At 35.2% G+C, this 60,964-nt stretch overlaps 4 protein-coding genes across 18 annotated transcripts; 1 reads left to right on the top strand and 3 right to left on the bottom strand.

Moving 5' to 3' along the window:
* The first annotated feature begins 11,847 nt into the window (after positions 1-11,847).
* Positions 11,848-14,212, top strand: LOC103999901 (uncharacterized). Its single transcript, XM_065188266.1, has 6 exons — positions 11,848-12,489; positions 12,665-12,818; positions 12,894-13,178; positions 13,257-13,428; positions 13,707-13,788; positions 13,888-14,212. Exons 1-6 carry the CDS (start codon positions 11,951-11,953, stop codon positions 14,075-14,077), a joined length of 1,422 nt encoding a protein of 473 aa, XP_065044338.1. The 5' UTR covers positions 11,848-11,950; the 3' UTR covers positions 14,078-14,212.
* On the bottom strand, positions 12,609-17,550 carry LOC135581012 (trihelix transcription factor ENAP1-like). 6 transcript variants are annotated; one of them, XR_010514396.1, is made up of 4 exons: positions 16,268-17,548; positions 16,026-16,083; positions 14,434-14,502; positions 12,609-14,041 (listed from the first exon to the last, which is right to left on the bottom strand). XR_010514396.1 is itself a non-coding variant. In XM_065188247.1 (3 exons), exons 1-2 carry the CDS (start codon positions 17,100-17,102, stop codon positions 16,067-16,069), a joined length of 852 nt encoding a protein of 283 aa, XP_065044319.1. In that variant the 5' UTR covers positions 17,103-17,548; the 3' UTR covers positions 14,250-14,502; positions 16,026-16,066. The 6 variants fall into 6 exon arrangements, 4 of the variants coding, with proteins under 4 accessions (XP_065044329.1, XP_065044319.1, XP_065044325.1 ...); XR_010514398.1 differs by lacking the exon at positions 16,026-16,083 and having other exon boundaries at positions 13,905-14,041; positions 16,268-17,540; XM_065188247.1 differs by lacking the exon at positions 12,609-14,041 and having other exon boundaries at positions 14,250-14,502.
* A 3,379-nt stretch (positions 17,551-20,929) lies between these two features.
* On the bottom strand, positions 20,930-43,112 carry LOC103974067 (serine/threonine-protein kinase EDR1). 10 transcript variants are annotated; one of them, XM_065188196.1, is made up of 19 exons: positions 42,886-43,112; positions 42,619-42,799; positions 39,782-39,948; positions 37,692-38,100; positions 37,357-37,560; positions 33,848-34,039; positions 33,417-33,676; positions 32,653-32,778; positions 32,383-32,475; positions 30,250-30,345; positions 28,768-28,851; positions 27,876-28,017; positions 26,286-26,556; positions 23,800-23,923; positions 23,698-23,717; positions 23,393-23,549; positions 21,399-21,687; positions 21,241-21,313; positions 20,930-21,146 (listed from the first exon to the last, which is right to left on the bottom strand). In XM_065188196.1, the coding sequence occupies exons 4-19, from the start codon at positions 37,920-37,922 to the stop codon at positions 21,064-21,066; spliced, it is 2,445 nt and encodes an 814-aa protein (XP_065044268.1). In that variant the 5' UTR covers positions 37,923-38,100; positions 39,782-39,948; positions 42,619-42,799; positions 42,886-43,112; the 3' UTR covers positions 20,930-21,063. The 10 variants fall into 10 exon arrangements, with proteins under 10 accessions (XP_065044268.1, XP_009387087.2, XP_009387091.2 ...); XM_009388812.3 differs by having other exon boundaries at positions 39,881-39,948; XM_009388816.3 differs by having other exon boundaries at positions 39,888-39,948.
* A 2,686-nt stretch (positions 43,113-45,798) lies between these two features.
* Positions 45,799-50,778, bottom strand: LOC103974072 (WEB family protein At5g55860-like). Its single transcript, XM_009388822.3, has 3 exons — positions 50,608-50,778; positions 48,897-49,068; positions 45,799-48,083 (listed from the first exon to the last, which is right to left on the bottom strand). The coding sequence occupies exons 2-3, from the start codon at positions 49,056-49,058 to the stop codon at positions 45,924-45,926; spliced, it is 2,322 nt and encodes a 773-aa protein (XP_009387097.2). The 5' UTR covers positions 49,059-49,068; positions 50,608-50,778; the 3' UTR covers positions 45,799-45,923.
* Between the last annotated feature and the right edge of the window lie 10,186 nt (positions 50,779-60,964).

Below are 60,964 nucleotides of genomic sequence, written 5' to 3'. Positions count from 1 at the left end.
GACTGTCAAGGGCCCAATTGCCCCTAGATTAAGTTAATATGATCACCTTCTCATTCCTAACTTAATCTACATGCTAACTACGATATTTAAGATATTAATACTATAACTTGCTCCGGTGCGTCAATCGCTTCTTCCGGCGAGCTTATGGCGAACATTCGACGAACCCTCGGTGATGCTCTAGTAAACTTTCGCCAAACTCTTGGACTTGCGACGATCCAATTGGCAAGTTCTGATGAGCTTCTTTGGCAAGCTCCTGGACTTCTCGGATTTGTTCCTGCAGTACCTTCGACGACCATCCAGACTTCCGTCGAACTCTCGAACCCCCAACGTGATCATGGTCTTGACTCCGGCGCAACTCTTGCTGCATGTCTTACTGCCATCGTAGTTAATCCTGCACACTTGTCTCAACATATGGATTAGATAACAAATGACAATTGACTTCATTATCAAAATTCGAGATTCAACAATCTCCCCTTTTTTGATGATAGCAATCAATTGATAACGGAGTTAACCTTAACTCTCCCTATCTATATGCCATACTTGAGATAAGTCATTCTTCAATTCAAAGCCTTTGAATTCAAGAGACATATTGATAAGTTAAGATCGTTTAACCTTATCAATACTCCCATCATGATTCCTATCATGATGTATTTCTCTGAAAAGGATATCAAGGCTTGACATCCATTTTCAGGTTTTACATTTTAAATATGAAAGATAGCAATCATAGCAATTCATCATATGGTAAGATATCAACATGTAAAATTACAATGTAAGTTCTTGATATCTTAACATAATGCAAATATTTCAAGTGTTTAGCAATCATAGTATTTCATCTCATGACAAGATATCAATTTGTAGAATTGTGATGTAAGCTCTAGATATCTTAACATAGTACAAATATAGCAATCATAGCAATTCTATCACCAATTTATCATATATTTTGATGCAAGCTTTTGATATCTTAACATAATTCAAATATGGCACCCATAGCAATTCTATCATCAATTTACCATGTATTTCTCCCCCTTTGTCATCAACAAAAAGGAAAACTATTTAAGCAAACTTTAAGCATAAGTGCGGTAATGATTCAAACATTTCAAGGATACCAATTAAGCAAACATCTCAAGAAAAACATAACATGGAGATAGCTTTTGTTACTTCTTCTTTTTTATTTGTCATTATCTTTTTGCATGAAGGAGGAAGGTCATTTGTGAGTTTACTTAATAAAGTTAAAATCGATAAGAGATTAAATCATGCTTCATTTTTGCAAGGATCAAGATATGTATGTGAATCAAATCCTTAGCAAGTGTTAAAAAAGATCTTCCTTTTTCAAGAAGGAATTCATAAGAAGGAATCATTTCATCAAATTTATTTCTCGAAAAAATATTTTTCACACGATAAGTCTATGAGAGATGCATTTGTTAATTGATTCGATATATCAATGATATGAAACAAACTCGATATGACATATGCTTATGAAAGCTACATTAAGTCTGAAAGAGAAATACTAAATCATGTTAGGATCGAGAAAATCCGAAAGTGAAATTTAACACTTTCATGCATTCGGACATGGTTTTGCTATAGATTTTCAAACATAATCATAAAGATAAAACATGTTTATCATCATGGAAATTTTTGTATCCAAAACACATAATTTCCAACATGTTATTAAGACATGTAATCGTATAAGCTTCTCATCATAGCATTAAATGATTGAATCAAGAAAGTCCAAAAAATAATTTTAATAAGTTCATGCATTAGGACAAATTAACATTCCTAATTCTCTTTTAATGAAATCAAATTATTCTTCACTTAAAGACTTTGTAAAATTATCAGCTAGTTGATGTTTAGTATCAATGAACTCTATAATTACATCGTGATTAGTGACATGATCTCATATAAAGTGATGTCTAATATCAATATGCTCTGTTCTTGAGTGTTGAATGAGATTCTTTGTTAAGCATATTGCACTTGTGTTATCACATTTAATGGGAATATTTTTAAAATGAACTTTATAATCTTCTAAGATGTTTTTCATTCGCACAACTTGTGCACAACATGCACTAGCTGTAATATACTCAGCTTCAGTTGTTGATAGTGCAACCGAGTTTTGTTTCTTAGATGACCAGGAAACAAGGGCATGTCCTAAAAATTGACATGTCCCTGATGTGCTTTTTCTATCTAGTCTACACCCAGCAAAATCCGCATTAGTATAAGCAATTAGCTCAAAATTCTCGGATTTTGGATACCATAATCCTATATTTATGGTACCTTTAAGATATCTAAGTATTCTTTTAACTGCTTTGAGATGAGATATCTTAGGGTTTGATTGAAACCTAGCACAAAGTTCTACACTGAACATGATATCTGGTCTAGTTGTAGTGAGGTAAAGTAAACTTCCTATCATACCCCTATAAGTTTTTTGATCGAAGCTTTCTCCACTTTCATCAACTTCTAACTTAGTGGAGGTGCTCATAGAAGTGTTGATAGCTTTTGAGCTATCCATATTAAATCTATTTAGTAAATCTAAAGCATATTTAGTTTGACTAATAAAGATGTCATTGCTTAGTTGCTTAATTTGTAAGCTTAAGAAGAAGGTTAATTCTCCCATCAAACTCATTTCAAATTCGAGATTCATAGTTTTAGTAAAAGATTCACAAAGAGATTCATTCATAGAACCAAAGATAATACCATCAACATAAATTTGAATAATGAGAAAATTATTTTTAAAATTCTTGATAAACAATGTAGTATCGACCTTGCCTTTTGTGAAATTATTTTTAATAAGAAAAGAACTAAGTCTCTCGTACCAAGCACTTGGGACTTGTTTTAAACCATAGAGAGCTTTAGTTAATTTAAACACATGATTAGGGAGGCTATTATTTTCAAATCCAGGAGGTTGTTCAACATAAACTTCTTCGGAAATAAAGCCATTAAGAAAAGTGCTTTTAACATCCATTTGAAACAACTTAAAATTGTTATTGCTAGCATAGGTAAGGAGCATCCTTTTGGCTTCTAATCGAGCTACAGGAGTGAAGGTTTCTTCATAATCGATACATTCTTCTTGGTTGAAACCTTTGGCCACTAATCTAGCCTTGTTTCTAACCACGATACCATATTTATCTTACTTGTTTCTAAAGACCCATTTAGTACTAATAACTAAATAGTCATTTAGTCTAGGAACAAGCTTCCACACCTCATTTCTCTCAAATTAATTTAACTCATCTTGCATTACGATAATCCATGAATCATCTTTCATAGTTTCGTCAATACATTTAGGTTCAATTTGGGAGAGAAAAGCGGCATTGACAGAAAATTTTTTAAGAGAAGAACGTGTTTGAACCCCCTTAGATGTGTCTCCTAGGATTAGCTCCTTAGGATGAGCATATACATACTTCCAATCCTTGGGTAAGGATGTTTCGGAAGTGGATGCATCCAAGTTGCTAGTTGGAGAAGGGGTTTCATTTAAATTCAAAGAATCGAAATTAACATCATCATCAAAATCATTTTTCTTGATTTCGAAAATCTCATTAAAAACAACATGAATGGATTCTTCTATAATTAAAGTTCTTTTATTGAAGATATGAAAAGCTTTAAAAACCGAAGAATAACCAAGAAAAATTTCCTCATCGGATTTAGTATCAAATTTTCCTAAGACATTTTTTTCATTCAAGATAAAATACTTACACCCAAAAACTTTAAAATATGAAACATTAGGTTTTTTATTGTTCCACAACTCATAGAAAGTTTTGGAGAGTAAGGGTCTTACTAGAACTCTATTCAAAATATAGCATGCAGTGTTTATGGCTTCGGCCCAAAAATATTTGGGTAGGCTATGTTCATTCAACATGGTTCTTGCCATTTCTTGTAAATTTCTATTCTTTCTTTCTACTGCTCCATTTTGTTGAGGATTTCTTGGAGTAGAGAAGTTATGGTTGTATCCATTAGATTCACAAAATTCTTGAAAATCACGGTTTTGAAATTCACCACCATGATCACTTCGAATTAATGAAATCATAAAACCCTTTTCATTTTGAACAAGTTTATAAAACTTGGTGAAATATCTAAAGCATTCATTTTTGTGTTTCAAGAAATAAGTCCATATGTATCTACTATAGTCATCTATAATAACAAAGGCATATTTGCTACCTCCTAGGCTTGATGTAGAGATTAGTCCGAACAAGTCCATATGGATCAATTGTAAGGGCCTAGAGGTGCTTATTTGATTCTTAGATTTGAAACTACCTTTAATTTGTTTTCCTAGTTGACAAGTATCACACAAATTATCTTTGATGAACTTGATATGAGGAATTCCTCTCACAAGTTCTTTGGATGATATTTGAGTGATTAGTTTCATGCTAGCATGACCTAATCTCCTAAGCCAAAGCCAAGCATCCTCATTCAAAACCGAGAAACACATTTTATTACAAAGATCATTGATGTCAATGGTGTATACATTATTTTATTTTAATACAATCATATATGTGTTTTTGTGTAGTTTTTCAATGATGCAAGCATTAGATTCGAATTTGACAATATATCCTTTATCACATAGTTGACTAATGCTCAAGAGGTTATGTTTTAAACCATCAACTAACAGAATATCTTCAATAAAGAAGTTAGATTTATTACCTATGGTTCCTTTGCCAATGATTTTACCCTTGTTGTTATCTCCGAAGGTGACATAGCCTTCGTCTATGCTAGTGAGCTTAGAGAATTGAGATGGATCTCCGGTCATATGCCTTGAGCATCCACTATCGAGGTACCATCTCTTGCTCCTAGCTTGTGATGGTATATATTTCTACAAGAAAGGATGATTTTTAGGTACCCATTTACTTTTGGGTGCCTTAAAAACTGATCTAAATTGTTTATCATGTTGCATAGAATTTATCATGGTTCCTTTAGGAACCCAAATCAGTTTGTTTAGACTAACTTTCTTAAATGGACAATGATAAGTTCTATATCCATGTTTGCAATAAAAGTTGCATCTGCTTTAGTGCCGAACATGTAAGATAGGGCCTTTAATAAAGGTGGTTGGATTTTGGTGAGGACTTCTCACAAATCCGATTCCATTTTTTTTAGGAATGTGACCCTTATTTGTAAGGATCATATTCAAAGACTTGCTACCAACCTCGAATTTCTTCAAGGTGTCCTTAAGTAGCAAGTTCTCCTTTTGGAGAGTTTCTAGATCATGACATTTTAAACATGGAGCTAAACTATTATGATATTCAGTTTTTAAATTTATCAAAATTACTAATAAGACTATCATGCTCCTTTTTTAACAATTTATATTTCTACTAATTGTTTTGCATTCATCAAATAAGCCATGGAAAGCATTTAATAATTCATCAAATGATAAATCTGTATCAATTAAATTCGTTACCTTCTCTCCGATGGCCATTAGGGCGTAGTAAGCTGTTAGGATCTGAGCGCCACTAAGAGGGGGGGGGGGGGGTGAATTAGTGCAGCGGATTAAAACTTTCGTTTCGACAAATCTTTTGAAACGATAATAACCGAACTTAAAAAGCTTAACTTGAACGCGTGTTCGTAAAGATATGCAGCAAAGGTAATGAGGAAATAAAGCACGTAAGAAGGTTTGCAGTAATGTAAATAGCAATAAGAGAATGCAAACCAGAGATCACACCGATTTTAAAGTGGTTCGGTCAAATGACCTACATCCACTTGCGAGGCCCTCTTCGATGAGGCTCCCACCTTCCACTAGCAAATCTCTTGAAGGGGAAGGGCAAATACCCCTCTTACAACCTTTTACAAATGGTTCACACTCTTACAAATTTTTGAAGAGAAAGAAGGAGGTGAACACTCAAGAAATTGAAAACAAGACTTGCTAAGACTTTTCTAAGACCTTTCTCTCAATCAATTACTTCTCAAAAAGTTGTAATCTCAGTTGAGATTTGAGGGGTATTTATAGGCCTCAAGAGGATTCAAATTTGGGCTCCAAAATTTGAATTCTCTTTGGTTCCCGATGCTGGCGGTGCCACCGCCTGTCAGTGGCGGTGCCACCGCTTGTCAGTGTCTGACACAGACAGTAGACTGGCGGTGTCACCGCCCAGCCAAGCGGTGCCACCACTTGGTTCTCGGGTTCTAGGCGGTGCCACCACCTAATCTGGCGGTGCCACCGCCTACACTATTTCAGCTCACTGGTTGGGCTCCAAACTTGGCCCAAACCAGTCCGAACTCGGGCCCAATTGGCCCCTACTTGAGTTATAGGATTAACACCTAATCCTAACCCTAATTAATGTGCTAACTATGAATTTAAAGACATTTTCTAAGCTATTACAAAGTTCGCAAGTCAAGACTTTTTTCCGGCGAGCTTCCGGCGAACTTCCGACGGTCTTCCGACGAACTCTCGGAAACCATTCTACGGACTCCCGGCAAGCTCCTAGACTTCACGATTTGATCTTGGCGAGTTCCAATGAGCTTCTTTGGCAAGCTCTGATCTTTCTCGGTGAGCTCCGCGAACTTCCAACGAACCTTCCGGCGAGCTTCCGAAAAACCCTTCGGCAAGCTCCATACTCATTCTCAGCTAGTTCCGGTAGCATTCCCGACGAACCTTCGGACTTTCGTCGAACTCTCGAACTCACAACAAATCCTTCGTGCTTGATTCCGACACTTTGTTTCGCTTTATGTCTTCGTCGTTATCGTAGTTAATCATGCACACACAAGCCAAAACTCTACTCCGATCTAGACAATTATTACAACGCGAATTGACATTCTGTTGCCCGGCACATCATTGGTTGGTGCTTCGTCCGATTCTTCAGCGTATCGTCCTCTCTTGCGGCTTGTTGCCCAATCGATAGTTGACCTCTGCAACCCCGATATCCTTGGCGTAATTCCGCTCTTGGCCCGATGCCCGACGTCCGAAGCCTTCTGCCATCCAATATCCTAACGTGATCTCCTCTGGCGCAACGTCAATTCCTCTTACGTTAACTGTCTAATCCTGATCAAGTAGACCTGCATCAGTCAAAATGCAGTTTAACATATAAACACAATCAATTAGTTTCATCATCAAAATCCGAGATTCAACATGAGCAACTTGCTCGGTGTTGGACTCCTCTTCTTTCGGACGTGGTTGAGTCATCTCACGTTGCTTTGAGCACCTTCTTCTTTGGTGTTCTCTTCTTGGCTTGAGGACAATCACTTTTGTAGTGTCCCGGCTTCTTGCATTCGTAGCAAATAACTTGGTCCTTCTTGGGTTCAAATTTATTTTTTGTGTCATTTTTAAACTTATTTTTTTTAATGAATTTTTTAAATTTCCTTGTTAGAAGTGCCAAGTAATCGTCATAGTCCTCATCACTTGAGTTTTCTCTCAAGTGGTATTCTAAAGTTCTAAGTACCATATCCTTCTTGTTCTTTGGAAGGATGTCTTCTTGCTCTTTATGAGCTTTGCAAGTCATTTCGTAGGTCATTAATGATCCAATTAATTCTTCAAGAGGGAAGTTGTTTAAATCTTTAGCCTCTTGAATAGTAGTGACTTTAGGGTACCAACTCTTTGGAAGCAATCTTAGAATCTTATTCACAAGCTCAAAATCCGAAAAACTTTTATCGAGTCCTTTTAGACTATTGATGACATCTGTAGAACGGGTGTACATGTCGCCTATGGTCTCGCTCGGTTTCATTCGAAAAGGTTCAAAAGAATATATTAAAAGATTGATTTTTGACTCTTTTACTCTACTCATGCTTTCGTGAGTCACTTCGAGTGTGTGCCAAATATCAAATGCAGTTTCACAAACCGAAACACGATTGAACTCGTTTTTATCAAGCGCACAAAATAAGGCATTCATAGCCTTTGCAATAAGAGCGAAAGTATTCTTCTCCAATTCATTACAATTGATCATTGGAACAGAAGACTTTAAAAATTCATTTTCAACAAGATTCCAAAGTTCAAATCTATGGAAATAAGGAAGATCCTCATTCAGGTCTTCCAGTAGGTTTAGTCCATCCCATTAAACATGGGTGGACATGTAATAGAGTGGCCCTCTTGGTTTCCGGCATATGCCATCTCTCTTGGGTTTTAATCCGATTAAGAGTTAACCTCGCTCTGATACCAATTGTTAGGATCAAGAGCACTAAGAGTGGGGGGGGGGGGAGGAGGGGGGTGAATTAGTGCAGCGGAAAAACTTTCGTCGATTTCAAACGACGTTCGTACGATGAAATCGTTTCCGACGTAAAACCGTTTTCGGAAACTTAACTTGAAAGTGAGTTCGTAAAGGAGTGCAGCAAAAGTAATGAGGAAGTAAAGGATATATGGAGGTTTGCAGTAAGGTAAACAACAATAATAAATGCAAACCAGAGAGCATCGCAATTTTAGAGTGGTTCGGGCAATCTTGTCCTACATCCACTTTTGGCTTCCTCCTCCGACGAGGTCATCGACGTACACTAGAGGCCTTCCTTCAATAGGCGAAGGTCAACCACCTTTTATATCTTTTCTCCTTTTGACGGGCTTAGGAGACAACCCTTACAGATTTTCACTCCTCTCTTGAATGATCAAAACTTAGAAGAAGAGATGGAGAAGAACTTCTAGCCTTTTACAATACTTTTAAGCTCTCAAATTCTCAGAATAAATGTAAGCTTTCAGTTTCCCTTTTATGGGGGAAAGGGTGGGGTTTATATAGGCCCCAATCAATTTGAATTTAGAGTTGAAAAGTGTCATCTCCCGGTTTTTGACAGATTAATACCATGATGATTTGAAACATTTATGATTTGGAATGATGCATATGTTTTTTATTATGATGATGTATGTAATGTATTGCATATGATGTGTATCATGAATGCTTTAAATGATAAATATTTGATACCAACAATCATGAAATGATAAATACTTCAAAATATTGATTTAATGTTTAGTATCATTAATACTTTATTATCATACATGAAAATAGTGATAAATATTTTAAAAATAAATGTTTGTATCATGTTAGATGATTTTACATTTTGTGCATGATGAGTTATAGTGATGATTGAAGCAATGATGAAATATTCATGATAAAATAATTATTTTGACATTCAAGACTTGAATTTTCATCTATGCTATTTACCTTTATCATAATTTAGAAATTAACGTAAAGGGTCTTCTCTTCTTTTTGACAATGACAAAGGGGGGAGCAAAATATGCTAGAAAGCTAATTTGCTAGCTCACACAATTCAAGAAAAAAAAAAACAAAAATTATACTTCTCAAAAGAGAAGAAATTGCTATCTTGAACATCACCAAAGAGTGCTATCTTGCCTATCTTAAGAAACAAAAAGTTAACTTGCACATCTAGCAAAACTTATATTTCAAGAAGCAAGAGTTGCTTTCTTAAATATATCAAAATTGCTAGCTTACATGTCTTAAAATGTTAAAATTTTTTTGCTAGCTTGTATATTGTAAACTTGCTATCGTACTACCATGTATATCTATGATGATAGCAAACTTGCATGATGATAAAAATGGATATTATGTTTTTCATACAATAAGTTTAACTTGTATATCACAAACACTTGATTATGCTACTTCTCCTTTTTGTTGATGATAAAGGGGGAGAAGTATGTTGATTATATGTCATGATTTTATCATGACATGTTGCTTGGATTTCTGAATCCAAGAGTTTCTATCAATATGGTATATTGATAGGGGGAGTTTATTTAAACTCCGGAAGTTAAGGTTAACTCCATCGTCGATTGGTTGTCATCATCAAAAAGGGAAAGATTGTTGAATCTCGGATTTTGATGATGAAACCAATCAATATGTGTTTATGTTTTAATCTGCGTTTTGAGTGACGTTGGATGCTTCGATCAAGATGAGATAATTAAAGTAGGAAAATCATGTTGGGCCGGAGGAATATGTCAGAAGATTGGACATCGAGCCGGTGGATCGATCGACATATCGACAAAAGGCTTCGAGCCATGGATTCGGGCATCGGGCCAAGAAAAGCGGATATTGCGCCAAGGATATCGGAGTTACGGAGTCAACTAGCCAATTGGGCAATAGGCCACAAGATAGGACGATGCGCCGAAGAATCGGACGAAGCGTCGAGAGACCAATGACATGCCGGACAACTTGATTAGATGCTTAGGATTAATTGTCTAGATCGAAGTGTGTTTTACATGTGTAGGATTAACTATGATAGCATGAAGACATAAAACAAGTTTACCGGAGTCAAGTTCGATGGGTGTTCGAGAGTCCGCCGAAAGTCCGAAGAATCATCGGAAGTGTTGCTGGAACCAACCGAGAAAGAATCGGGGACTTACCGAAGTTTCCGGAAGTCCGCCGAAAAGATCGTCGGAGGTTCACGGAGATCACCGAGAAGGTTCAGATACTTGCTAAAGACTCGTTGAACTCGCCACAAGACCGGGAGCCTACTGGGAGTTCGTCGGAAGAAATCTGAGGGTGTATCAGAAGTCCGCTGGAAGTTCGTCGGAAAGCTCACCGGAAGGAAACTCGACATTGCCAATTAAAATTTTCTTAGGGCTATGTCTTAATTTTGTAGTTTGCATATAATTTGGGTTAGGATTAAGGGTTAATCCTATAACCCGGTTAGGGGCCAATTAGGCCCGAGTTTGGACTGGTTTGGGTCAAGTTTGGAGCCCAACCAATGAGCTGGAATAGTCCAAGCGGTGGCACCGCTGGACTAGGCGGTGGCACCCGCCCAGAACTCGAGAGGTCCGGCGGTGGCACCGCCTAGAACCCGAGAGGACCGACGGTGGCACCGCCAGTACACTGTCAGTGTCAGACATTAACAAGCGGTGGCACCGCCACCGGGAAACCCAAAAGCGATTCAAATTTGGAGCTCAAATTTGAATCCTCTTGGGGCCTATAAATACCCCTCAATTCTCAACAGAGATAATACCTTTTTGACAAGTTAGAAAGTGAGAAAAAACTCTAGTAAAGTCTTGTTTTCAATAGCTTAAGTGTTCACCTTCCTCTTTCTCTTTGGAAAAATCTGTAAGAGTGTGAACTGTAAGAATATTGTAAGAGGGGTATTTGATCCTTCCTCTACAAAGTGATTTGCTAGTGGAAGTTGAAAGCCTCATTGAATAAGGCTTCGAAAGTGGATGTAAGTCATTTGACCGAACCACTATACATCGTGGTGTTCCTTGAATGTGTGAGTGTTTAATTTTTTGAACCATTTCTCTACTTAGTTGCAAATCGTTCGATCTTCATCTCCCTACTCTTGACTACCTTTACTCAAGCTATTTTAGCTAAGTCATCCTTCGTCGAATCGAAATCTCTACACATTTACGAAATCGATTTCAAACTTATGAGTTTTAATCCGTTGCACTAATTCACCCCCCGTTAGTGCTACTCGGATCCTAATACTAAAAACTTTTAATATTTATAAAATATTCCTCTAAATACTCTCAACTTATCATTTAATTCTAACAAACTTACATTAGTCGAATATCTTTCATTTTTGATGATGTAAAATGATAGAAAAAGATGGATAATCAAATAGAACAATTTGAATATAGATGAGAATGTCAGAAATAATTTTTTATGTTTGTTAGATCGATTTAATATTTTTTAGATTTAAAACGTCAGATTTAGATTCAAAAAGATAATATTCCTAATATTTTCAGAAAGATATAATCTTTTGGATAATATGTATAAACCTAAAAGACGTCTGGACCAATTGAGAGGTTGTGAAAAATAAATATATGATTAGTAAAAAAATTATTTAATAAAATTATATTTTATTATTTTTAAAATAATTATATGAAGCAATGGATCGTAAATAGAAAAAAAAAAGAAAAGTTGCGAATAGCAGCAATTTCCAGTATAAAAAACGTACCAAACTAAATAAGAGTTTTTTACTTGAAAAGGCCGAACAATAATCCCATTAACCGATTTCTATGCTTGCCGCCTAATTCGAACTTATTTTGCCTCCAAATCACCTTACATCATTATCATCATCGAGGAACTCAAACCCTAAACCACGTCGATCCTGTCCAATGGCGCTCCCCTTCTCCCATTCCATCCCCTCCCCCGTCTCCCTCCACCCAATGCCCTCGCATTTGGCCGCGGACGCGCCCGCCGTCTCCGTCCTCCCCCGCTCGACCGACCACCACCACCGCAAGCTCGTCATCTCGGGGGGTGGCCACCTCTCCGGCCACGTCCCCATCAGCGGCTCCAAGAACTCCGCCCTCGCCGTGCTGGCCGGCGCCCTCTGCTGCTCCGGCGGCGCCGTGGAGGTCCGGGGCGTGCCCGACATCTCCGACGCCCGCGCGATGGTGGCGATCCTCCGCTCCCTGGGGGCGCAGGTGCAGGAAAGGGGCGGCGGGGAGTTGGCGGTGGACTCCACCGCGCTGAGCTCGGCGGAGCCGGCAGCGGACGAGGTCAGGAAGATCCGGGCGGGGTTCTTTGTGCTGGGCCCCCTGGTCGCGCGGCTTGGGGAGGCGGCAGTCGCTCTGCCGGGCGGGTGCAGCATCGGAGCGCGCCCTGTTGATCTCTACCTCCGTGGCCTCTCCGCTCTCGGCGGTGTCGTGGAACTGAGTTAAGTCAATTCTTGGCTTTGCCTTCGTGATTACCTATAGCTGCTGTGTTTCATAGCACTTCGAGGGAGGATTGCCACAATTCACATCAACAAGAAAATAAATGAAATCAAGAACGAAATCCCAAACCATTTCTAAGCCATTAAGCATCTGACATGCGTTTTTGCACTTGAACAGGCATGGGAAAGTGCATGTGAAGGCAGCAAATGGCAGAGGACTCACCGGAGGACGGTTCCATCTCGATTACCCGAGTGTTGGCGCAAGTGAAACCCTCATGATGGCGGCTTCAATGGCAGAGGGAGTGTCCGTGCTCACCAACGTAGCTCAGGTTCCAACTCTCAAACACATCAAGTTTTCGTTGTATCTCCCGACTAAAATAGGCTACTACTCGTTCCTTCTCCAGGAACCCGAAGTGGCAGACCTCGCTCGGTTCCTCGTCGCCTGCGGGGCGCAGATCAAAGGGGTTGGCACTCGCACGCTTGTCATCGACGGTAGAAGGTCGTTGCATGGAGCTCAGTTCACCGTGATACCGGACAGAATAGAAACCGGCACTTTCATGGTTGCAGCAGCAATTACCCGATCTTGTGTTTCGTTGTCCCCTGTCATCCCTTGTCATCTAACCAGCATCATCGACAAGCTCTCTGCGGTTGGCTGTAGGATTTCGCAGAAGGGAGATGGCATTCTTGAGGTTGGGGAAATCTGGGTCTGCTGCTGCTCGTCTCTCTCCATGCTTATGCCTGATGTTTTGAGGCATAACTACTTGCAGGTTTCAGCTGCGACGGCAACCGCCGGTGGTGATCTTCGAGGGTTGTATCTCAAGACATTGCCTTATCCAGGCTTTCCTACGGATCTTCAACCTCAGTTCATGGCCTTGTTGACGACTTGTGGTGGACCAAGCATCGTCGAAGAATCTGTTTTTGAGAACCGAATGCACCACGGTATGCTTATTCTTGCATTGTTCTCTTCGTTTTACCAGCATTAAATTCACACACCTTTCATGTAGCGCATGGTGTATCTTGAGCGTCTCCGTTCTCATCTTACCACTTGGATTTCTTCTCTTGTCAATCCAATTGGTTTGTTCTTGAATTCCAAATTTGATTTATTTTCTCTGTTTTAACAACTTCATATCGAAGAAAAAAAACTCTATAATGCAGTTAAAATGGCTTGTTGTTACCTACAAATTTGGCTTTCCTTTTCTTTGGTTCTCATTTTGCAGTGAAGGAGTTGCAAAAGCTGGGTGCCAGAATAGAAGTTCATGGGAGGTCAGCCTTTGTTAAAGGGAGAACAACACAAAGGAAGTATGTTTGATTCCAGCATTTTAATGTCCATGTTCATAAACTTATGCTGAGAATGCACCTGGAACATATGTTGCTTACGGTTCGCCTCTTCCCTTCCAGTGTTGCTCTTTCTGGTTCAAAAGTTGAAGCAGCTGATTTGAGGGGTGGAGCTGCCCTGGTTCTAGCTGGAATGGCCGCGAGAGGAGTCACAGAAGTTGTGGGTGTCCATCATATCGATAGAGGCTATGAGAACTTTGAAGCGAAGCTTCTCAACCTGGGAGCAGATATAAGTAGAGAGGTGATCTGCTAACACAATTGTATGTTGAGATTTAGTAGTAAAGTAACTAAAATTGTCATAATTTGTATAACCACGACTTCCTGATATCTGTAAGCTACTACGACCTGTTTAACTTAGAATCTGTTACTTGGAAAAGGGTTTCTCATATAGAGTGGTGTATAATTCCATTCTTCTCAATAGTGCATTTTGTTCTTATGTCAAGGGAAATAGATGAATGCATTCCAGTTTCAAAGTATGGTCACCATGACCACTGGTTAAAAGACAACACCAAGTAATAAAAGAAAAGGGGTTAAAAGTACTCTCCAAGCATAAAAGTTATGTCGACAGGTTCTCTAAAAGTGCATCATGGAGAGGAAGTTGGGACGAACCAAAGCATTCACAAAGTATGGTCACCACCACCATAAATTCTCTCCCTTGATCTAATTATAGATAGCTATCTGCAGAAAAGCAAAAGCAAAACACATATTCAGATTAATTTTTTTAGCTGTGCTCTTAACTATCAAAGTCCCCTAGAAATACATTAAACAGCTCTGATCTCAGTAAAGATTTATCATCAATAATATGACTTTGTGCTACCACATTCTATCATGGAAAAAACTTTTTTTTTTTTTAAATGCAGCTCCTAAAGTAGCAAAATTTTCAGCTTTTTTTTTATTATTATTATGAATCTTAAGGCAACTATAAAGAACGATACTCGCAAGTCCACATGACTGTTGTCTCTGAAGAGCATCATCAAAGACTTTATATCATGTAATACACCAATGATTAATCGTTATCAAAAGCCAAAAGAAACATTCACGGTAAAACTTAGAAAGAATCACGGCAGTTCTGGAACATGATTTATTTAGACAACAAATACGTCATGAACTTATCCGACAGCAAAAGGAAATATTAGATTAGGGCTCTGCAGTACATTAAGGAGCAAAATAATGATATGAATTACTATTGTGAAAGCTTGCATGTAATATGCAATGATGATGGAATGCCATAAGCAAGCCACACAAATATGCCAAAGGAACAGAATGCCAGTCAGCAACAAAGATGTGTGACAAGAGAACTAAATTGTTTTCCTTCAGCTTGATTAAGATAGAATGTGACAAGATATCAGACATCTGTTTTTTTTCTGTTTTTTAGCTCACTCTTCATGTACTTGTGTTCCTCGTATAGAAGAAGAACTCGAGAAGTCACGTGGAAACCAGCTTAGACTTAAAGTTCCTTCAAAAGTTCAGATTCAATTATAAATGTAACCTCCATCCTACTTAAATTTCGGGAAAATAAGATCTATTAGCAAAAGGGATTGGATCATTGGAAGGCCACAGATGCCTTCTAGATATGGCAAGAAATAAATCGAAATAACCTATACCAAAATAGCAAAGCCATCAATTTTGAGAATGAGTTGACGACACATTACCGAAGAGAATTGGTGTAATAAAAGACTTGAAGAATTAAGCCGTAAATTCAGATTAGGCAGATGATGAGGGAACAAAAGACTCATTAGAATTCAAACTGGGTCCGGTTTGTCTTCAGATCAACCAAATTTACTCGTACCGAGTCCAGAAAAGATTCTTCTATCTTTATTCTTGTAGTTGCACAACTTAAAAAAAAGATCCCTCATTACATTCAAGTTCAAGCTGCTCCCCTATTGTCATCCTAGAAAGTAGGCAGCTGGTTTTCACACGCATTATCCATTTTCAAGAGCCCCAAGTTGCATAAGTAGGCACAACTAAAAGGAAATATTATGCATGAAAGTATCTAACTGCTAAATTCGACATGAGTTCCCCAAGTATATATAGCAGTTGAAACAGAATGTTGTTGGCTTAGGAAAAAAACAGTCGACTATATTTGATGGAGTTGTGAATTCATAGCCAGTGAGTGAGTTCTCTTTATGGATGAGAATGATGCCAGTGATGATATTTATTTTACAAAGATTTATCATCCAAGCTCTAACAATTTAATTTACCTTTCTCATTCCTCCCATAGAATAGCAGGTTTTGGGCTCTGTCAATATTTCCTAGTGACTTGACATCATACGAAAATGAGATTAATACAAAGTTGAAGAAAAGAGCTACCAATATATCAATCAGTATACCAAACAAGTTCATGGAAGGCATGAAGTATGATTTTGTTTCTCAGATTGAAATAGCAAACCAAATCAGTGGAAACAAATTCAACTTTTAATAAAGAAGAGATCAGATCTCTCACCAGTATGTGATTGCCTGGAACGCTTGATCTTTGCAAGCTGCACTTGCGAATCCACTATGATCTCCATCTTCTGTAACTCCAGCGCCTTAACAAACTCCATCCGCTGCTCCTCCAGCTCCATCATCTGTCTCTGCTTTGCTTCCTCCACCCTCTCATAGATTTCCGCAAACCTCACGATCGCCCTAGCCAGTTCCCGGATCCCGTTGCCCTCCCCTTCTCTCCCCCTCTTCCACCCCGTTTCTGATCTCGACGACGATCTCGACAGCGATCCCGACCCCTCCTCGTTGTCCTTCGCCGCGGCCGCACGCCTGAAGAACGGGCTATCCACCGGGAACGACGTGGCGGCGGCGGTAGACTGCTTCTTCCTCGGCTCCGCCGGGCCCACGGCGGTGGCGGCGGACAAGGATGAGCCCTTGCGGTGGAAAGGGAGCGGCAGGGCGAGAGACAGCGAGGCGGAGGGCTTCTTCGGAGCGGCCGGGGCCGGGGCCGGGGAGGATCCCACGAGGGCGTCGAGGCGGGAGAAGAAGGGCCACTGACTCTCGGCGCGGGCGGCGATCCGGGCCTTCTCGACCTTGTGCTTCTTCTTGAGGGTGTCGAAGCGGTTTTTGCACTGGATGTCGGTGCGGGGCGGGCGGCGTCCGGCGCCGCGGCGGGAGTTGACGGCGTCGGCGACCTCCTGCCAGTGCTTCTGCCGGAGGTTCCCGCGGTTGAGTTCGATGTAGCGGTCGCCCCAGACGTCCACCAGCGCCGACGTCTCCCCCTCGCTCCAGCAGTCCTCCCGGTATAGCACCGCCAGGTTCGGTGGCCTCGTCGGCGCCGCTTCCCTCCCTTCCATCTTCCCGATCCCAAACCCCGATTCCCTTCTCTCTCGCGCGCGCTGGACTATTATGTAGTCGACGTCGATAGCGTTAGGGTTTGACGGCGGCAGGTGGGGCAAGTAAAGAGGCGGCGAAAGGCGCCGGCGAACGAAGGCGGGGACCACGTGAGGGGTACGTGAACGGGGGGCCGCCGAGGATCAAGCGCGTGCGCCGACGTTGGCGCTTCACGAGGGGTCGGGGGCTGGGAGAGGGCGGGGCCCACAGGGACGGAGCATCACCGCCGTTGGTTTCGGAACCCGCGCGAGGAAATTTGACAGACGGCGAAACGGACGAGCACGAGTTTTCGTTGCTGGAGTCGTGGTAAGTTTTTATCGTTGTTAGTTTCGTCCCATTCATTCCCGTGCGGTTCAAAAAGCGGCGAAGGCCCTGTCTTTTATTCTCTAGTGAGACAAGCCCCGTGAGAGTTTCTTTGTCGAGCGATGGGGGAAACCCCATCGGCCCCGCTCCCTCACGATCCCTTGCCCTCGCTCGGTCCGTTCTTCCGTTGCTGCCACCCCTTCCTTTGGGCTTTCCACCTTCATCCTCCGGAGGTTTCTCCCCCTTCCTCAGCATCAGCTCCTAGAACCAAGCAGTCCTCTGCAGGGCCCGTACTCGGGATTTTGGCTCAAATGATTTCGAATTTGTTTTTTATAACTCGTCTGATTCTTTTCAATCGATACTTTTTTTATAATAAAATTGAAGATTTTTTTTTTGTCGATTTTATCAAAATTGATGCTGAATCACTTGTGTCCTATAAAAATTTAATCTTGTTGGTCGTTTCTTAGGAAAGCCGCCTCCTCCTCTTGAAGGTTCATTTTATGATTAAATCGTTTGTGAAAGTATTTTTCGTCTTGAAGGTTCTCGATTTAATACTTGATTTTTATTTGATTAAATTTTTCATTAAGACAGAGGTCGTCCAAAGTCTAACAGATGGGCCATGATATTTCAAGGGGGATTTTTTCAAAATAGGTAAAGTCCGAGGCCTACTTTATGGTGGATTCTACAGAGGTTGTTGGGTTAACATTTTTGATCTCCTTATATTGGACCTGTAACTGCTTCCATTCAATTGGCATTTTGCTTTTCACTTAGTCATCCACTCACTCATCTTGTCATTAGCTCAAGTGTCCTAATCATCTCACTGTCAATTATTTTTGTCCTATATCCCTTTGCAATGCCAATTAAAAGGTTTTGACTAAGATATCACTAATAGATTAAAACCTTTGCTACCAAACATTTTCTCCAAAGAGTATACTGTCTTTCTTCCTAGTCAGAGTATTCAAGAGATTACACATTCGATGTATATGGAGAAGGTTTACTGTAATACCGGACTCCTAATTTCATACATAACATATATCCGTCATTAAAATAGGAAGCTACTTTTCAATTTACTATTATTATAAATAATTATATAGTAGAAAAATAGATAATTTTGAAATATGTTAACTTGTAAAATAAAATGATAGAATTTGTCTTATACATAGTAGTGCTTGAGAGTTGTACACAGTTATAAACACATAACTGAAAGAAAAAACATACATGTATATCATATTTAAAATTTATATACAAAAAAATACCCATAAACTATTATTTATATCTATGTTGGTATGAGCTTGTACCTTCTCATCTACTTACTTATGGGTAGGGTACTAGTGTCTTTAGTTTTATTTAGGTGAGTATGTACCATGTGTATAATATTTTAAAATCATATGCATAAAATATTTAATGATGATCATATCTTTTTAAGATCACTCTAGCAATGTATAATATTATAAAAGATGCATAATAAAGAGGTAACCTTCTACTTCAATATATATATATATATATATATATATATATATATATATATATATATATATATATATATATATATATATATATATATATATATATATATATATATATATATATACATATACATCATACGAGATTAAATCCAATGAAGGGGGGATTGAGTTTTTCTTTTAAGAACTCATACTGGTCTTGTTTTGTTGCAATGAGACAGTTTAGGCAAGGAAAAGGCTGCTTGTACAATGAGCTGGCTGCAATTAAAGAATGCTTTATTAGGCTAGTCGGGAAGGTGCATCTATCTAATCTAGCATTATTGTGGAGGCGAATGTGGAAATGACCATTAAGATTTATCATTGGATAAGCAAGTGTTTCTTTTTTACATTTTAACTGATTTTAACTCACTTTAGACTCAAACCATGTTTATAATAGGGAGGGCAATAATTACACAGATCGGATGGTAAAATCATATGATAGGTAGGTGTAGGAGTATGTCATTCATGCACAATTGTAAATTCTATGTAAATAAATCTCGTCTCGTGATTTACATCACGTTGTCCGATCATAATAGATGGATGTGTGGATTGAAAGATGTTGTCCAATCATAACCTGCATTGTGATTTATATCATCACTTTCTCGAATCATAGTAGATGGATGATTGGGATTGAAAGTCCATGCATCGTGATTTACATCACGTTGTCCAATGTGGCGAAGGGGAGGAGGGGCATCACCTCTTCTCTTCCATGGGTCACTGGAACGGGGGATGGATCATTGACGTATGAGATACCAAGTTATCCTCCTTCAACAAACAAATAAACCTCCCTTTTTCACCCATCATCAATTATATCAACGTGTTTAATCAAAGACATCTCCAAGATTTCCCTCTTCATTTTAAGAATAATAATAAAAAGCCCATCAATGTCTCAATTAGATTAGTTGGATTGAAGTAAAATGCATTTGTTGATGTGCTATTAATTAAAAGCTGCATCAGAAGACTGTCCTCTGTGGAGCAAGCAACATATATAGCAGTGGCAAGGAAGAGACATTATAATTTAAAGTATCAGTCTTCCAGATGGACATAAACTTCTTCCCTTCCACTGCTACATATTGAGCTGGTAGCATTTACATCCCTTCCATCTTTACTTAGACACTATGAGAGCTCAAGCAGCTTAACATATTGCCTGCATTCTTCGTCTAGCTGTAGAAGAGATATGTGACACTGGCTTTATCCTAAATGCAGCACTCTATTTTATTTCAGACCTTTCTTACCTTAATTGAATATGCATTCCAGCACCTTCAACAGTTTTGTGTTTTTCTTCCCCCAGAAGTTTCTTGTTTGCATAAATTTGTCTTACAGATCTTATTTATGTACATTAGTTTGTTTACACCAATCATCAATCCATAAGCATCAAAGCAGTCTCGCTCACTCAGCTGTGGAATACTTTTTCTACCCCCTTAGCATTTTGCTTGTACTACTACTACCTTCTGCGTTGTTAGAACTAACAACACTTTTAGGCTGCAACACACGATGAATGCACATAAATTTAGCTTACAAATGTTTCTATGTAGAAAGACACTACCGTCAAATTTAAATCTGATTAGGATTTCCACAATCTTTTATTGAGATGTATAGTCAGTCTGCTACCATTGAAAAAAATTAATACAAAGAAACAAAATCAAGGATAATATATCTGTATCCGTTTGAAGGTAAAGCCCGGATCTGAAACCTTGATCCTGGGTTTCCAAAGATCAGGGAAGTGCAGTAAAAAGAGCAAACGGCAATTCCTAACTCGATTTAAATGGAAACATAGCAAATAGGAGTTCCAAGTTAAAACAAACCACATTTCAACAATCGAACCCAGTTATATATCATACTTGTTTCTGGAAAAACAACACGTCCCTTACCTCAACATCTTTATCAAATTCATGCAACAATTTTCTCATTGCTATACCAGATAAAATCACACAAAAATTGGCACTTGTTCCAGCAATTTCTGGTTCTGGAAAGGAGACTCAAAATAGTATCAATCCTATATAAGATAAAAGATGCCTGAAGATCTTGTATTACACCAAGAAGAAAATTTACAACTTACTACGGTCCAAGATAGATGCCTCTACACTTGCTGTACATGTCACTAGGCTACAATAAAATATCAAGACAGTGTGTATTCGCAATCGAGCAGGCGAGTGAGGATTTCCTGACAACTCGGTCGCTCATGTGGCTCTGCCCAACAATCTGCAACGGGGAATATCTGTTAGGTATCTGCTAAAGCACAGTTGATTTGAGGCATCTGGACATATCACCAGAATTTGGATCAGTTTCAAAGTACCTGAGATTAGCTTGCCAAGTGGACCTTCAGGAATCTCTAGTCGTGTCCCTTCGTTGGCAACTGCATATATCACCTAAAAAAAGATGATAAAAGTGGGGATTCCTCTTAGGTGATAGTCTGGACAATGATATTGTAGACAAAAATCAAAGTGCACTTACTTGAACTGCCGGTGTGCCTTCCCATGGCCTGTTGAGGGTGCAAAGCTCCCACATTATAACACCGAGGCTAAATATGTCACATTTTTCTGTAAATGGTTCATTGCGTATAAGCTCAGGAGCCATCCATTCTGGGGTGCCCGCAGATGAGTTATCTCTCAAGGGACCATCTGTCATGACTCGTGAAAGCCCAAAATCACATATCTTAACCGTCCAGTGTTTATCCACAAGGCAATTTGCACTTTTAAGATCGCGATGGACTATTTTCATACGATGTATGCACATCAAACCCCTTCCGCACCAGAAAAAGAAGTAAACAGAAACTCAGGCCAATTTGTTCACTTACAGTAAGAAATAAGATTATGGAAAAATATTTCTATAGATCATTTTGCGAAAGCTACTAATGCACATTAATAGCCACGGAGTTATCAAATAATTTCTCCTTTTACTATTATTGTATGCATGCCCAAAAACATAATATAATGATTCCTGATCATGTTTTGGAGCTACACTATCATAGCATGCCAACAGCAAACAGTTACTTTGGCTTTTTCCACCAAAGCAGTACATCCAATCAGCCAACAAGTCAGTTGCACAGAGAGATGTTTTTTCAGGAAATAGTTCATTAAAGGGAATATACAAGTCATAAAGAACCTATACTGATTTCTGAAATTTAAAGGAGCACATAAAGCAATGTCATCATGAAATGACTAGATATGGTTAGGAGAAAAATTTGTCTTTTCATTATTCATTTAGAAGGCAAAGCTTAGTAAGAACCAAATAAAACTAAAAACCCATGGATGAAGATATAAGCTTTATGTCTCCTAACTCATTCTAAAAATGAGATGATTAATAGGATTAACAATAAGATTCAGTCTGAAATTTCACAATATGAAAAATATGACATTATTATCCAAAAACAATTGGATATGTCATCAGGAAGCTTGAACAAACTCATTTATTGACAAGGTCAAGGATTTGGAGATTTGGGGGGCTAAGCAAATAAAGTTGGGATGAGAGGAGTAACAGAGAAAGAGAACTTATATAGTTGGCATTTGTTGACTTTATTTGAATTATCTAAGAAGAGTCCCAACCCAATTAGAAAGACCTATCGTGGGGATGATCAGTGGAACCCACACCAATCAATGAGCTAAAATCTATCTAATATTCTCACATTTGAGGTGCTCGTCAGAATGTAAGAAAAACACCATAACTGAAGGTCATAAATCGTCATTGCTCGGAGTAGCATGCATATCGATGTAAGAGCTTTTCACGACAATAAGACCCTCTAGTATTATTTTTTATTGGATCTTGACTGATATCATGGAATCTGTGTTGATAGTGTTAATTCATTGTATAATGCAGTTGATCTTGTTTTATCTTTGTTAGCTTTCTGTTTAGTGAAAGCTTAAGATAATCCCCATAGTTTTGTATATGCTACGAGGTACAGGACAAAGATTTATGCACAATCCAGTGCTTGTCACGGTGGTGCACACCAAAGATTTCAAGTTTTCAACACAAACAAAGAGTCAAAGACTAGAAAACTTGAAAATATTGTAGAAGCCAGTCTTGATAGGTCAAAATCTGGTTTCTTGGTGAAAATCATGAGCCTAAAAAGGTAAAAAATAGTCATGGATTAAATGTTTCATATTATTCAAACAAAAAACAATCACAACAAACATAAGAATTCATTCATGAAGCCAACAATCGAAGAAACAATTTACAATGACCAATTGGAGCAAGGATGCACAATCCAGCCTCCATTTCAACCAGAAAGATGTAACCGAAGCAAGATTTATTGACATATTTACTGATGTTAGCGCAACTATCTATACTGAAGTACTCTAAAAGAATTTAAGAAAACAGTTAAGCTGCAATATAAGCTTTTAAGTGCAATACAATTAGACTGGCCTGATTCTTGTCAGAGAAATAAAGAAGCATATATGAGATGTTGTCAAATGTGGAGAAAAAACAGTTTGGAAATTATATGGGCATACCTGCAAATGTCACGAAGCATTTTTAATCTCTTACGCCAGCTCAGTTTCTTTTTCTGGCCGCTCATATGCATAAGATAATACAAAGATCCCATCTCCATATATTCAGTTACCATTGAGAGGTGAGGAGGCTTCATGCATGCACCAAGAAATAAAATAACTGCAAAAAAACACATACAAAAATAAGGGAAAAACATCTATACAGAATACCATATATATGTACATATATGAATATATATAATTTACACTTTATAGTTTCAAATTTTGAAAAGATCAACAAGAATATTTAAATGGGGTCAGTACATTACCATTTGGATGTCGAAGGCGGCTGAAAGAGAAAGATTGTATAGTCAGAAGAGTAGCATATGAAGAAAGAAAAACTGAGCTTTCTAGATGGAAGAATATCAAACCTTAGTATGTAGATTTCATTGCAAAAATCTTCCATGTTCTCAGTTGTCAGATCTTGCTCCAGAAAGACTTTTATTGCAACATCAGTACCATTCCATATCCCACGGAAAACTTCTCCAAAGAATCCTGAGGTAAACCAAGTTCCTTTAAACCTAGTGTTCTCTTACTGTCAGGAGATTAAGTGCTTGGCATGGCAAATAAGAGAGAAGGAATAAAACATTAAACTATTACTCATGATGGTTGCACTCGATACAATTAAACAATAAGAAGAAATTGTATTTAACTCTCCCGCAAGTGAAAGCAAAAGATGCAATAGAAACATGTCATGTACATGTGTATAGGAGAGAAAAGATGTATGACTCCAATTGGAGAATTTTGGAATGCTTCCAACCAATATTCTCATATAGCTTATAGACTTGTATTGAAAGTTGAAACCATGAAATCCTTTTCTGCCTCGTTACAGTATCATCTACCATAAGGGCTTAAGAATGTGCTGAAATTGCAACTTTGCAGTCAATATATGGAACAACAGCATGCCTGTTGGAGCTTTCTTTCTATAAGTTACATGCCTTTCTAATGGATTTACAGTACATAATGGAAAAGTTCCAACTTAAAATAAGTTTTATACAATCAAACATAATAAATTATAGGCTATAAGACAATGTAGCACTAATAATTCCATATTTAGATATCAGTTGCAACTATGCAGGCCAGTGACAATGCTGAAAAGGCCTGAGGTATTCTATCAACATATAGACCAATATGAACAATGGTATAGGCTCCAGTATGTGTCAAAGAAACAGTACATAACACAGCAACATGTTGAGGGGAATGTCCAGGTACATCAAAAATCAACTTTGGTAAAAGCCAATACATCAGGAATAAACTCACAACAATTAAATGGTCTTATTATCCTACTATCCTTGCTCCAATTAAATTATTCTCCTTTACTCCACTGGCAGTGGCATTGAATTCTTTAGATGGTTGATGGGCCTTCCTGAGCTATATTTTGCTGACATATACACTAGCCTAAGACTCTAAACACAAAGGCCTATTTGACTATTCTGTTAGTAAATCATGAAGCATGGTACAATACATCAAACCTAAAAATATTCAGTCATCATGCAACATATCAACCTTTTAAATTTGGTACACTGGGCAAGATAGCAGCCCATTGTGGAACCTAAAGGGTTACTATTCAAATTCCTCTCAGTTGCTTAGATATGCACTTCGTAGGAGGGCTTAATCTAAGTATCTTTCACTTAGAAAATTCATGAGAGATCTTTTTCCTGTCAAGTGAGCTCCCCCACAAGTAGACAATTGTTACCAGTAAAACTCCTTTATGATCTTTCAGAGCTTAATCTAAGTATCTTTCGCTAAGAAAATTCATGAGACTTTTTTTTTTCCTGTCAAGTCAGCTCCCCCACATGTAGACAACTGTTACCAGTAAATCTCCTTTTTTATCTTTTATTTAGCATCCCCTCATGTTGCTGTTGAATTCAGCAATGAACTGAACTCCTTAACCAATTAATTTACCTGCTTCACCACTAGTCATCCTTTATCACAGAATTGACTATTCAAGGATATCTGGGCCATTAATTAGATGACCATCCTCTTATACAAATCAAAGAACTTAGAAAATCCATATTTTTGAATTGTACTGTCCATTTAACAGGGGAGTTAGTTCAGTATTTATCAAAGCACGATAATAAAATATTAGGATGAAGAGAGTAAGTTCTATTTTGTGTAGTAAAAAAATTAATCCAATTGTTCGAAAAATCTACAATAATTCAGTTTACTCTCAGAGCACAAATTATACAGTCACAGCAAACAGATGATAAAGTGGAAAGAAACTTCAGATCCTGAATCTTTATATCGAAGAGAAATAATAAGAGAACTTTAACTCAATTAAGCATTTGTTAAGGTGCTTTGCTGGCAACATAACACTGTTGGAAACAAAACAGTTGATGTTACAGTATTTTATACCATTGGATTTCTATAATGGAAAAAGCCCACACAATCATCTAGATGGAAAATTTTTGGTATTTTTAAATGTGATGCAAAACAAAACTTATCCCAGATGTATCTACAGGCCTTCTGCAAAGAATCAAAGAAAAAAATCACCTTGAGATTGTAAAAAGAATGTAGACTGAAGAAGGAAATAATGAAACATGAGCATAGTTTGTAACTGCCAACATATGTTAACCAATATTAGTTGAATCCAAAAATGGACTATTGTGAAAAAAAAAAGCCAAGCTAATACTATCAATTAGAGGACAACAGAGATTCAATCAAAAGATTGGCAACACTTTTTTAGATCAATTCTTCCATTCACTATCCTAACTTTCTGCAAAACAATAAATAAAGCCAGTGGCATAGGTTAGAGTCACAGAAACAAGCTAATGAAAAAAAATTATATAATCATTACTTTATTGATCAGAAGTAACAGAAATCTGAAAATAAGATGCAAGCAAAATAGATCACTTGCCTATTCCAACACGCGTGCCAACAGTTAACTCTGAGAAATTGATGTTCCACTCTTTGAAAGGTAATAAAGGCTTATTGAGAAATGGAGATGACTGCAAAACTTTGTTCCAAGTTGATACCATATGTTCTGTTCTTGGAGAATCCCCAGTTCTCTTAGAATTCTTACCAATATATTCATGAGGAGATGAAGGCAATGACATAGCCTTCTGACTGGAACCTGTTTGCTTTCTTGAGCTATTATATGCTCCAGAATTTCCAAATGATATTTCATCCTAGCCATCAAATCAGAGTAATATGAGGCCCAAAGCACAAATGACCTGCTTAAAATTACAAAAACACTAAAATTCCACAAAATGCAATATGGATGATAAGTGGTGTTACCATCTTATTGCGAAACACTGGAATGTTAGCAATGAATGTGGAGCAAGCATGAAAAATGAGGGCAACAATTGATATCCATTTTTCTAATCAGAACTAGCTTAATGTAAAGTAGTTTTATCATGAGAAATATCAGAAAGCAATATCAGTGAGATAATATGCCAAACATTGACTCCATGATTGAACAAGTCTATCTTTCCTAAGATGAGTAAACTCCAAGAAAGAGTTGCGACTCGACAACATCAATGGCACGTTTAGCAGAATCCCATAACAGGCTAATCAGAGCATATATTAAGCTATACACCTATGTTCATCAATACACCAGAAAAATCAGCCATTTTGAGAATAAAAAATTACAGAAATATAAAGTAGCATCACATGTAGAAAAATACTGAAGGACCACCAGCAATGTATACAACAATCTACCACATAGAAATCTGTAGACATTACTTATAGTTGACCCAAAAGTACCCAAAAGACGGTCCGTCACTGCCTTTGATAGTCTTATAAGACCAGGATTTTGTAAGTACATATGCAATTTATATGCACATAATTCCAAAAAAAGTAGTGTGAGGAAAATTAATAGACAGAATCAGCTTTTATCTTTGTAATAGAAGATGAACAAGAAAGAGCAGAAATTAACAAAAGCTATGATAGCAAAAAACAATAATCCAGTATCTCAAGGATATATGTGAAGGTTTCAGATCTCAATGGTACAAGTTAGTAGAGTCCAGTGTTTCTCAGTCCAATCAACTGCCAGTATAGAGATATATTCTATGAGTATGAGCAGATACAAGTTGGTATACTGCCTAATATACCGGTCCAATTGGTTACTTGAACCAGTATTGGAACAAAATTTTAGTTTTATGTAAATATCTATGTACATATGTACATATGTACATATATGTATACATATGTATATATATACAAATATATATACATATACATATTCACATCCGTACTAGCACCAGCTTTGAAATATCAATAGTTCAACACAGAAACTCCACAAAGTTTATAGAAAACCAAGAGGGACATTGAAGGTCCCATATGAGGATGGCCATAATCATGGAATCGCATTATGATCCATAACATCATTAAGAATGTATCTGCATACATATTAACTTGGTGTATATTCACACCTATAGTCAAACTATTTCTGGTGTCTAAATGAATACGATCTTAGAATATGACAATAAGAGGCAAATCGACTAACCTTTGGTACAGAGAAGCATACATTTTTTGGTGGCTCATTCAACTGATTCTTGTCATTTGTGGCATACAAGCATGAACCTTCATCACCATGGTCCCGCAGGAGACGATTTTGCTTTAGAGTTTCATTCATTGCCCGAACAGCCCTGGTAAGAATCAAGAAGAGAAGATCACTAAAACATGGGACTCAAATGATAACAAGAGATTGAGATCTTGTATTTGTTCAAAGCAAGATATGACAATAAAGTAGCAATTATTGGTCACTGCAAGTCTTAGAAAAGGGCAAGGATCACGTCACTGCATATTATAAACATAAAGAACTGAACCAAGTTTAGAACACAAATGTAATATAAATCACCATTTTTCATTGCCTAATAAAGATATGAACATGTGCTTGAACTAATTTTATAAACCTATCTTCAGATAACCACAATGACCCACAGCTTTTATCATCATTGAAACATTCCATAATAACTTATGACACAAAAGTATGCTAATAAATATAGTTTCAGAAGTTTGATGCTGACTAATATCTCATTTCTTTGAGCAAATCAAAAGAGGATAATAATGTGTAGTTCTGGGTGATGAAATTTATTGTACTTTTTACAAACTGTTGAGCCACATTAGTATCTGAAATTATAACGGAATACTTATCTGTAATTATTTGGATTAATATGCATTTTGCACCTGTCACATGTTTTGAAGTAAAATGTCAAACATAAAATGGTAACATAATTTTCTTGGAGAACATATGGAAATGTTTGTAGCAGAATGCAAAAGAAAAAATTGTCTAAAAACACAAAGGGATATTAAAAATTGAATGCAACATCAAAGTTGTGGAGCTATGTACGAACGAATTATAGGCATCGATAAGATAATTTAAAACAGAAAACAACCTCACTATATCGTCACCAATTTCGGGCGTAATGCTAATACTTCTTCTTATTCTATGAACGTCAGAAGTTGATCCGCCATCTGATCTGCAAGTGCATCATGAAACTAGAATACTTTGCATTTGGCTGCAAATAGAATATCGAACCAACATGCAACACCAAGAGCAACAAGATGTCCCTTGAGGAGAAAAAACAAAAGTACACAAAAAAGGGGAAGAAACTAATTGCTCAAATATCAATATACACATACATCAACAAGCATGTGGCACATATGTCATTGAATCATGTTCTGATATGATGAACCAAGTATACCAAAATCTTTACAAGTTATGAGTATAATGAAAAGCTGCAATAAGAAAATCAAGGTTTGCTGTACCGCCCAAGTCGGTATGGTATGGGTTGTACATACAGGTCTGACGGGCAATCGAGACATGGATCACCCGAGTCCCCGTCGGCACACCCTGGCATACCATGTGTTGGTATGCTGGAACAGAGCAGTAAATAATGTACTGCCAGTCAGCTGGTCAGCACGAGAAGTCAAACCTTGAAGTAAATAAAACAAGAAATATTACCATAACTTTTTTTATACAGATGTAAAATTCATTGGAAACTCATCAAGATAGCTGCACAAGATGTAAACTCCATTCCAAATTATAAAAGAAATTGTTAAACAACATACTACTAGCATGTATCTACAACCTTAACCTTATATTACAGATAATATTGTTCCACTTAAAAGCAAATTTTAGCATGTCTCTACAACCTTAACCTTATATTAAACAGTCTTATGAACACACTTTTCTCCTGGACATACTACAAACCACAAATGCGCCTCCCCCCCTTCCCAAAACAAACAATATCACCAAAAAAAAAGAAAAAACACATAACCTACAGAAGCTATGAACTAAAAGTCAGTAACTTTAAGTCTTTTGAGTGAATTAAAATATGACTTTAGTAGAGAACTATGATAATTTTCCTTGTAGATGGTACTCCTACAGAAAATCCTAGTTCACCCAATGGAATGCATACAAAATGACAAAATACCATCTGAATCTAACAAAACTTACAATAAAATTTAAACACACTGTAAAAAAGGAATTTCTTTTTCATGCAACTCATCCAATTTAGAGAGGCACATTGATAGTGGGATTTAGAAATTAAGAGGTTATCATGACATTGCAAAGCAACGGAAAGAATATTCATACAATGATTAATGTTGAGGCAGATTACAAGGTCTGATGCAGTAACTGGCTCAAATTAGGGATCTATGATTAAGTACCTATGATTGAACTTTTATTTTTAAAGAACTATTGTTCCCAAGGGAAGTATACATTGAACTGTACCAGAAAACTTGCAAGCTAAAAATTAGCCCTAAACTGTCTGTTGTACAGGATCCACAAATATCAATATACTAAAGGTCAAAGATAGCATGACAAAAGACAGGAATAACTATAATTAAATGCTAAAATGAAAAAGAAAATGTACCTTGATGCATCTACACCATCAGCAAATTCTCTAAATGGTTGCCTGTCGCCACTAAGCATGGACCACCCCCCTGCTTTATAAAGGGGATGCTCCGGACTGCAAACAAGAACCAAAAATGTTGTTATTCTGAGCATGCTGGAAATAAATGCTATGCAGGTAAATGGAAAGAAATGAATGTGTTCACAAAGGAATTAAAAGGAAACTAGTAATCAAAATACTATAATTGGATATTCACAAAGATGCATTTCTTCATAGTTAGTCTAGATGCTTTACTCTGCCATGGCCAATTGTTATTCCCATCAGAATGGACAAAAACAACTTCACAATTAGTGTTCTTAGCAATGGCAACAATATATAGATTATTTGGAAAGCTAGGGGCACTGTATGGGAGAAGATAAAAGAATGATCAGATTTATGAACAAGAGAATTATTTTCCCTGACAAAGGACAAGGAACCAACCACAACATGAATTTTTGTTGCCTGATGAATGAAAAAAAATGATGAGAAATGATGGTATAAACCAATCATATACCAAAATTTCTGGAAACAATAACCCAGGGACAAGGGAAGTTTCTAACAGAATTAATAGCATTAACCAAAATGCCTAAGAGATCAAAATTTGAGGTAGAGACAAAAGGGGTAGAGGAAGATATATAATTGGTGTCAGTCTAGCTTCGATGTCACTTTGCCACACATCTGAGCCTCCTTTTGAGATAATCATCCAGAATTTAAGTGAGAGCACTCCTATGTAGAAGCCAAAAACTATCTCTGATTGTTAAGCCTGTTTCCCTATAGTTCTCACATTGGTCCATTGCTCCTTCATCATCTTATAGTAGGACATTGTGCTTCCAGCAGCTGCCTCAAGCATGTCAAGTTTTTCCATGGTGATCAATTGAGATTATCTTAATTCATCATAAGATCTGACCATATGCTCTGTTCGAGCTTCACTTGACAATCTTTAACATATGAGATAACCAAAGTTGATTTCTATTAGGTGACCTAATGTAAAATACCATTTCTTCTGCTCTTCTCTTGTTGCACATAGGCTCATGTCTCTCACAACCTCCAAGAACTCAGACTCTAATTGTATCAAACTCAGCATGAGTAGAAGGTAGGAATCTATTAATTCTTTCCTTCATTAACTTCTGAACTTAGCTACATTGTTTGGACATTCGGCATGAAAATCCTGATAGTAGTCTAGTTTCTGCAAAAGCCTACCTACTTCTGCACAATATTGGCCTGTTGTATTTATTCTTATTTTAAATACTAATGCATCACTCCAACCTTCAATTAGTTTGAGATATAGCACTACAAATGTTGGAGGTAAAATCTAGAAATTACAAATATGAACATGTTGCATTAGGTTATGTAGCCATGACTACGTCACTATGCAGGAGTTGCAATTTTTCAGGCAGCATGGGACCCACGAACTCTCTGGCAGCATAGGAGTCCAGAGTATTGAAACACCATATGATACAATGCAATTGAATCACGAGTTCGTAGACTGCATTGCAAAGGGCCCACGAGCACTCAGACCATGTGGAATCCACCAACTGGACCATGCAGAATACGACTATGCATGAATCTTATAGGACAGGCAACCCAACGACAGGCTGAAACATGTTATGTACCACTGGATAAAAACATGCAGTGATGTCCTATTGGATTGCAATCACAATCTGAAGTTTGACACCTTATGGAGGCACAATTAGAGCCAGAGAACCCGACCTGACCTCCTATTTTCTTCTTTCTCCTTGCTGCTAAACTCCATGATTGATGAATCATGCTCTGACAACCTGGAGGTTTTAATTGATAATATTTTTTTTGAGAAAATGGTGTTAGATTGATCGATTATCTCACAACCTGGAGGTTTTCATTGTATGAGCTTGAAGTTTTTACAAATTGGTCCCTGGGGAATAAGAAGTATAAAAATGGGTACATCATTCAACAGCTCCCATTCATTCATGGACTGAGGATTATCATATTCAAATGTACAACTCTAAATCTTGCATACAGATGGTCATGGTGGAGAAAAATTAACATGGAAATAAGACTCATCATCAATATAAACTATGTCAAATATAATATTCAATGAGAACCAAAAAATACATATTAAGTTCAGAAAGCAATAACCTTGAACTAGATGTGTGTTGCTGTTCTCTAACAACTTTCTTCTGGCTGCACCTCACAAGAGCATTTGCAATATTGGATTCACTATGAGATACACTGATCAAGTAATCAAAATAGTCAACGGAACAAACATGAGACTTGGAAATTTCACTTTGCATATATGAAGTGGAAAAAAAAGCAAAAAAACAATCCACAGCTTCAGTTTAATTCTAGCAAAGAAACATGCAAAAAAAACAAGAAACATAGTTTAACCACTTAAACTATATATATTACCTTAGCTTTCCCTTCATAAAAGTTTTTGATCTAAGTATAATATTACGCAGTGATCGACCATTTAGATTAGATGATGCATCCACTCTACTCTGATGCAAAGACTGGGGGTTCTCCTCTTGTTCAAGACTGTTATAAAAGGAAGAGAATATTAAGAAGCATAGAAGAAAATCTAATACTACTAGAACACGGACAACAAGAAAAGAATGAGTTGGATGGAAAAAAAAAATCAGTAACTTCCTTAGAAACAGAAGAAAACTGAAAACAAGAAAAAAAACAGCAGTAATTTCACCTTTAGAAAGAGAAAGAACTGAAAATAAGTATGACTAAGAAGGCATGAAGAACATATAACCATAAAATATTTTAATAAGGCTTATGCTAACATGCTAGACCAATGTTTGCTTTTATAGGCAACCAGATAAGAGGTGTTTTTTTCTAAGAAGCCACACCTAACAAAATCATTATAACCTAGAAAACACAAAAATATTCTCATAAGAAGCAAAATTTACTATTTTAACTTGCAAATAGGATTGCACCTGCATCAAATTAACTGGTTTAGGTGTTTCAATTCCACAGGTATAGTTCTGAAAAAATAACAGAAGGTGACCGATTGCACATCAGATTGAAAAACATTATCAGCCCTTATTAGGAAGAGAAACAATATTCACTGAGTTCATAGTCAAATAGAGTTTTCTAATATGACACTTCCTCATAGCTGGATGCTAAAAGGTGGAAGTTAATCAGTAGTAATAGGGCAAATAACATACTCTTCAGCATCCAGTTTGTCAGGAAACCCATACAGTGGGCTATTGGGTTCAAGAGGAGAATCACAAGAATCATTCTCAGCAGAGTCACTTTCCCCTGCTGCAGAAATATGGGATATAAATATAGCCTTGGTCGAAAATGGAATTAATTGTCCAGGAAAGCGCATAAGATCAACAAGTAGTTCCACAGAATTCAACACAACCACGACAGACATATGCTTGTAAGAATCTGCACATTCAACACTACCATCACTAGGAAGGCCCTGCAAAGAAAAGAATTATAAGGAAAAAAGAGACACCATTTAGATATGTAATCTACGATATATATATATATACATATATATATATATATAATTCATTTAATAAAAACACCTGAAGTTAATATACCAAAAAATTGATATAATCATACTGTTGAAAAGTAAATGATAAATTACCACCACAAGTTTACTGTCAAGACCAACAGAGTCTGCGAGAACTTTAAACAAAATTGCTCTAGGTCGGCATGATCCATGCTTAATCTGGCCCAACAGTTGGATACCTTTGTTATCCGTCCAATGAGGTGCATCCTCTACAGCAGCTTTTGCAGGACTTCGCTCTGAATTTGGGCGCTTGTAAAAATCAAAAACCTGATCCAACATTAAGTATCAGACAAATATAAAGTTCAAGACAAGTATTACATTAAATGATGACTATACACTAGTAAAGATTCACATTCATGTACCTTAAACCAAGGAATAAAAAACCAATAAGACATAATCCAGATGATTTCACTCGATCCAGTCCAAAACATGGATTACCATCCTGGTAACCCTGCCGAACCAGGTTTACTCCTCAGTTTTAATGGTTAAAAACCAAGGAATAATGAGATAGGCTTACCACCCAGTGCCCCTACTTTCTTTTTCTGTTTTCGGAAGCTTCTAACAGCTATCTTTTTTCTTAAGCTTGTAACAGCAGACCTGAGATCCATTCATGGGAGGCACAGGGACTTGATGCATGAGGAGAGAGTGAAGGTGGAGCTCTTGGACGAGACAAGCATTGAGCTGTTAGAGGATGACATTGCCAGCTTTTTTAGCGAGCTGGGAGCTGCAGAAGGTTTCTTTGATGACCTGATCAGTGACTTCCCGTTGCTTCCTTTGGGTTCTTTCACATGAAGGAATGTAGTCTCAGGTAAACAAATGCTTGCTTACAAGGAAGACTGCAAGCCTTAGTTTAGAGGATTGGATTCACAGGTTAATTTGAGTTATAAGGATCTCTTGTTATTATTTCTTGGGTTGATGATAAAGGCGGCGTACATCCTCTTTTCCTATTCTATTTTCCCCACCTTGTCTACTGTAAATTCAAAGGTCTCTCTCTCTGCCATCCTGCGTCACTGGGATGTTGCCTCCTCCACCTTTGGAATGCCTCCCCCTTCTCTTCTTCTCTGTGTCACCTCTTCCTTTGCCCCCATTTTCTCTTCCTCCTCCATTACCAATCTTCTTCTTCCTCCTCCCCTCCTTTCACCCATAGTCTCTCAGTCAAAGCAGTACCAAGTACCAACCAAGGTTTGGTAAACTGGTTGGTTCGGTATGGTTTGACCAGTATTTACCAGTCCAACAAACAATCAGTACACGATTCAGCCCAAATATATATAATATTTTTTCCTTTTAACTAGGGTTTGGGACACAACTCCTCATGCTAGCGAGATCTTCACCCATTTTTTGCCCACACAGAAAGGCAAGATAAATAAAGGTCTATTATTCCTCATCCACAAATATCCAAATTTTTATGCCTAATACTCCATAGATAGTTTGAATTGTATATGAACAATGATCAATTTTAGAGCGAATTGTTTGTAGGGGAACCCTGCCCTCTCTAATCCATTCACACATGCAATTTCCTTTTCATCGATCTGCCTTGCAATTTGTACTTGAATTCCTTTTGAGCTAATTCAATAGTATCTTTCATTGCCTTCCAAAATGAAACTATTGTCGCTGGCCACCTGTTGCCTGCTCCAATGCACCTCCTCTCCTCCATCTCCTATCACTTGCTCCAGTACAACTCCTCTTCCTCCTCCTTCACTGCCTCCTCTTCCTTCCCTCCTTTACCGTCCCCTCTTTCTTCTTCCTTCTTCCTCTTCTTTCTTTCTTCTTCTTCGTCCTTTTTCCTCCCCTCCTCTCCCTCCCTCAATGGTATCACAATAGGTTCAAACATAACAGCATGGGTCTGGTAACCAAAATTTTAAACCTTGCCTCAAACATAGTCCTTGAATTCTCATCAAGAGAAATGGTTACACTACAACATATCTGCGACTAATTTCCCATGAAGGTCAATACAATAGTAATTAACCTAGAAAGCAGTTCTGAATTCCACATGAACTGGAATAGAAGATATAATTATTTATTTGACTAGGCAATGGACTATCCAACATTTGCTTCTCTTAAATCCGTCGAATGTATCTAATTTAATGGTCCATGTAACAAGTTCTTACTTAATGCTCCAGATAAGTATAATAGTAGACAGCCTAGTCAGGATCATGGCTTTAAGTTTCAGCCATGCCAATACATACTAGCTAAAATTATCCTTGATTCAGACATCATTTCTTAAAGTTTTGGATAGAGAAATACTACAAAAACTCCCTCTTCTGTGGGTCGCAGGAGATGTATTTTGAAGTTTGGGTGTGCACATGGGTAAGAATGTGTGTGTATGTGTGCATGTGAGTCCAAGAGAGTCTGACATGCGATAGGAAGTTGCTTGGAAACCATTTTAAAGATAATATTTTAATTAATGTCTTCAACTGATTGATAGGAAGACAAGTCATGTAGTTTATACTTTATACATATATTGTATGAGATCAGCAAATATACAGCATGTCATCATCATTGCTCTGGATAAATACCCAAAATTAAATATTACAAGGGTTTGCTCGAGACAACAAATCATATGATCAGTCAAGTGCATGACCTAGTACAGAGTCAACATGTTGACTCCTAAAGCCATCACAAGAAATGGTATGGGTGATTAAATTGGTTGGGTTTATATTCAGTTTAGAACGTATACTGTATCCAACTTATCTAGAAAACTGAAGGATTCAGTCCCAGATTTTCCTAGGAGATGAAGAATTGACAACAGATCCAGTAGTTTTTTTTTTGCTCCTCAGAAAATTTACTTCTGCAGTTTACCTTTTAATGATCAGATGATGTGAACCCTTGCATTTGTTTAAAGTTTAGTAAATGACAACATATTATTATAAAATCCAAATGTTAAAATATTACAAACCTGACATGTCATCATTGATAGTTCTCTTGCATTTCAAGTGTTAAGCTTCTTTCAATATAAACAACACATACCGAAAGAGATAGTTTCCTCATCAACCAAAAAATACCTACAGGTGAATGGTCAAAAGATAGATAGCAAGATCAAGAACCCACTATATGCTGTGTATATACAAGGGGGAGAAGAGCATAAAGACATGAAGATTGATTTGACCAGAAAATATGCCTGTTTTCTTTTTCTTTTATTTTTTGGTTTCCTGCAAATTTTAGGAAATGACTAGAATGCAAGAAGACCTTGTTCGTACGCTCATCCATGACATAATAGATAATAAAGCATTCATAACCTGAACCATTTTGTAGGACCTAATTTCACATATTACTGGAGCCAATCCTGAATATGGAAGTGAAACATGTAAAATAAATACATATTATTATGCAATCATGTATTATTTTTGACAAATCAAGAGGAAGCATTTATAAGAAAAGGGAAAAAATAGTCAAGTAACTGGTAAACACCCAATAAAAGAAAACAATAAGAAAACATGAAGCTGAAGGATACAAAGATCTAGAGAAGAGAAAAAAACAAAAAAGAAATTTTCTTGTGTTACTTGGGAGCAGAAACCCAATCAAATGAAAATAAATATCACCACAAAAAAAAGGGAAAGGGAAAAGAAGAAGAATTGATATCTCACCAGTCCAGCAATCTTTTTTATTAGTAAAGCAGGATTATTGTGCAACCCTTTCACCATGGCTGCACTCAACTGCTTCAACATAGAAAGCTTCTTATCCTTCTCCGCATCTACAAGAATGATATCAGCCTTAAGTCCCTCAATACCAAGCGAATGAAGGTCATCTGGAGAAGGGATAGTGTCAAAAAGCTCCTTGAGCTTTTTATCCTGCACAAATATATCCACAAAAAAGATAATTTTTAGGCACTTATAATGAACAGCAAAAACAACTTGACAGAGCTTTAGTGCTACAGTATCCAAGGAATAGAAACATCTATAGAGATAAAATTAATGCTTACTGGGATAACAGAATAAAACCCATTAGGTATTGAACCAGAAAATGTTCCGGTGGACCACAACAGCTGTGAAGCAGTAGCAGAGAAAAGGTCAGCTTTCCCAACCCTGCATGTACTCTCTTTTCGTGGATCCAAAGAAACAGACTGCAAGTTTTCTATAAAATGTGAGGGCCACCAAGCAGCACCAGAATTCCCTTCTTCAGATCTTGCTGAATCACCTGACATATCGTCCATTTTCCAAAAGTATGAAATATAATATCATTTTGTCCCATATCTCACCCCACGGAAGCCATATATTATCTACACAAATATCTTAGACCACTCCTTGTCAGTCTGCATATTTTTCCTTCTGTAATACAATTCGCAAGCCTATCTGTCATCTTTTTTCCAATCTGTGTAAACCTGAATGAGGCTATTTGAAAAAATATATATATAATATCAGATTTTCAAGTCGGTATAGAAAATTTGGCTACAAGAGTTACTAATTGTCTAACAAGATATTTCCTTGATATGCAATACACCTCAAAATAATATTTAATACCACGTATATTAGGCAATTCATTTATATAAAACCTTCATAAAAAAATTAATATTTACATAAAATATGAATTATTTAGAAGCTTAGATATTGACTTTGTTATAATTAGTGTACTCTTGCATCAATAGGGATAAAGAAGTAAATCCATGACTAAAGTTTAGTAGTTGGAATATAGAAACACTTTCAGGAAAGGTTTACAATTAGAAACTACAATGACCAAAGAAGAATTATCATAATTTATCTATAATAAAGTAAATGGGTAGGGAAAAGGTCTAAAGAGATTGTAGTACTAGATTTGGAATTTTATATACAACAAGAGTTGAAAATGAAAATGATATAGGTATTGTTGTAGATAAGGAACTTAAGGATAATGATGTAGAGATAAGGAAATTTGGGAATAAAATTATAGCTTTAAAATTTTGCACTCTAGTAGAAGAGAATTTAAATGTTATAACTTACAAGTGCTTATGATTCTCAGATTAAATTGAATGATCAATCCAAGGGGGAATTCTAGGATAATTTTGAAAATATATTTGAATAATAATTTTAATTATAAAATATATAATTGAAGGAGATTTGAATCGACTTGTAGGAAGATGATACAGTAAATTTAAAGAAGTGCATGTGCACTTTAGATATAGGAGAAGAATGGGGTAGATAGTATGATTTTAGATCTTGCTACTTCGTATAATCTCATAATTATAGATACTACTTCGTTATCAGCTTGAAACAGTTGGAAGGGCCTCACAGTCTGATTCACAGGACACATGAACAGCCTAAAAATGGGCTGATCCACATGCCTATTGGCGGTCGGATCTGTAAATACTTGTCATATGGTACCAAACCAAGCAAAATTGTATTCCTTGCTTTTTAATTATTCTATTCATCAACTAGTCACTTTTGAAATGCAGAGAGAAATTATCAACCAAATTTTAGGTAATTTCAAATATATGTTTTTGCATCTTTAAGAAACCTTTCCTTTTGAGTTTTGAAGTTCAATTTTAAATGTGTCCAATTACTATTATTCTTTATGCTTTCTTCATACTCCTAATATCTTCTTCCTCATCACATTTTTAACCACTCACTACATTATCTTTAAATCATCAATTGCGATCTCCAAGTTATAACCTAGTTATTTTTGTCACATTTACCTATCACCTGAATGCATTAAGCATGTAAATAACATGAAGGTATAACTATAAATGCATCAACCACCATGCACTCCTTATTCGTTTATTATATACTAACTACTTTTATAACACATGAAAGGAAACCAGAATTGGCATACACTTAGCTTATAAAAAAGCTGAAGTTAATTTATTTAGATGTTGGTATTGGAAAGCACATGAAATTCCAGGAAACTGAGATAGCTACAACAGAAAAGGAAGATTTAAGAAACAATTTTTACAAACTGAGATAGCTACAACAAATAGGGAAGATTTTAAAAACATAAGATGGAAGGAACAATGAAAAGCTCAAGGTTTTCTCATGTTTTAAACAAACATCAAAAGAATCATGCATAAATTCTAAGAAAATATGTGTGTTTATCCTCAACCTTGCAAATTGGGAAGCAGCCAAAAGTGTAAAGTAATGAAATCCATCTTCACTGAAATTATATGATCACAAATGCTTAAAAAAGACAGTGCATCCATACCACACACCAATATTGGTTAAGGTACTCCTGCATTACATTTCGGATGCTTCAAATAATTATACCTTCTTCTGAAAATAATATGAAAATTGAAGATTTAATAAAGCAGAAAAAGAATTTGAAATGATGAAAAATCATCTAGATGTAAATTCAAACGGAAAGCGTAAAGTACAACAGCTTTAATTTGCCTCTCAAGAATGAAGCTCTTTGTTTGTTAAATCAAAATCCTTCCAGTAGTTTATTCGAAGTTCACTATTAGATTGCAGACATTTACAAAGAAGGAAGAAAAACTCATCACTCCCTTTCATGGTCAAACTAGTGTCTCATTAGATCAAAGGAACCCTTTGATTCACTTGTAATATACATAATCTTCATAGGGCCACATATAATGCAATAACATATTGTAAACATCAAAATTGTCAGTAAAACTCTACAGCTTCTCCATAATCCTTCATTACACAAGTCCATTTAATAAAACTTTCTAAGTTTCACATCACAGGACATATGAAAGCTGGAAGCGCAGTATTGTGATTAAGCCTAATCGATGTTGTCAATATTGAGCAGGATCCTGAAGGTAAGTAAGATCCGGACTTGATGTTGGATCATAAGAGTTCTTTAAGAGTTTTAGAAACAAATAGTTATAAATATATATTCATAAAAAATATGAATGTAAGGAATGGCATATATTAACAAGGCAAAAATTAAAAATACATGTATAGATATGGCACACATAAAGAATGGCATCCATATAATAACTATCACAATAATGTTTGCATTTACTTTTAAAGCTATGTAATTGGAACATTATTGAAGTGGGAAAAAAAGGTCCATGGCAAGAAAGGATCTATTTAGCCAACCATAAAATCACGACTTGATGTTGTACTTGTGTTCATAGCTAAGTTAGATAGAGCAACAGTGTAAAATATATAGATACATATTTTAAAAATCTAAGCTGCCACCTGAAGGAACTATACATTTCAATATCTTAACTTATATTTTAATATTTTATAGAATTTTTCCTTTTCTTTTTTATTGTATTTCTTCTCTTCTGCTATGTTCTTTTCCTCTCATACTTCACATTTCTCATGCATGTACTGTAAGATTACATTCAGGACACCTGTTAGATAGGATCTAATGTAGGTGTTCTCATGTTGGTATTATTAGATCGATTTAAAGTACCTACCTAGACCCCATATTGGTGGGGTCTAGGAAACATCTATGTGTAGGATATTTTTAACGATCATCTATGTGTAGGATATTGATCTTAGAAATTTTGTGGCTTGTTTAAACAACAGGCAATAACTGTTAGACACAAGAAACTGCAGTGAGCAACAGCAGACAGTGGCAGTAGGTGGTGATGTTTGGTGGTTCTATGCTCCTCTTCTCCTGCACTTTACAGCTTGAATTAGATGATAATCAATCCGAGTGGCACAATCGACCAAAAGTTAGTCTCATCCTTCATGAAATCGAATTGACCATAAGATCTGAATTGAGAAGATTATTGTGATTTAACATATTTCATATCATGGATCGACCAATCCTGATATCATTGTGTCTAATTATATCACTGAGCTGGAAAAATCAGCAGAAACTGACAATGACAACCAATTCATAATTGCATATTAGCTAAGATCAGACATATACAGAGGTTCAAGGATGATCCCAAAGAAAAGACAAAAGGATGTCCTTACCGCCTACCGAAGAGAAAAGAATCAGACTACTGCACATTAAGCATTTAAGCTTTAATAATGGTGATGAGTCACAATGGTGCAATAAAAATTTACAGGATAGAAACCAGATATTGGAGAAAAATGAACCAAAACGAGTGATATCTTTGATGTCAAGGATAAGCTTCCTTAGAACAAAGATGAAGATGGTGATTATCAAGTTTGAGGGGAAAGGCAATGGCAGAACCAGCAATGTGATTAATGATAGTGAAATTGGCATCTCATGGATTTTTTTCCACAATTCAATCCTAAGAATGGGATTTGATATTGCAGAATCAGTTATGAGAGTCAACATGATACTGGTGACATCCTTTAGATGAAAGGACAAACATTGACCACTTATTAGACCACAACAACTTGTCATTTATGTTTTCCCTAGTTCCTAAACCAAGGAATCAAATACCTGAACTGGTTCTAAAATGCTTTTCTCTCCATTATTCCTTAAAACGGAAAAGAAACAAGAGAAGAAAAAGGATGCTAGCATGTTAGATGCTCCTCTTCTCCCCTGCCTCCCAAACACATAATTCAGAAGGGCACAACTCCTAGCGAGTGACAGTGTTAATCTCAACTTTGAAAACTATGGTTAAGGATAGGATTAAAGTGGGCCAACTCTCCTTTGATAAATTACTGGTGACTATAATAGTGTTTGTTTAAGTCAAATTCAAGCTGGTCAAACAGCAGCTTTTTCTTTTCCAGATCCACTTGTTCACCAAATAGGTCGAGTTAAACAAAATAAGCCATTGATTAATGTTATCCACTTACAGAATTTTTTTCTTGAATAAAAAGGAGTATTGACAGTGTGGAATAGATGGCCACTAGGTACTTCAATTAACAACCGACAAAAATAACTTTAGATATTTGCCCAATTACTACTTTAACAACATCCAATTCTATTATTCCATAACAATCACCGAATTAATCGAGTTCAATAAACTGAAATATAATGGAATTGACCAGTATATGCCTATTCAATTTCCTAGACTCTTCGAATTAAGAAACTCCTAATATACTAACCTTGACACACGATGCCGTTAAACTAACAAAAGCGAACCACCTGCAATTCTAATCCGCACTAGAATTACAAGTGATAGAACTTCCACGATCTATGAGTAAGTTCGAGATCCAATACTATTCTACCACACCCGCTGCAGAACAAAGAAGATTCCACGAAGATTCAATAAACCGAGCCAGAAACCTGCTCAAAATCCCCAAAAGAAACACGCAAGAAACCCGGATTAAACCAGATCAGAACCGAGAGGGAGGCGAAACATATCAATGCACCTCGAGTCAATCCACCACCGACGAACAAACAAGTCCGACCGCCTCATCCAAGAATCCGGATCTCGGGAGGGTGGATCCGCCGCTCAGATCCGGTGATTCGAATCCCGCATCCCGCCGTACTATCGCGATCCCGATGCCGGATGGAGCGGAGGACGGAATCTAGGGCGTGGTTGCAGATTCGCGGGACAAGGGGCGAAGGAGAGGAGTAAGGAAGACGCGGCAGGAGAGGGCCGTCGGAGGTATATATAAACGCAGATCAACGAGCAGCCTGCGCTCCCCGCTGGGTGGGTCCCCAGCGGATGTCCGCATACAAATACGATCATACGCATGCGGGTTTGCGATAGCGGGTCGGGTTTGTTTCGGATGTTCGCCTCTGTCCAACCTGCTTTAATTGGGTTTCAAAATAGGTATCCAATTCAGGCATTTATATAATTAATTTTGAGTTAAAATAATATAATAATTATAGAAATATTATTATTTTATTCAAAAATGATAAATTTTTTGAATCGATGTTTATATATCAAATAGTTTTATGAATTTTTTTTTATATCATGAAGAATCTTATTATTAAGATTTTATCAATTAAACTAATATATATAATATTTGATGATATATATATATATATATTGGATAACTTATTATAAATAACTCAATAGAAAAAAAAATGACGTGAAAAGCATGCTTCCTTAAAACACTGGAGCAGGTTAAGTAATGCTTCTGGTACATAGTCAAACACCTAGTCAATATTACATCATATACATATAGTCATAATATATTATTTCTTTTCGTGTCCTATGTTTATCTTCATTCATAACATTGCTAAATATTTACTAATTTTGAATTAGCAATCACTAACAAGGACGGCTGATAATAATTAATCTATATATCTTTTAAATAGATATTAATGGGAGAAAAATATAACAAGCACGTTAGTATATGAAAGAAAATAGGGGAATTCTGGAAAATAAATTTACTATCAAATTTCTTAAGAAAATTTTCAAAATTTTTAGGGGTTTTTTGGGGAAGTATTCTTATTTTCAAAATTTCTTAAGAAAAATTACTGTTCATAATCTCTTTTTACTATCAACAACCTTTTGTTATTGATAATTTTCTTACAAATAATAAATTTTTTTATTTTATTATTTATAACCTTAGTAGTGTTATTGATTTTATTTTTTTTATCCTCACAGTCCCTCATTTTATCATCACCATCTTCGCTGACTTTTGAAGAGAAAAGAAGAATAAAGAGTAAAAAGAAGAAGAGGAGTAGAAGGAGAAAAAAAAAAGAGATGGAGAAAAAAGATGGATATTTATGTTCATTTATAAATGGATTGTTTAGAAATTTTAATTTTTTTAAATAAGATTGAGATAATTTAAAATTTTTAAATAAAAAATTATAAAATAATAAGATGAGAATTATAAATAGTAATATCCTTTCTTAACAACTCTTTTTTTTTTTTGCTTGATACATAGAATACCTTAACCATTGGATCAATCTTAATACTAGTTATAATATTTTAATATTTTAATATTTTAATACTAGTTATGATATTTTCTATAATACCATAAAAATACTATAGCATAGTAAAAAGATATTACGTTATATTTTTTAAACTTATATTATATTATTTTCTTGATAGTATTAAAAATATTATAAAATATAAATATTTTTATAATATATAATAATATTTTTAATATTATTAAAAATATTATAATTGGACCGATTTATCCTATGATCCAATCTACAAGGAAAAAAAAAAAAGAAAAGATAGATGACTGTTTGTCAAGTTCAGAATATTTCAGATATTACATAAAAAATTAAAAAAAAAAAAAAAAGAACACTTCTAAGAAAATTCAAAAAAAGATTGATTTTATTTTTCGAAAATTCGTCTAAGAAAATAGGATGATGGCGATCTGTCAGATGTTGTAAATAGGACAAATGTGATCCAATGAATACATAAAAAAAGAGATGAGAATAAAATGGTTATGCGGACCGGCGCACGAGAATTGGGGGTGCGGCGGAGAGAGTGGCGCCACCGAGTCGCGGTCGAGACGTGGCAGGTCCCGTGTGCCGTCGGAGTCACGGGGGCGGGTGAGGACTTCGGCCGACGACTCTGATGTCGTACGCCGTGACGAGTAGCCCACCAAAGCGATGGCCGAGATGGGGAGGCAGGGAGGTGGGTGGGGGGATCACGTGCGGGTTCCCTTCGACGCAGGGCTTCTCTTCTCCTTCGCCTCCGGCCGCCAGCTGTCCCGTCGCCGTCACTCGGCTCCTCGTCCAGCCGCTCAGGCCCACGAGCTTCGGTGGGTCCCATCGGGTCCCGCGTTTTGTCCAGTTGTATCAACGGTGAGCGAGGGGGCCGGGATAGGCGAAGGCGTCGCACCCGTGGTCATCACGTCCCTCGTGGTTCTCGTTGTAGCCCAACTTTGCGGCGGGACCCACATTTTTAATGCTGCCAGTCATTAGACGGTACCCGAATGGGTAGACGACTTGCATGGGTGCGGAGAAAGGACATGAGCCCCTAGTTTTCCAAATATTAAAAAATAGTTTGTAGTTTTTTATAGTTATTATATATTTTCTAATCAAAATGAAAAAAAAAGTGGAAGAAATAATCACGATACTATTCAAAACAAGAGATCGTTTGATGAACTATGAGAATTAGAAGCTTTTTATTAATTTTAGCAATTAAAAGCTTTTCGTGATATGTGAGAACCCAAGACGTCTTTGTTCAAAGCTTATCCTGTCATGGTCACGCGGAAAGCATGTGGTTAAGACTAGTGTTTGGTGTTTTATGTTATCGTACGTGACTTCTTTGACCTTCAATATAATTTTGATTGAGAGCCACCTAAATCACAAGACAATCGTAATCAAAATGCAATTCCCGCGAAATGAAATGACACTGCTTGCAGCAACACAGATTGGGACACGACCGTGTTAGGGACTCATACCCCACGGAGGAACACCTCCAAGTCACCAAACAAAAAGAAAAGCCTGCGCATGATCTCCGCAGTTTCAAAATGAGAAGCAGAGCACACGATCACAGAGGCTTCTCGCCTGGGGGATGAGATGGGGAACCACCACCATCGACGGGGCTCTTCTTCCTGTGAAGTATACCGCTGAGGTTGGACAGGAATGTCTTCCTCGAAGCCATTGCTTTAAGAACCTTTCGGTGCTCTTCACTCTTCTCTCCTGGCTTCACATTATGAACTGTGGGCCTCGGTGGCAATGCTCCTGCTGATTGGTGTGTCTCACCAGCCCTTTGCTGTGCCTTATCTCGCCACCTCCTAAGCTCTCCTTCCACTGCATTCTTTGCAGCCTCAGCCATTTCTGCCCGCTTCAGTGCCACCTTTGTTGCTGCCTCTATCTCCTCCATCTCCTTCTGAGCTGCCTCAAGTTTCTTGCTTACCTCATTTTCACTGGCTCTCACGACTTCCACCTGTGCCATTGCAGCAGCAACCTTCCTCTCCATCAACCATTCAGACTCCTCCACTTTGCATGTCAGTGACTCGTACTCTTCTTTTGAGATTGTTACGTTAGCCTCTGATGCTACAGCAACATCAGCATCCATTGGGGCTCCCTGCAGCTTCTTTTCTTCATCTCTTAGCTCTTCCACCTGTGCCATTGCAGCAGCAACCTTGCTCTCCATCAACCATTCAGACTCCTCCACTTTGCATGTCAGTGACTCGTACTCTTCTTTTGAGATTGTTACGTTAGCCTCTGATGCTACAGCAACATCAGCATCCATCGGGGCTCCCTGCAGCTTCTTTTCTTCATCTCTTAGCTCTTCCACCTGTGCCATTGCAGCAGCAACCTTGCTCTCCATCAACCTTTCAGACTCCTCCACCTTGCATGTCAATGACTCGTACTCTTCTTTTGAGATTGTTACGTTAGCCTCTGATGCTACAGCAACATCAGGATCCGTCGGGGCTCCCTGCAGCTTCTTTTCTGCTTCATCTCTTAGCTCTTCCACCTGTGCCATTGCAGCAGCAACCTTGCTCTCCATCAACCTTTCAGACTCCTCCACCTTGCATGTCAATGACTCGTACTCTTCTTTTGAGATTGTTACGTTAGTCTCTGATGCTACAGCAACATCAGCATCCGTCGGGGCTCCCTGCAGCTTCTTTTCTGCTTCATCTCTTAGCTCTTCGCCACTTTTCTTCTTTTCTGCAGATGACAGCTGCTGGGGAGCTGACACTAGGTCATCCGATGCTGAAGTTGCCTTCGAGTCTGCAGCCATGGCGGCCTCGAGCTCAGCTTTGCATTTCTGAATTTTGAGGTTAAGGTTACTGACAACATATCCAGTTTCTGCATCCTTCTCTTTGAGCTCTGCGCGCTCATTCTTTACAGCTCCCAACTCCAGCGTAAGGGAGTCCACCAAACTCCTGAACCAACTCTCTTCTTCAGCCAGTTTCTGCAGCATCCCTTTAGCACCATCAAGCTCAGCGCCCATGGCCGTAAAAAGCTCCAAATCTGAAGCACGGGCAACTTCCATTTCCTTCTTCACAGCTCCAATCTCAGAAGCCGTTTCGGCCAGCTTGGCCTCTAGGTTCTTAAGAACTTGAGGATCAGATTCTTTCTTCAGAGATGCCATTTTCCTCTCAGTTTCTTCTAGCGCTTGTTTGCAGGCCTGTTTGGAAGAGTCTTTCTCAGAGCGAATATTTGATTCTTCCTGCTGGGCTTGCTCTGTGACAAGCTTTACATCCGCAAGTGATTCCTGAGAAGTTCTAATCTCCATAGAAAGCTGAGCAACATTCTCATTGCAGGCATCAAGAAGCTGATTCGCTTTGGCTTCTTGATAAATGGCGGTCAGCTTTGCTTCCGTTGATGCCTCAAAATCCTTCCTGATCCTCCTGAGTTCTTGTTTTGCTGCATTAAGCTCCACAACGACAATCGCATACTGCTCCCTTGCATTGTTGAATTCCTGTTCCCAGCCACCATCATGACCATTAGTCTCGACAGAGCTCACATCTTCAAGATTCTTGGTCTGAGCTTTTGCAACGTCAGTCGCTTTTAGAGCCAGTTCCTTCGATTCATTTACAGCATTGAGCTTGTTTGTCAGTTCTTCAAAAGTTCTTCTCACCCTCTCTAACTCAACAAGCGCATGGGTCCTAGTTTTTGCAGCATTGTCAAGCTGTTCTCTGTACTTATTAAGCTCCTTCTTAGCCAAGTGAAGCTGTGTCTCCTTAGGTAAACCACTCTGTTAGAATAAACAACATTGATTGAGCTTGCACAAAACATTTAACCTCTCTATTCGGGCCTACAGAATTTAGACCACAAAGAGGACTTCACAACCATCTTAATTATGACCAAGTTAGGTTATCCAAATATATAAAATCAAGTTCATCTTAAATGCATGATATTGATGGTGTATTAAATTCTTAAGCAATCTAGAAACACAACATAATCCAAGTGACAACGGCCTTTTCCTCCAGGATCTGGCAGTTTAACTAAGAGCCAGAAGATACGCTACTGATAAAGTTTAACAGGTCTTATACATGAAACAAAATCAGCAGCTACAATAATGCCGCCTATTGCTGTAATTGATGCAGATATATTTCACCAGGTTACCCGTATCCACCTCCCAAAAAAATGTATACAAAGTAATACATATCAAAGAGCTGACACATTATTATTGATACCATAAATTGTTATCGATTTGAAGTGAAAAAGCAAATGGTCATCAAAGAGAGTTTCCATTCATAATGGCAACTATATCATGGTGAATGTAGTTATGATTTGAAGTCTTGCCGCTAGACTTCTAAAGTGTGCAACTATTATTGCAAATGAATCACGATGAGAACCTGAAACAACCTCCAAGATGCTGTACTTAGGTCTTGCATCTTTCTTATCGTCCTCAGCTGGATCTTCTATATAATTGCTTGATGTTATCCTAATTACTCCCCAATTCTTTAGCGGAGTGGGATAAATACATTGATTACATACTTTGATAACTTAGATGCGTAAAGTTATATTCAATCCAACTTCCAATACATAGGAGGAGAGCATATACCTCAGGGGGCGGAGGCTTTGGCTTTCTCACAGTAGATCTATCAGATGTAAATGCTACCTCACCAAATAGGCTGACAGCAGCTTTGACAGATTTAAAAGGTGCTCTTGTGTCTATTTCTGCTTTGGGTAAATCTGTACCATTTTGTCCAGCTTTTGTCTCCATGCCACTTTTTCTACCAATATCAGTTTAGCATAAACAATCAGGAACGGTTTCATTTGTGAATAAAGTAAGCAATTACATATGTCCTAATTGATTCATGTACCAGATGCAACTTTGGCATATTCAATGAAATAAAAACAAGTTCACCATGTAAAATATGAATTTAGAATCTAAAAAGAACAACACTGTTTTCACTGACAGGACATATGTAGTTGACAATAGCTTCATCTATTGTACTAGAGTTAAAAATGTATAATGATAAAAATTAAGCTGAAATGTAAGTAGGATTCCAATACATAAAAAATCTCATTATTTTGGAGGGCTATCTATGTAGCTGTCACCACTTCAAAACAAACATTGATTTCAACAAATGAAATATGCATATTTGAAAATGATCATGCCTTTGTCCATGTTTGAATATCCAACACTATCTTGTAAAAGGTATAACTAATGCAAGCAAAAGTAACAGGAGTTTTGATTAACAGAAACCAGATGTCTCTATTCTTTTATTTGAACTCTTCCATTCAACTCCGAGTATCTCTCTTCAGAGATAATGACAAGCTTTCTCTATAGGCAAGAGACTGTCCATTGAATTTTGTGGTAGAGTAGAGCTCCCATCTTTAACATCTCACCCCACTAAAAAGGAAAGTAATGGAGAAGCATTCCCTTCCTTTAGCTACTTTTTAGGTATTCAGGATCAAATTTGCATTTATCTGCCTTTCACAAAAATATTAAGACAAACTCATGGAAGAGATCGAATCCAAATTCCACATTTTTTTCTATAATCCTTTTCAAGATACAAACTTGACTTCTTCGACTTACAAGCCTAGAAAGATTTCTAGTAGCCAAGGGAGAGGCTAAGCTTCTAAGTTTCACGAATGGCACATGTACAAATAATTTTATGCAATCATAAGATTAGTGAAGATGTTAGCTAGTTTAGCTTCTTTATCATATCACCGTAAATCCATAAAATCAAATTCCAAATTTACCCCTTACGTTTAGCAATGCCAAAAAAAAAAAAAAATCACATTGATTAAATAACATGACAAAAGATAAGAAACTTAATTTAGAAGATTTTTATGGATTTATCCTACGCTAGCATATGATATAATACAATAACTAAACCATTGCTCTCTTGCATCACACAAAAAACGTCTCTTTACGGGGAAAGGGAAAAAAAAATCTTCCTCTTATTTCCTGCAGAAACCATCCACCGAACAAAGAAATCAATTAAATAGGATGAGAAATAATTGTTGGAATAACCCTAAAATAGTTATTGCAATCTCATACCATATACAAGAACTTCCAGATTTCCTCATCTTCTCCCTCACACAAGAAATATCGTCATAAAAATTATCGGGTTCATTCTATGGTAGATTTCCTAAATACACCGACAAGTACCGAACGAATAATTAATGTCAAGAATTTGTGTTTCCTCCCGATTGAGTGCGTCAATCCATTTTCAGAAGAAGAAGAAGAAGAAGAAGAAGAACTCGCAATGCGGGAGGCTCAAAGTAAGAAGACTTGGAGGAGAAGGGATAGAAGAGCAAACCGCGTAGGGGAAATGACAACAAAAGGATCGTCGAAGGCGCAAGGAGACGAAAGTTATGGAGAAGAGGCGATGATGATGATGACGACTCCGGCAATGGAAGAGAATGCGGCGGCGTCAGTGGGTCGTGCGCGTCGTCGTCGTCGTCGTCGTCGGAGAGAGAGAGAGAGAGAGAGAGAGAGAGAGGGGTACGAGGCGAAGGGAGACGAAAAGAAAGAGAACTAGATAGGGGTAAAGCGGAGTCATCGGAACGCCCGTCCCCACGGAGATCGCTTCTATTATTGGGGCCCACAATTGCATCCATAGAAGCAGTTGGTTTTCCTCGGAAATCTCTTGGACAGGACAACGACGAGGTGGTCCCTAAAGAAAGTTGGATAAGTATTTGTACTATTTCAAGGCATAGAGTTTCTATATATATATATATATATATATATATATATATATTATACGGATCCCAACATTGATTTTTTCGACAGAAATGCTTTCGATTACTTTTTGGTTTTTTATTTTTTTCCCTCATTTTCAGATTTTTCTAGCGGAGTTTCTTATTTTTATAATTCTAAATATAATTTGATTTGAAAATCAACGATCTATCTCTTTTTTTATTTTTTTATTGTTTAAATATTTTTCTACAACGTTATGGTACTTTTTTTATATTACGGAAAACATTGTAATTTAGTGTAACTGAATTTTTTTTAGATTGGTTTCTATATTTGATTTAGGAATCATATATATTCTTTTTATTTTTTATAATAATATATAAGCATGGTTCATAAATATTTTTCTACTATTTTTTCAGTTTATTCCCTTTGGGAAAGGGTGTTTTTGAAAATGTAGCCATGTCAAATATTTTTTCAGTTTATTCCCTTTGGGAAAGGGTGTTTTTGAAAATGTAGCCATGTCAAATTATTTGAATATGTATTTTTGAAAATAAAAAATATTTAAGAAGTCAACAATACCAAATAATATAGAAGTCAAATTATTTGAGTCATTAAATGTTCTCTATTATAAATAAATAAATATTAAAATAATTTGACTTCTATATAGGTTATAGAATCTTTCAACAAGCTTATAATATTTTTAGCACATTCTCAAAAATAGTGTAACTTCATTACAATTTTTTGTAATAGAAGAAAATAAAATAAAATAAACTAAAAATATCTAATGAATCTTTCTTATGTATCCTTATGAAAAATATTTTTAGAAAACTTATGAGTATAGGTATAGGAATCAACCTAAAAAAAATAAAGTTTTAATGTTTTCAATAATACAAAAAAGATTTTATTGAAATAGAAAAATATTGTGTCTGGGGTAGAAAAAAAGAAAAAAAGAAAAGAGACAGATATTTGATTTTCAAATCAAGAGTATATTCGGAATTAGGTAAAAAAGAAGTAGCGTTGCTAGAAAAAAAATATGAAAATGGAGAAAATCTTTCAGGAAAACCCCAAGGGATTTTTTTTCTTTGAAAAATCACCCTTACATTTTTATCTTTCATTTTGTTTTCTGTTTCAACCCATTAATCAAGATAATACGACCAATTTAAGCTAATATGTTCTAAATTATTTGCATAAAGAATCCTACAAAGTTTTAGATAGCAATATAATTTCATATATTGATCTAACCATTTGTGATTCTTTGATTTTTCTTTTGTGCTGTATATAAAATTTGCCTTCAACAAAATTATAAGTGTGTTATACATGATAATTGTCTTAATTAAATTGCCAAGTCATTTAGCATGTTTATGCATTCACGATAGACAATTATGCATGATAATTGCCTTAATAAAATTAAACAGTAGTGACTCATGAGGTTGAAGGAATTATCATGGTATTAATCAATCTTTTAAAAGCTGAAATTATCATGGTATTAATCAAACTTAACCCAGGCACAAGCTTGCTGCTATGACCAAGTAAGAGAACTTGGATTTAATCTATAATGAATGAATTATGCATGTAAGAAAAAAAGAAAAAAAAATTGAGCAACCTTTTACCTTGAGATGTGTTTAGAAAAAGGAACAAAGATTAGATTTTGTGGTTGGTAAGTGTGCTATTAATTTACCGTTGTAGGATGGTGGTTCTATTGTGCTAGCATTTCATTATTCGTAAAAAAATAAATTTTATATTATTGAAGTAATGTGTAGATGGATGAGTTATTCATCACAAGAGTGAGGTAATATAAAGATTAGGATCAATTAAATTTTATGCATAAGACTATATTATTTTAATACTTTTATGTAAACTGAAATCTTCATTATATATAGTAACTTCCATAGTATCTAATAATGTATAAAATGGACGAAGTGAAATGTATAAAAGTTGAATAAAGAATCATGACATCATACAATTTATAAACTATGCTTGTTATATCCATAAAGTAAATATTTTATAAGAATATTATCATCTTTTCACATGATACTTATAGTTTATATAACACTATTAAGATTTAAATTTAAAAAAATTATTTCATATCTTTCAAGTGCATAAAAGTAACTAAGAGAGGAATTAAAGTTTACTTTGTGAATTACTAATTAATACCTTAGTAGTTTAATATGTTATACCCTTTTTGAGATAAAGTATATAAAAAATAGTGTAAAACTCTCCACGCATAGAATTCTTATTTAAAAAGAGACCCAACTTAATTTTTTATGTTGTCAATTTAGTATTCTTATAATATGTAAAAATCTAAATATGAATTGAAAATTTTCACTATTATAATTTTATATTTGAATAATATCTTGTTCACATTGTTTAGGAATATAATTGATGTTCATCTTCGTACAAGTTAAAAATATTAAAATACGGATGTATTGATTGTCAACATGACTTGTTCAAGTCCTTTGTTGATTATTTTATATCAGAAGAATAATATTTATAATAAATATCTATTATCTCATAATAATTTAAATCAAAATATGATGTTATCAATATTATATTTATAGATAATAAATCTGAAAATATTTACAATTATTTATCTTTGCTTTTATGCTAATTCTTTTACTCAAATCCTAAAAAAGATAAATTTTAATAATGTATTGTTAAAAGGAGTGAACTAAAAAGTCAAACATATTAAAAATCTAAAATGTCACAATTGTATAAAAATTTAACAAAACTTTAGTTTTATCTACTCTAAGATTATAACCACTTAAAGTTCAAGATGAGTGTATTTTAATGGTCCAATGCTAGTTTATCATGGGCAACTAAAAATGTATTTATACTTTCTTTTTATAGCAATGTTTCAACTCATTACCAACTAGTGACTTGAAATTAAAATTTTTTCATTTAACTATCATGCAAGTTATTCATCGTTAAAATATAAGAGCTTAGAATATTGTTATAATATAATGGAGTGAGGATTTTGTGTGTTGGTCTACTTTTGTAGTGGAAATTGGAACTCTAACCCGCTCTCACGAATTGTCAGTAATAGACTATATAATTAAATAATATTGAGAAACAATACATTATATTGGAATAATTATGTAATTTAATAACATAACTATATTTTATGTGCTAATAGTTATATCCAACCTTCTTTTCAAGAAAACATAGAACCGATTGTTATAATAATATTTTTCACGGATGAAAGTTAATATTTAAAATTTTATTTAAGTTATCTTTTCTACCAGCTCACATTTAATCATTTCAATTTTATCGATAATATTTGAGAGACATGTATTTTAATAATTTTTAGTTCGTCTCGAATTAAAATAATAACAACGCATAATGCATTACAGTTTATTGTTTATAATATTAATGCAATGAACCTATAGGTGTATAGTGACTACAAGATTATATAGATGAGGAATGATAAAAGGTTTTATATCGAATGATTTGACGTCATCTCCAACTATAGCATCTTTGATAGCAATGGCTAAAGAACAAAATTAATTCAATTAGTAAAATATTTTAAAATAAGATATAAATTTTAACAAGTATATGAAGTAATAAAAATTATTGTCGAATATAGTAAAATTAGTAAAAAAATAAACATTTAGATTGAATGAAAAGAATTGAAGATAACTTTTCACGTAACATATTTCCTATATGGTCCACATTTAGTAGAACTTGGTGTTATTTATCATTGGTTTTAATATCAAAACTATAATAATACTAGATAATACGGTATTTCAAATACTATAAATAAATAAATAATAGTTATTACTGACCTAAGATTTTTGCCAACTCTTCTAATGTTGAAGATGATATTGGAGCAAGCTCATTAAACGCTACCGGAAAAAATTACATTGTCATTAAGAGGAGGAAGACCATCAGGTTAATGAGAAGTTGTCTTAGAAACATGATGGACCAATACTTGATTATTTGAAAAAAAAAATTATAATATTGAAGTAATATCTCTAGATGGATGAATTGTTCATCACAAAAGTGAGTTGCTTTAAAGATTAGGATCAATTAAACGTTATATATAAGGTTTTAGTTTTTTGAAACTGACCATGGTCGTCTAGAGACTGAAATCATCATTGTATATTATAACTTTTTTGTATGCAATAACATATCTTATGGTAGAAGGGAAATATATATAAATTAAATAAATAATTATGACCTTATACACTATGCTTGTTATATTTATTAATTAAATATTTTATAGAAATAATGTCATCTTTTAACATAATGCTTATACTTTATGTAATAATCTAATATTGTTGTATTGTAAGTAAAAAAAAATCTATTCCATATCCTTCAAGTGCATAAATATAATAAAGAGAGGAATAAGCATCTCTTTTGTAAATTGGCTAGTAATCCTTTGGTCATCTAATACTTTATGCTCTTTTTGTGATCAATTACACGAGGTATGGTTCTAAACCCCACACATAGAAATCTTATTTGAAAATAGAACTAACTTAATTTTTTTGACGATCAACTTTCTTGTAATTTCTGAAAATCTAAACATGGTGCAAAAATTCACACTTTTAGAAATTATGATATGAATAATATCTAGTTCACCTTCTTCATTAACCTAGTTGATGATCTTCTTCATACAAGTTAAAAATATCAAACTATGGATGAAATTATTGTCAATTTGACTTACTGGAGATGTTTGTTCATTATTTTATATCAAAAGCATAAAACATTTCAATAAATATCAAGTATATCATGATAATTTATGTCATAATATGATGTTATCATGATTTTAAACAAACATGGCAAAGTTAGAAATATTTGTAAAAAAATATCTTTCATTTTGTGTTAATTTGTTTCCCTCATGCTAAATAACAAAGATGAATTTTAATAATCAATTGTATAAAGGTGTGAACTAAAAAGTCAAACATAATCAAAATCTAAGAAGACAAATTTGATATTTTATAAAAATATCTTAAATATTTGTTTTGCCAACAATAACATTACCATCACTTGAATTTCAAGATGAGCAAATTCTAATTCTCTAAGATTATTTTATTATAGGTAACTTATAATATATTGAGAGTTTCTTTTTATAGAAATGTTTCGAATCGGTAAATGCTAGTGACTTGAACTGAGAATTTGTTCGTTTAGCTAGCGACTACGTTATTCATTATTAAAACCTAGTGGCTAATAATATAATTGTACTTTAGTAGAGTTAGTGTTATGTACATTGGTTTGCATTTGTAGAGGAAATTGAAAATCTACCCCTATTACAAGAATTGGACATTTACAATAATAAACTATATAATTGAATAATATCGAAAAAAATATCCATCATGTTAAAAAATTTCTGCAACATAATGATATAACTTGATTTAATTTGATAATAGTGACGTCGAAACTTCTTTTCTTATAAACTTAGATATTTCTATTTCTAGAAATAGAAAAAGAGTACTTTTTGATATAATATTACTTGTCATGATTATGGACAATCTATAACCGCTCAAAATTGATATTTATAATATCATTTGGGTCATTTTTTTCCTCAAGTTGTCATCTAACCATATCAATTTTATCGATATTATTAGAGACTTTTATTTTATCATTTTTTATTCATAACATATTATGATAATGATAATGCATTATGCATTAAAATTTATTTTTTATGATAGTAGAAAAAATTAGCTCAAGGAGATGTAAGGTGTACTAGATTATAAAGGGGAGGTATGAATAAATGTTTAATATCAATAGATCTGATCTCATCCTCAACTATCGCCTGTTTGATAGCAATGGCTAAAAAATAAAATTAATTCATGTTAGTGAAATATTTTGAAAGAAGATCTAAATTTTAATAATCATATGATATTATCTAAAATGTTTAATAATATAGCATAATTAGTTTAAAAAAAGCTATCTTGATGGCATTAAAAAAACTAGACAAATTTTCACAAACCACTTAAATTTATAGTCCACATTGAGGTGAACTTGGTGTTATTAATAATAAGTTTTAACATCGAAACATGTATAATGTGTGATCGTATATTACTCTAAATATCTTAAGCAAGTGAAACTATATTTTTACTAATATAAATTTTAGCCAACTTTTCTAATTCTCATGATGATGTTGGAGCAATCTCTTTATATGCTAGTGTAAAAAATTGCATTGTCGTTAAAATAAGGAAGATCGTTATGCCAATAAGAAGTTGTCCTCAAAATGCGATAGACTAACATTTCATTATTCATAAAAAAAATAAATTTTGTATTATTAAAGTAATGTGTAGATGGATGAATTATTTGTCACAAGAGTGAGGTAATATAAAGATTAGGGTCAATTGAATTTTATGCATAAGGCTATATTATTTTAACATTTTTCATTTAAACTGAAATCTCCATTTTATATAGCAACTTCCGTAGTATCTAATAATGTATAAAATGAAAGAAGTGAAATGTATAAAAGTTAAATAAAGAATCATGACATCATACACTTTATAAACTATGCTTGTTATATCCATAAAGTAAATATTTTATAAGAATATTGTCATCTTTTGACATTATACAAAGAGTTTATATAACACTATTAAGATTTAAATTTTAAAAAAATTATTTCATATCTTTTAAGTGTATAAAAGTAACTAAGAGAGGAATTAAAGTTTGTTTTGTGAATTACTAATTAATACCTTAGTAGTTTAACAAGTTATGCTCTTCTCGAGATGAAGTATATAAAGCATGGTGTAAAACTCTACACGCATAGAATTTCTTATTTGAAAAGAGACCCAATTTAATTTTTTATGTTGTTAATTTAGTATTCGTAATATGTAAAAATCTAAATGTGAATTGAAAATTCTCACTATTATAATTTTATATTTAAATAATATCTTGTTCACCTTGTTCAGGGATATAGTTGATGATCCTCTTCGTACAAGTTAAACATATTAAAATACGGATGTATTGATTGTCAACTTGACTTGTTCGAGTCTTTTGTTGATTATTTTATATTAGAAGAATAATATTTTACAATAAACATCTATTATCTCATGATAAATTAAATCAAAATATGATGTTATCAATATTGTATTTTTGGATAATAAACCCGAAAATATATACAATTATTTATCTTTGCTTTTATGTTAATTCTTTTACTCAAATCCTAAAAAGATAAATTTTAATAATGTATTGTTAAAAGGAGTGAATGAAAAAGTCAAACATATTAAAAATCTAAAATGTCACAATTGTATAAAAATTTTACAAAACTTTAGTTTTGCATACTCTAAGATTATAACCACTTAAAGTTCAGGATGAGTGTATTTTAATGGTCCAATGCTAGTTTATTATGGGCAACTCAAAAGGTATTTATACTTTCTTTTTATAGTAATGTTTCAACTCATTTCTAACTAGTGACATGAAATTAAAATTTTTTCATTTAACTATTAAGTTATTCATCTTTAAAATATAAGAGCTTAGAATATTATTATAATATAATGGAGTAAGGATTTTATGGGTAGGTTTACTTTTGTAGTGGAAATTGAAACTCTAACTCGCTCTCACGAATTGTCAATTTATGTCAAAAGACTATCTAATTAAACTATATTGAGAAACAATACATTATATTGGAACAATTATGTGATATAATGACATAACTATATTTTATGTGGTAATAGTTATATCCAGCCTTCTTTTCAAGAAAACATAGAACCGATTGATATAATAATGTTTTTCACGGATGAAAGTTAATATTTGAAATTTTATTTGGGTTATCTTTTCTACAAGCAAACATTTAACCATTTCAATTTTATCGATAATATTTGAGACACATGTATTTTAATAATTTTTAGTTCATCTCGATGTAAAATAATGACAATGCATAATGCATTACAGTTTATTATTTATGATATTAAGACAATGAGCCTATAGGTGTATAGGGACTACAGGATTATGTAGAGGAGGAATGATAAAAGGTTTTATATCGAATGATTTGACGTCATCTCCAACTATAGCCTCTTTGATAGCAATGGCTAAAGAACAAAATTAATTCAATTAGTAAAATATTTTAAAACAAGATATAAATTTTAACAAGCATACGAAGCAATAAAACCAATTGTGGAATATAAAAAAATTAGTAAAAAAAATAAGCTTTTAGATTTGAATGAAAAGAATTGAAGATAACTCTTCACGTAACATATTTCCTATATGGTCTACATTTAATAGAACTAGGTGTCATTTATCATTAGTTTTAATATCAAAACTACAATAATGCTGGATAATAGGGTATTTCAAATACTATAAATAAATAAATAATAATTATTACTGACCTAAGATTTTTGCCAACTCTTCTAATGCTAAAAATGATGTTGGAGCAAGCTCATCAGATACTACCGGAAAAAATTGCATTGTCATTAAGAGGAGGAAGACTATCAGGCTAATGAGAAGTTGTCTTAGAAACATGATGGGCCAACACTTGATTATTTGTAAAAAAAATTTATAATATTGAAGTAATATCTCTAGATGGATGAATTGTTCATCACAAGAGTGAGTTGCTTTAAAGATTAGGATCAATTAAACGTTATACATAAGGTTTTAGTTTTTTGAAACTGACCATGGTCGTTTAGAAACTGAAATCATCATTGTATATTGTAACTTCTTCATATGCAATAACATATCTCATGGAATAAGGGAAATGTATATAAATTAAATAAAGGATTATGACATTATATACTATGCTTGCTATATATATTAAATAAATAATTTATAGAAATAATGTTATTTTTTAACATAATGCTTATACTTTATGTAACAATCTAAGATTGTTGTAAGGTAAGTTGAAAAAAATCTATTCAATATCCTTCAAGTGCATAAATATAATTGAGAGAGGAATAAGCATTTCTTTTGTAAATTAGCTAGTAATCCTTTAGTCATCCAATACTTTATGCTATTTTTGTGATTAATTACACGAGGCATGGTTCTAAACTCCACACATATAAATCTTATTGAAAAATAGAACTAACTTAATTCTTTTGACAATCAACTTTCTTGTAATTTCTGAAAATCTAAATATGGTGCAAAAATTCTCACTCTTAGAAATTATGATTTGAATAATATCTAGTTCACCTTCTTCATGAACCTAGTTGATGATCTTTTTCGTACAAGTTAAAAATATCAAAATGTGGATGAAATTATTGTCAATTTGACTTATTGGAGATGTTTGTTCATTATTTTATATCAAAAGCAAAAACATTTCAATAAACATCAAGTATATCATGATAATTTGAGTCATAATATGATGTAATCTTAATTTTAAACAAACATGACAAGGTTAGAAATATTTGTAAAAAAATATCTTTCATTTTGTGTTAATTTGTTTCCCTCATGCTGAATAACAAAGATGAATTTTAATAATCAATTGTATAAAGGTGTGAACTAAAAAGTCAAACATAATCAAAATCTAAGAAGACAAATTTGATATTTTATAAAAATATCTTATATAGTTGTTTTATGAACATTGACATTACAATCACTTCAATTTCAAGATGAGCAAATTCTAATTCTCTAAGATTATTTTATTATAGGTAACTTATAATGTATTGACAGTTTATTTTTATAGAAATGTTTCGAATTGGTAAATGCTAGTGACTTGAACTGAGAATTTGTTCGTTTAACTAGCGACTACGTTATTCATTATTAAAACCTAGTGGCTAATAATATAATTGTACTTTAGTAGAGTTAGTGTTATGTACATTGGTTTGCATTTGTAGAGGAAATTGAAAATCTACCCCTATTATAAGAATTGAACATTTACAATAATAAACTATATAATTGAATAATATCAAAAAAAATATCCATCATGTTGGAAAATTTCTGCAACATAATGATGATATAACTTGATTTTATGTGGTGTTAGTGATGTCAAAACTTCTTTTCTTATAAACTTAGATATTTCTATTTCTAGATATAGAAAAAGAGCATTTTTTGATATAATAATACTTGTCATGATTATGGACAATTTATAA

The sequence above is a fragment of the Musa acuminata genome, chromosome BXJ1-1, assembly GCF_036884655.1.
Source record: "Musa acuminata AAA Group cultivar baxijiao chromosome BXJ1-1, Cavendish_Baxijiao_AAA, whole genome shotgun sequence".
NCBI classification, from domain to species: domain Eukaryota; kingdom Viridiplantae; phylum Streptophyta; class Magnoliopsida; order Zingiberales; family Musaceae; genus Musa; species Musa acuminata.
The sequence above is the reverse complement of the archived record's forward strand: the minus strand, read 5'-3'. Positions and strand labels throughout refer to the sequence as shown.

Excerpts from the sequence above, each read along its gene's own strand:
- LOC103999901 (XM_065188266.1), top strand. The coding sequence starts at position 11,951 with ATGGCGCTCCCCTTCTCCCATTCCATCCCCTCCCCCGTCTCCCTCCAC. Across the intron at positions 13,179-13,256 it reads AGGGAGATGGCATTCTTGAG|GTTTCAGCTGCGACGGCAAC; the intron begins GTTGGGGAAATC and ends AACTACTTGCAG. Across the intron at positions 13,789-13,887 it reads GGGAGAACAACACAAAGGAA|TGTTGCTCTTTCTGGTTCAA; the intron begins GTATGTTTGATT and ends CTTCCCTTCCAG.
- LOC135581012 (XM_065188235.1), bottom strand. The coding sequence starts at position 17,102 with ATGGAAGGGAGGGAAGCGGCGCCGACGAGGCCACCGAACCTGGCGGTG. Across the intron at positions 15,789-16,267 it reads TTCCAGGCAATCACATACTG|TTGTGCCTACTTATGCAACT; the intron begins GTGAGAGATCTG and ends ATTTCCTTTTAG.
- LOC103974067 (XM_065188196.1), bottom strand. The coding sequence starts at position 37,922 with ATGGACGATATGTCAGGTGATTCAGCAAGATCTGAAGAAGGGAATTCT. Across the intron at positions 30,346-32,382 it reads CAACACACATCTAGTTCAAG|TCCGGAGCATCCCCTTTATA; the intron begins GTTATTGCTTTC and ends TCTTGTTTGCAG. Across the intron at positions 23,718-23,799 it reads AATGAAATCTACATACTAAG|CCGCCTTCGACATCCAAATG; the intron begins GTTTGATATTCT and ends TTTCTCTTTCAG.
- LOC103974072 (XM_009388822.3), bottom strand. The coding sequence starts at position 49,058 with ATGGAGACAAAAGCTGGACAAAATGGTACAGATTTACCCAAAGCAGAA. Across the intron at positions 48,084-48,896 it reads CAAAGCCTCCGCCCCCTGAG|AGTGGTTTACCTAAGGAGAC; the intron begins GTATATGCTCTC and ends TTATTCTAACAG.